This window comes from Heterocephalus glaber, unplaced genomic scaffold, assembly GCF_053883595.1.
Source record: "Heterocephalus glaber isolate CG9 unplaced genomic scaffold, H.glaber_assembly_v1.0 deba00001690, whole genome shotgun sequence".
Taxonomy (NCBI): Eukaryota; Metazoa; Chordata; class Mammalia; order Rodentia; family Bathyergidae; genus Heterocephalus; species Heterocephalus glaber.
The window spans coordinates 1,129,846-1,201,934 of NW_028258415.1; positions in this window are offsets into that span (position 1 = coordinate 1,129,846).

Consider the following 72,089-nt stretch of genomic DNA (forward strand, 5'->3'; position numbering starts at 1 on the left):
CAACAATTAACTGAATGCATAGCAGAAAACACAAAGAAGTATTTTAATTTCTATGTTTTCTTTCTGTAGGATATGTTGACAAGTGAGTACATTAACTTTTGACCATTGCACTTACTGTAAAGTGTTTTAGTACATGTATGGATTGATGCATGTTAATTTCTACCATAGTCACTATGCTGACATTTCTGTATCTGTTTAGGGTTACGGTCATTTTCATTTTTGAGAGTAAGCATTTTGTCAGTTTTTACTACCTTCAACTTTTGGGTCCCTGGGGGATAAAAATCTTTTACTTGAATCTACTTAATGACTTCTGATATTAAGTTTTCTTTCCTACATATATCTTCAAAGGATAGTTGAGTATTTTTCCTGTGGCTCTAATTTCCTATTGCTACTTGATCATTGTTTTAGTTTGTCATGAGCATTTGTAGAATATATATCTTTTCTTGGCTATTTTATTCATTCCAAATTCTAATCAAGAGTCTCCCATAAAGTTAAGATTAGGCTTAGAATAAAATCTGAAGGAAGAGACAGTTAACTCTTTTTTCCTTGCCTAATGATCTTCCCGAGGTCTTTGATTCTTATTCTAAAATATTTTAAATTGTCCTTTCCTTTATAAATGAATTTTTAAAATAATCTATTGCATTATCAAAAAACTTAATGTGTTAGAAAGCCATTATTTTTAAATAAAATCATTTCTCTTTTGTTTATATGCATTTATATTTTCCACAGAAAAACCTTGTAGATATTGGTAGACATTTCCAATGTCTTTTGCTTAACTCAAGCTCTAATCCAGGCTAAAATTTCTTCTAAGTTTAGTTATTAGGAAGTGGTATTTTACATACATAGTTTCGATAGATTCTATGTTTTTTAACATTAAAAAGTGAAAAAGCAAAAGAAGGAAGAAAGAGATAAAGCAAAAGAGAGAGAGAGAGAGAGGGGGAGAGAGGGAGTTTAACATGCATTCTCCTATATGTATCTTTGTGTACATCTACCTGAATATGTTTGCAATTAATGATAGATTCTACTATAAATATCCATGTACAAAATATAGATTTAAATATTTGGAAAGTTGAAACATAAAAGTAGATTTAAAATGTCAAGAAAAAAGACTATAGGCTTTGTGTAAAAGTTTCTTTTCTAAAGAAAAAAAAGAATTATACTTTATACAAATCATACATCTGCCATTTATTTCCTTTCTAGTTTCTGAGATTTCAGAACATTTGAATATTTTAATATCTAGCCTATACTTTCTCATAATGCCTTCAACAGAGATTAAAACAATGTTGTTTAGTATATTTTGTGATTAATTAGTGCTGGATCATTTCGTTGTTGAGCAACCAAGAAACAGACTATATGTAGCAAATCATGACTGCAAGACATGTTTATTTCTAATTTTAAAAATATCCTTTTTAAAAAGAAGACTTAATGAAAAATTCTCAACAATTCTAAATTTTTAACAAAGAGAAACTTTTTTTATATTCAAAACACGTTTGGAAAGAGTTTTATTTTTGCAGTTTTAAAGCGTGTAATTGAATAAAGGGAAGATTTATTGAAGCCAATGCTCTCACTACTGTTCCTTCTTCATTGAAAAGGTGATTTTAAGTCACATTTACAAATCAGGCTATCGTCCAAGAGGCTAAGAGCATTATAGTTTTGCAAAATAATCTTAAGTAAATTCTAAATTTTTCCAATTTTTGATGTAATCAGTAAATGATTTAATGTATGATAGTCAATAATATAACAAACTATACCTAGAATCCACAGAACAACATTTGACTTATTTTGTTTTTCTTCAAAATATGGAAGACAGTGAAAAACAGAAAATGCTTCACCTTGCGTAGTAAAATAATCATCCTTCTAAGCTAGCAACTTCAATTAATTCAGCACATTGGCACTGTGGAAGAGTGGTGACATATATTAGCTCATTATCTTTCTTGAGAAAAAGAAAAAAAGGTGAGGTTGTGTTTGTATTCTTTTTCAAATGCCAAGCAAGACATTTTTCAATGTAAATTCTCCATATTACAAATGTGTATCTTCAATCTTCACTCATTTTGCACATCTGTATTGCATATATATATATATATATATATATATATATTTATAGCATATTCTCAAAATTTTGGCAGATATTTGCTTTCAAGGCTAGATTTGTCAAATTTATGAACCCAGCAATCTATCTTCCGCTAAGGTATTTATAACTCTTAAACCTAGGAAAAAAGATAATTGAAACTGGGTCAGAACTGTTAATAATCTCTAATTTGTTTGCAAGATTTAGTGACCATTTGTCTATTTTTACTTCCTTTCTGGGAAGAGTTATAAAATGGCATAAGATAGATTCAGTGACCATTTATCTCTTCCAACTTAACTGTGTTTGTCATGAAAATGTTTTCATCCTAAGGGACTATGCCTTTTTATTACATTGTATAGTAGAATGTGTTTAATAATATTTCAGTGTGTAAGTAATAAAATGTCTCTGTCAAACAAGTGATGAAAGTACTTCTACATATATTTGGTTTATGAGAAAATGAGAAGAAATAGAAAAAAGAATAAAAGAATTTCTCCTTAAAGCTCATCATTTAAAAACATTAGTTATGACTTCAAGTGATGTGCTCAATTATTTCGCAGTCAAATAAAGTGTGTCTTCTACAATGAAGAAAAAATGACTGAATAATTCTATTTAACAGTTGTCCACTTAAGTTAACTTTTGCTAAACTACAGCTATAAACAATTTGTTAATTTTGAGTAGACTACAACATGATTACTCCTTAATGTAAACAATGCTTTGCATATCAAGAAAATGCTAAGAAGAATGATGTTTTTCAAATTCTTTGAATATATAACTTTAAAAAACTGCTTTCAAGTCTTAGAGACCATTCACAGTTACTTGCTATGTAGCAAACTTATCTGACAGTTCAGGAGGAGTGGGTGTTTGTTTCTTTATGGGCAATGGCAGATTCTCTTGTCTGCTGGCTAAGATAAAGTCTTCACAGCAAAATGTCATCATGGGAGTGACAGCCTATCACTTTGCCATATCCTATTCATTAGAAGCAAATCACATTTTCTACTTAGACTTAAACTATACAAGGCATACCACTAGGAAGAGGAGATCATGGGGCCAACCTAAGGTTCTGCTGACCAGAGCTCCCAAAGCTTAAGTACTATATTCTTCAGTGGGGTTTAGGATTAAATTATACTTCTTTGTATAAGAAATTTGAAATATATAGATAGATAGATAGGTAGATATAGATATATATAGTTAATGTTTGCTTTCTCTTCCTAGAACATTTTGCCTCTTATCAGAGTATTTATTCACTGCTCATATGTACATTGTGCCAGGTAGAATACTTCTTTTCAAAAATATTTTTGAATTATGCCTCTGAAGTAGATATTGTTGGAGTTCCCTGACTCTTGTTAATTCGACCATAGTGACAATGCTGGCCTCACTGTTAGCATATTAATCTCTTGGCCCAAAGAGAGCTAATATATTTAGAGGCTCCCCTCATCTCTACTTCCATCCACTTTTCTGGACAGCAACACTGACTGAATAACTGGAAAGAGCAAAATGTTGGTTGTTTGTTTCAAAGCAGAGCCGACTTGGCACAATCTGTATACCAGGGTGCCCAGTAGGATGAGGCTAAAGTGAAGCTCTGGCAAAGATCACATCCTTAGAGCTCTTTTTCCTTGCTCTGCCCTAGCTTACACCCTTCACTTCTGAAATACTTTCCCAATTGATCCTGTTCAGGAAATCTTGTTTCAAGCTTGGCTTTTGGACTATCCTTTGAACATTGCTTTTTATTGCTGCTACATAGGCAGTCATATAAGTCTGGCTCTCAGATTCTTAGAATGACTATAGAAACCTCCAAATTTTTTTAGCCACCTGTTGAAATTTGAATTAAAAGAAGTTGTATGATAACCTTGAAAATCTAATGAATTTAAATATCAGCCATTAAATACAGATATTTCTCTGAAATAAGGACACTGTAATTCTATCTACTGTTTTTAAAAAACTCACACTAATATTTCTTTAAAAGTTCAAATTAGGTATTTTATAGATCTTACTGTGATACATTCTTTGTCTCCATAAATTGGCAAACCAATCACATGGTCACTGCTACAGTTTGGATGGTTAGTGTTCCCCAGAGGTCTGCGTGTAAAGGTTTGGTTCCCAGGCTGGTAGTATTGGGAGGAGCTGTGGACTTTTAAGTGGTGGGGCCTAGAAGAACTTCTGACATAGGGGGCATGACTTGGAAGATTTGACATCCCAGTCTCTCTCTTTCTCTGTGATCTTGTTTGCTACCAGCCATTTGTTTCTACCTGTGTTCCCACCACTATGTTTCATCAGAGACCAAATCAATGGGGCTGTCTGATCTTAGGCTGTGAACCTCCAGAACTGTAAGCTACATAAACCTCTCTTTTTAGCATAAGCAGCCTGCGTCAGGCATGTTTTATAGTGATAAAAAACTAATACAGGGTTTGAAGGGAGGGCAGGGGAACAGGGACAAAATAAGAACCAAGAGAGTATGTAAAGGTGCATATCTCCAATGATGAGTGTCATTATTTTGTACACCTAAAATGCACCAATAAAAGGATATACAAAACAAAACAAAACAAAAAAAACAAATACAATCACCCAAGTGTGACATTTGGAAATTTTCACTTTGTCTTCTCCATTTCCTTTCTTTTGCCATATCATTTGTCACTAAGTTCTTCTGATCCTAACATGTAAACATTGCTCTGTTCTTTTATTTGTCTAAAATTTAAATGTTAATATGCTACTCACTTGCAGAAGACACATGAAGAGCTCTATTCTGTTCAGTTCTATTAAAGACCCCAAATCCTGGGTGGTATGTTCACAGTATGGGCTCTTTGTCACAAAGAGGTATTGTCTAAAATTTTTTGGAGTGCTGGTTTGGTATTCATGAAGTTCCTGAGGTGCTCTTCATCATGAAAGCATCTTACTTCTCCATCAATTTTGAAAGATAGTTTTGCAGGGTACATCAACCTGGGTTGGAGGCTGTTTTCCTTTAGGGCTTGAAATACACCGCTCCAAGCTCTTCTTGCCTTGAGGGTTTGCACTGAGAAGTCTGCTGTGATTCTGATGGGCTTTCCTTTGTATGTGATTTGTTTCTTTTCTCTCACTGCTTGTAGAATTTTGTTCTTCTGTTGGATTTCTGGAATCCTAACTATTATATGCCTATTTTTGGGGGGGGGATTAAGGCTAGCTGGAGTCCTATATGCCTCATTTATCTGTATGCCAAGTTTTTTTCCCCTCCTTGGGAAGTTTTCTGCCATCACTTCTGTGAACAGCTTTTTTATGTCATCTTCACTCTCTCCTCTTTCTTCATTGACTCCAATCAGTCTTATGTTATTCTTCTTTGTATCATCTAGCAGCTGCTGGATTGATTTCTCATGTTCCCCTACAATTTTAAAGCAATTTTTCTTTTCCTTTTCACTAATTGCAATCTTACCTTCTATATGTGAAATTCTATCCTCACATTGGTTCATTCTGCTGTGCAGACTTTCGATGGAGTTTTTAATCTCTTGGAAATCTGTTTGTATCTGTTTTATGGATTCCATTTGTTTCCTATGTTGGGATTCCATCATGTTCCTCAGATCCTCTATTTTTTTATCTGTGTCCTCTCTAGATTTATTAATCATGTCTTGCACCATGAGCAAAATCTTTGCTGTTATCTGAGTAATCATTTCTGATTTAATTTTTCCCAGATCCTCTTTTGTTGCCAGTTCAGAGAGTCCAGGTGGTTGGGTATCAGATTGTTCCATCTTGTTTCCCTTTGGGGTTGCTGTAGGTGATCCAGAAGTCTGTTTTTGAGACTTGTTTAAGTGTCTTTTCATTTCCACGGGAGGGGGGTGCTTCTGGTGTCCATGCGGCTCACCTTCTCTGCCCTAGAAGTTTGTTATGGTAGTGGGGGAGCTTCCTTCCAGGTGCTGGGACCGGCTCACCTTCTCTGCCCTAGGAGTCTTGGATGACAGCGGGGGAGCTTTCTTCTGGGTGCTGGGACCGGCTGAGCTTCTCTGCCCTAGGAGACTGGGATGGAGGCAGGGAGCTTCCTTCCAGGTGCTGGGACTGGCTGAGCTTCTCTGCCCTAGGAGCCTGGGATGGAGGCAGAGAGCTTCCTTCTGTGTGCTGGGACGTGCTGAGCTTCTCTGCCCTAGGAGCCTGGGATGGAGGTGGGGAGCTTCTTTCCAGTTTCTCTGCAGTCTAGTTTAAATCACTAACCTGTTTCACTGATTGAAATTTTTACACTTGAAGAAATGCATTTGTCAGTCATCTTTAATCTTCTATGGATTCTTACAGCATAACACCTGATGAGTACTGATTCAAAATATTTTGGAATGAATAAACTTATTAATAAATGTAGTTTCAGTATCTTTTAAGGACAAGGAGTTTATGTTTATTTTTGTAACTATTTCTTTTGTGTTGTTTTTTCTGATTTTAACAATTTTTCAGAATCATATGCAATTTTGTGAAATCATGCTATTGTTTTATTGCTTGTTTTACAGTTTACTGTTAACTTCAAACAAGGGTATTTATAATGTAAAAATCTGTACCTATTGAGTACATTCTCCTTTCTAAATATTACCTCTTTAAGACTAACAAGTTTAAAGCCAAGAAATAACTTTTATTAGAGTAGTTTCATGGTCATAGCACAGTTGAGAAGAAGATGCAGAGATTTCCCAAATACCCCATGCCCCACACAAATCACAGTTCCCTCATCATCAACACCCTCTGTCAAAGTGAATTGAGAATATAACATCCTTTCCGTCAAATTGAAATAATCATAATTGTTTTCACAATCAATATATTTCGATTTAGAGAAATGTCCTCGTAGTGGCCAAACTATGCCCAGTATTGACTGGAAACTAAATAATAGCATATAATAATATTCCAACTCCTTAAAAAAGGACAAAGAAAACATGTATACTTTTTATTCAAAAGAATCTCTACTGTGGACAATGTCATGACAATCATTGTTGCTTCTTTATGTATTTTAATTTACCTGTTGTTTGCAATGTTTTTTATTAGATGCCATGGTGGATTCAAAGAAGAGAGTTATGAATGTACTAGGGTCGTTTGGATAGGATGGTAACCATAATGAAAGATTGAAATGTATTGAAATGTTAGAAATGTATTCGAAGATAAATCACGAACAATTGGCAATGAGTGTAAAGAAATAAATTCTGATTGTTGGAAATTATGGAGGCAATACATTGTGATCATACCTTTAAAAATGAGCATGTTCCCTGTTATACTTTCAGTATATTCAGGCCGTTTTGAAAAACACTAATGTAAAGAGAATATGATAAGAGAAGATCTTTACTGTAATTGTGAGGTAGAAATGGCTTAGATTGGAGACAAGGGTTGAGAAATACAATAAAATTGGTACTGGTACCATTAATGTAGATTACTGGTAAACTGATAGATGAGCAATCTGGAAGAAAATTATGATTTCAGGTTAAATCTAAAAATTAGATTGTGGATGGAGATTCATATTGTATGTCCTCACAATAGATATAATAACTAAAACTATAGTAAAGACATTGAAGTTATGAAAAAAAACTAAAATGAAAGGACATTTTGTGAGGCTGTTTCCACTTGTACACCAAGTTTTGGTTTAAGAAACCAGGTAAAGAGGCAAAAAAATAGCATAAAGAACCAAAGGGAAAGATAGTCTCATCTATAAGTATAATAATATTTAAATAGTAGAGAAATTTGGACATAAATTTAGTCTGTAATCATATCAATTAAACTGTTTTAATTGTGTTCTAATTTATATTTTTACATTTTGACTTAATAATTTAGTTAAATCTCACACAAAAATGTGTTTATAAATATACACGTTGTTAATATTCTGTTTCACTTTGTTTTCATGTTAATAACTTCCTATGTTTTTACTGGTCATAAGAATTTAATGAATATGTAATGATACATTTTAAATCTTTCTGTAATTCTTTCTGGATCATGAGGTGATTTTCCTGTGGATAGGCATGAAGAACTGTATCTGTCAAGAGGGACTGCGGAGAGGAAATGTTAATGTTGCTTATTTCCTCTGGATTCTGGATACACTGAGATTTGGTTTCTACCTCAAGCTTGCAGTATTTACTTTCTCTGCTAGGAATTGTTTACTTGCTATTTGTCTTGGATGAAATAACAATTTTCCCTGATGTCCTTCATGATTGATTTCTATATTTTATTGAAATACTTATTTAGAACTTCATAATGGCATACTGAAACTTTGTTTAAAAACAGTAAGTGTATCTTAAAAACAAAATTTTGCACATTTCAAGATAGTTTTCTTGATCTATTCCTGTATTTTTGCACATGTGGAAAATTACTACTTCATATTCCTGTTCCTTGTGCAGGAACTTTGTGATGGACATCAAATAATGGTTTCAATCTAAAATGTCCCCCCAAAGTCTTATGTGTTCAGAGGTGGGACTTTGGAAGGTGATTTGTCATGGGGTCCCTATACTTATCAGTGGGTTAATTCATTGTTAGGTTCATAGCTGAATGTGCTGTTAGGAGGTGGGGCCTACTTCGAGGAGGTGGGTCATAGGTAGCTTGCCATAGAAAGATGTATTCTTGTTCCCAGCTCCTTCCTCTCTCTCTGGCTTGTCCTCTGTTAACTGATCATAGGATATACCTCAGGGGACTAGTGCATTCTGAGGGATAGAAAGTTGTATAGTAGTAGTAAGAACCATGGGCACTTGCTGCTTCTTCATGTAATTAACTTGTGCCATCAGAACCTGCTTCATGATGTATTTATCAGTTCAACTTAATGGATTGCTGGTGTGGACATCTGAGTTTATGGCTAGGCGGGCCAGACAACACCCAGTTCATAATGGGCAGTTCTGATCTCATGATAACTTGGCCAAGTGTTCAGTTTCCCTTAAAGCCCAGTAACAGGCTAAGAGCTGTCACTCAGAAGGAGGGTAGTTGTTTGCAGATGATGGCAGAGCCTTGTACTAAAATTCCAAGTTTCCATTGTAATTAGTGAGGGACTCCAAATAGCATTCTTGTGTCTTACTGTCACTTCAAGTACTACTGGATCGTCTGGATCACATGGCCCATGTGGCAGAGCAGCTTGAACATGTTGCAGTCTTCTCTTGCTCTGGGCCCCACTCAAAACTAGTTGCTTTCTGAGTCACTTAGTAAATAGGCCAGAGTAGCACACTTGAGTGAAAGAATGTGTTGGCGTTATACCTTTTCTTGGTTGAAGGAGGGGCCAGATGCAATAACTTATCTTTCACCTTAAAAAAGACATCTCTGCATGCCCTATCCTGTGGGACTCTTGGAAATTTCACTGAGGTAGAAAATCTATGAATATTAGTATTATGGTTTGGATCAAGAATGCCCCCCAGAGGACCCAGGTTTTCACAAATGGTGCTTGTGGAAGGTGATTGGATCATGGGGGGCCTGTACTCAGCAGAATCATCTACTGGTGAGTTCAGAGTGTGTTGTTAGAAGGTGGGGCCTGGATGGAAAAGGCAGATCACTTGGGGAATGTATATCTCCCTTGACAGCTCCTTCTTTCACTCTCTGCTTCCAGGCCACCATGATGTGACCAGCTTTCCTCCAGGTAGGCCAATGGTGGTGAACCTATGGCACTTGTGCCACAGCTGGCTGTTTGTTATTGAAAGTTCTAAAAGGTTCACCACCACTGACTTAGAGTCTTCCACCTTACTATTGGTAGTCTGCAAACATGGACTTAAACTTCTGAAATTGAGCCAAAATAAACCTCTTCTGTACTTAGTTGGTGTCAGGTATTTTTTCCCCAGGGACAAAGAAAGTGACTAAGACAATTAGTTAGATTTATTTCTCCTCCTCTAACATGCAAATGCTTTACTGTGAGGTCCAGAGTGCTTGCTTTTTCTCCAATCAGCATAATGTCATCAGTATAATGACATAGTGTGAAGCCTTGTGGAAGAGAAAGGTGATCAAGATTCTGGCAAACTAAATTGTAACAAAGGGCTGGAGAGTTGATATGCCCCTGAGGTAGGAAATAAAGGTATATTTCTGGCCTTGACAGTTGAAAAACAATTGCTTCTGATAGACAACAATGGAGAAAAAGGTGATTGCCAGATGAATAGCTATACGTCAAGAACAAGAAGATACATTAATCTTCCCAAGCAAGGAAACCATACCTGATACAGCAGCCACAATTGGAGTCATCACTTGAATAATTTATAGTAATCCTAGTAGTACACGGTCATTCTTCAATATCCATCTAATATTTGCACAGGCCACATAGAAGAGTTAAATGGAAACTATCACCCCTGGATCTTTCAAGTCTTTGATAATGGAACTAATTTCTATGATCCCTCCATAGACATGATATTGTTTTTTATTTACTATTTTTCCTGTTAGAGATGACTCTAATAGCTTCTATTTGGCCTTCACCACCATAACATCCCTAGCTCCATGGGTTAAGAAACCAGTATGGGGATTCTACCAAGCACTAAGTCTGTCTATCCCAATTATACATCCTGGAACTGGGGAAAAAGCCAAAGGGTGGGCGTGAGGATCCACTGGATCTTCTGTGGGTCAGACTTTGGCTAAAATTCCATTGATCACCTGATTTCCATAGGCCCATACATGACTGAAGGGCCACAATGATGTTTGGGATCTTCTGAAACCACCATCAGTTCAGCACCAGAGTCCAGAAGTTCCTAAATGGTCTGATTATTTCCTTTCCTTCAATGTACAGGTACCTTTCCCTTTGGGGAAAGATGAGAAGTATTAACAGTATAATTTTTGGTAGTACACCAGTATCCTTCCTCAGGGGGATCTGGTCACCATTCAAGGAGTTCTGGCCCTGTAAACTAGATCAAATCTGGGATTTGTTTGAGAGACTTTGATTCACTGTTGTTAAAACTTGAGGTAGATTTTGTTTGCCCTAATTTTTTTCTGCTTATATAGATCCAGTAAAAATTTAGTAGGCTTCCTATCTATTTTGCTTCTGAGGACATCATGCTTAATTATCCAATGCCATAAGTCTATTCAAGTCAGACTATTCCTATTAGTGCCTTGCCTCTGTTGTCCTTTACAGAAACTTCTTCCATACTGCCTTTCTGGGATCCAATTGTAGCCATCACATTTAAGTTTCTAAATTGAGTGATTATGGTACCTGCCCATGATAGTTAAACTTAATTATCATCAAGATCGTGTTGGAAGTTGCTTAAATGATTAGTAAAGCACACTTATGGATGTGTCTGGGTGAGTCATGGAGGTTCAACTAAAGCACATTTATGGATGTATCTGGGCGAGTCATGGAGGTTCAACTTTGGCATCTATACCTGGCCGATGGCCCCTTTCTCTCTGCCATTGTTTCCTTGCTGTGACTCCTGGTTGCCATGAACTAAGCAGCTTTGTTCTGCCATGCATTTCTGCCATGATATTCCTGACTTGAAGCCAGCTGACCGTGGATTGAATTTTCTGAAAATGTGAGTCAAATAAAATTCTCTTTCTTTAAGTTGTTGGTGTCAGGTATTTTTCCCACTAATGAAAAAATCAATGCAGAAAATTGGTACTAGATAAGTGGGGTTGTTACTGTGACTGTATCTGACTGTGAGGTTTAGATGCTTTTGGAACTGGGAGGAGTTTGGAAAAATTTGAAGATGCCAACTAGTGAAGCTCTAGAATGATATAAATATTTTACTGTAAGCAGTAAAGGCCCAGCTCTGGAGATTTCAGTTGGGAATGAGGATTCCATTGGTAAGTGAACTAGATTGCATGCATGTTACACTCTGGCAAACAATTCACCTACATGTTTCCCATGTCCTGAGACTCTGTGGGAAGCAAAGTTTAAAGGTGGTACAGTAACTAATCTGGTGGAAGAAGCTTCAAGACATGCTTATTATGGAAGTTATTGGCCTGATTGGGATAATTACCATTTTATTAATACAACACTCATGAATTAAAGATTTTTGAGTAGACTGTGTTATACCACTGAAATCTTAATCAATCATGACAACAGTGGTCACACTGACTTGTTTCTTGATTACACCAAGGCTTATTGCTTAATTTTTGTCCACTGTAGCACCTTTCTATATGAGCCACATTTGATTTCTACAGTTAAATATCTAAGTTCTTGTGATTTCCTGGCTTATTTCATTTTTTTTTTGACATAATAAATACTCCATTCTGCTTTATCACTTTTGTCTGCAGCTTCTTTGTGGGTCCTTAGAGACAGGAGCTGTAAAGAAAATTTCTCACCTTCAAGGTCTCACTGTTCACGGACAGTGTAATTCTATTTTCTCAAAAAAACAGCTTCCCTGCAAGTGACATGTTTCTTCTTTCTTACTTATTAATGTTTTTTTCAAATTCCTAGGAGTGTGATTTCTAAAGCATGGCCACTGACTATGTTACTGTTGTTTCTAAAGTGGAAATTACTTTAGTGGAACAGAAAGTGAGATTTTTCTTATAGTTCCCACCTGTCAATTCATTTTGACTCAAAAAGTATTTAGCAAATGTCAAATGATGTGCCAGGGTTTCACAAACCAGAGATGAGCAAGATTGTCTCAGTATCAAAACTGTACGCTTGGTTCAAGTAGAAGACCCACAAGTCAGAAGTTGAACCCTTCATGAACACTGAAGCATCTGAGCTCTGACCATCATTTTCACCGAAAATTAGTTGGGGTATATTTTGATTAATTATCAAAGATGTAAATATGTTACTTATTTGTTCATTAGGCAGTTGATGTGGTCAAGTTAATGAAGAAAATAAAGTCAAAGTTTATTCCTTTATCTGTAATTCAGGATTGGGGACTTGAACATACTAGTTTATGAAGTGTATTTCTTTAGCTTTTCTGATAACAAGTTAAATCAATATCCAAGAATGCTATTCATGATGATGACCAAAAGATACTCCTATTTAAAAAAATAAAACCATAGTAACACAAAGAAAGAGCAATATGGTTAAAAAAGAAGGCCATTGAAAGTGGAATATGACCATGTGGTATGTTGTGAGCTACTATCTCCTAAACAGAGTCTGCACACCAATTCAAAGCGAAAGTCCAGTCTGTGAAGATCCTGATCTAGTTAAAGTCAGAGATTATATATTAATTCCATTCTTTCATTCTGCTTTATTCTCTCTTACAATTCTTTATAAACCTGTTTTTAAACATGTTTCACATCTTTTTAAAAGGAGAGAATGTATAGTAATTGATAAGAAGTTAATTTTGCCTGTCAATAGGAAATGGAGTGCAGAGCTATTTGGTTAAATGTTATTATGGATGTGTCTGTGGGGCTGATTCTGGATGTTTAACATTGTAATCAGTAGACCAGGGAAAGCAGATTGTTTTCCCTAATGTGAGTGTGCCTTATCCAGTCAATTGAAGGCCTGAATAGAATAAAAAGGCTGGGATTTTCTCCTGTGTGATTGATTGCCTTTGAACTGGGACATTGAGCTTCAGACTTGATCTTTTTTTTTTTTAATAGTTACCAACTTTAATGTAATACTATAAAGAACAAAAAACAGAACAATTCTTATTAATAAACAATAAGAAGTACTCCAAAAACAATCTACTTCCTTCATCATTTGTTTATTAATTTATCCATGTCTGCTTAATGCTTCTGCTAAGTTATTAGCCAAAAGCTACCCATTTATATTTAGTTGTGTAAATCTAAATTAAATCTGTAGTATTTTGTGGAATGTATTATATAACAAGATACAGAGAAAATTGTTTTAGCATGTCAGAGCCTTTTTACTTAGCAGACTTGATCTTGCTTACAGACTCCTACAGGGACTGGAACTTACAACACCCAATCACCTGGTTTTGAGGGTTTTGGATTCAGATTGGAACTGTATCTTTAGCTCTCTGATTCTCCAGTTTGGTGACTGCAGATCTTGGGCATCTTAGCCTTCAAAATTTCATATGACATTTCCTTATAAAAATCTATTTATATATCTATAAATATAGAAAAATAGATGTATCTCTATTTATCTATCTATATCTAGTATAATATATATATATATATATATCTCCCATTGTAGATAAGTATCTATATGGCCAGATTCAATATATACCATTATAGATATTTATATAGTCATTTTAAAGTTTTACTTATATAAGATATATAAACTATGTTTGTAGATATAAAGTTATCTATATAACTATATATGATCTGGCTAAACTATATTTGTAAATATATACATATACAGACATATATGCATATATCTATGTCTGTATCTATATCTGTATCTGTATCTGTATCTATATCTATCTGTTCCTCAGTTTTTTAGTCAGAGTTCAGATGAGCAAAGCTAAATCCAACCTCTTCCCTCTCCCCAATAGTACATCTTTCATTGGCAGGTTTCCCCTGGAATGAAATAATCAAATATCAGAAGGAGTAGAACATGTACAACATCCTCATGGGTATTCCTTTTCTTATTTATGCTTTAATATATTTTCAGTTATTACTGTAACATTATTTTTAACATTGAGTGAGCACACAGGCCAGTTTATATTCACCTTTTTCTTCCTTTATCCAAGTTTTCCGTTGACGATGGCTATAAACACCTTTAGAAGATTTGCATTAGTTGATCTTATTATCTTGGATTTTTAGTATATGTGCTGCCGAAGCGAGCACATTATCTTGGATTTTTAATGTAAATTTACCTACAGTTCCTAAAATTTGCTTGTGACTGCAAAGTCAGTCTTGAAGATGCTTTCTTGGTTATTTGCATACACACGTGCATCGATATGCGGAGAATAGGGAAAAATTTGAGTCCCAACAGAGGTCAAATAAAAAGATGTTATCTTTTTTCAGTTCTTAAAAGCAAGTTGAGGGCCAGGGATTTAGCTCAGTGGTTTCATTGCCTGCCTGGCAAGTGCAAGGTCCTGAGTTCTATCCCCGGTACCAAAAAAAAAAAAAGTTGATTTTTGTGATTTAGTACCATGTTTTTTCACACTTTTGTCTTTCATGTTGGTGATTTTGTTATTTGAAAAGACTTTCAGTCATAATTCTGAAATGCTCTCTTGTGTTTCAAAGAGATGTAGCTTATGGAGAATGTCAGTGGGCTAGATATGTTTTATTCATATATTAATTATACTTTTATTGAGCATCAGTTCAAGTTACTGGGTCAGCAATTTATATTAAATAAGGAATCTTTAAAATAATAAACACATAAAGTCAGGCTATATATTGACAGGTTATAAAAATATTGTGACCATAGGGTCATAGGAACCTAATTCTACATTTCCTGTAGGAGCAGTTGTTCAGTATTTGTTAATTCAGTGTCCGTGGTGACTTTATATAACACAAACACTGTGAATAACAAGAGTTGAGTGGATGAGGTAGAGAGTGGGAAGCGAAATTGTTTTGATTTCTCTTCAGGTTCTCATTGTACCTATTTAGGTATGTTACCTCAATTCAACTTCTAGGCTACAGTTGCTCCAACAATTTCATAAGAATAATAATCCCAGAGCCACTGTCTGCAAAGCATCACTTTAAATATTAAATAAAGTAATATATATAAAATTATTTTGTAAGCTGAAAGGCTATGCAGCAGTAAGCATAAATTATTTATGGGAAAGAAAATCTGTTAGACTTTATAATTATTATTATTGAACTAATGTTTAATAGAGTATTCAATATTTTCTTGATTTAGCAAGAAGACAAATCACATTATTGAGTTTTTTAGACACTTTATATCCAAAATTCAAGTCTTATTTTAAATAGGGGTGTTTTCTCTATGCTTCTAGCTTGTCAAAATATATTACAATATATATGAGCAAAGCTAATATTAAATAATACTTGAATGTGTTTGTATCTTTTGTTTTCTCTGGGCCAACTATGCCTAATTTACTAACTCATAAATCTTTCCCACTTTTAGTGCTCAAAGTCAGTTTAACTGAGGATGAATGAAGCTGAATTCTGTTCTGCCTCATGCATCACCAACAAAATTCCTAGGCCAGTTAAGTTTTGGTTGCAGAATATTTATTTTTGGTGACAGATGTTGCTGATGTAAGAACCTAGGCCATCACAGCTTCAATTAGCCCTGGGTGGAGGTTGAAAAAACAAAAATGGAAAGTCTTAATGGAAGTAAATACATAACATCAAGAAGACACTTTTGGTATTATATTTCTTAGATTGTGTGTGTGTGTGTGTGTGTGTGTGTGTGTGTGTGTGTGTAAATAGGTTGTGACTACATTTACATTCAGGCAATGATTTTTGGACAGAAAGAGGGACATAATCATTTATGGAACATCATTCTGAAAATTGTAGTCACATGTGGAACCTAAAAGAGTTAAATTTATTGTATTACAAGCATTTGTTTGGATGAAATTAGGGCCTATAGTAGAGATCTGTGACTAGAAATCATGTGGTTTCTGAGAAGGGCTGCTTTATATATTCGTGTGTTTACATCAAAAAAATTGTCATCATTTTATAACAGTTTCTTAATCTTTCTTTTTCAGTCACCCACAGATGGCTGCAAGCATCTTTTCATATAATAGGTGTTCAGAAAATGTTGGATGACACTGGGCTGAGTGGAAGATTATATAATCCCAGTACTCTGAGAGGCCAACACAGGAGGATGGCAAGTTTGAGCTTATCCTGGGCAAGTTAGCAACTTAGACCCTGTCTCAAAATAAAAAAAATAAGAAAATAAAAATGGTTGGAAATGTAGCTCAGCATGAAGGCCCTGGGTTCAATATTCAATAACACACACACACACACACACACACACACACACACACACACACTATGATCAGAGAGGAAAAGCCTAATTCAAATCATAGTCATAATGATGAAGGCTGATATTCATGTTTGAACAGGTAGGGAAGAGAGGACTCATGTTTTTCAGTGATTGCTCAGACTCTAGGTCATTTCAGGCAGGCAGAATCACTGATTTGATATAACACTTCTTGTTTAATGAATGGCTAAGTCCCAAATGTCTGACAACTCCACAGTTCTCAAATTTCCTCCAGACTATGAAAGGAGAGAATAATGTACAATTTAGTAATATGAAAAGCTGACCCAGAACTCTCAGATGGTTCTGCTGAGCTTCATTTCCATAGGAAGCTCATGTTGAGTAGCTTCTCACAGCCTCCTGAAGTTACTGAATTTGTTGCCAGAAAAACTCATAATCTCATCTCAGTAAGAAAGGTCCTTCACAGAGTGAAATACCAACGTGCAGGTACAATTATTATTGAACCAAACATTTTACACATACTTCTGTTTCCTATTGCAGGGTGTTATGGATATAAATATGAGACCAAGAGTCATTTCTGAGGGCCTGATTAAAAGCTAGGGTTTGGATTTATCAATAATCCCATCTTCATATGCTCCAATTATCTCTTGGCAATTTTTGTAATGTCACTGGCACTGAAGAAATAAAATCTGTTTATGAAAGGTGCAGTTGAAGGCCATTATTTAATTGAATTGAGCTAATATGGCAGAGTGTTTTGGAAACAGAGTATTGGAAAATGTAATTCTTGCATACTTAAATGGACAGACAAGCCAATAACAAATATTGTATTATATTATTGTGTATAATTTAGTTTGATATTTTTGATTGCAAAGAAATCTCTCACTGTACAAAAAACCTGGTTTGGCTATGTGTCTGTATGTGTGTGTAGCCTATTAGCCTATTTAGCTTCCCTTGTCTGCCCACTCATTTGTAAAAGCTGCTAATTCATCAAGAGACAGTGGATACAATCTACATACCAAATGAGTTAGAGGCAAAGGAACAGTTTATTGGAAACATAGAGTAACTTATTAGCAATGTTTTACATAGCTTTGTTCTTCAATGAATATTGTGGGTTCTCTCATCACTGTATTGAAATAAAAGTGAACAGCTTTTAAACATTTGGGGTGAGTAGGAAAACATGATGGGGGTAGGTTTTGCAGGTTTTGTCTGTTTGATGCAAGCCAGGTAGTCCAAGCAAACTTGTGCATCCTCTGGTTTCTCTCAAAGGTGTTGCAGTCAAATATTTTGCATTCCTCTCCCGTGGATTACCTTTTCCATGTTTTCTCCCCTTCTCTGAGAGAGTAAATTTAACTTGCTGTACTTCCTTTAGCCATCTAGAAATTCAGAAAAATCAGAAGTAAAATTTTTGAAACCTGGCTTCCAGTTGTGGAAAATCTAAAATTAGTCATGAGACTTTGTTGGCGAAATATGAGAAACACAATTTCCTTCCAAATCAGAAAACTCTCCACAAAGATAGAAGAGAAAGAAACAATGATATTATTGAATAAACATTTCACCAGACTGTGACAAATATCACATGGATGTACTGAGAGATTGGAGCCAGAAGAAAAATTTCAGTCGTTTATAAGACTAAGCAGGTACAGCCTATGACTTACAGGTACTCAAGATAAACAAGTAGTCCTTAAGAGGAGCTGACAAAGCCATTTGTCACACATAATTCGTTCTAAATTTACCCAGCCATTGAGGTGGCCATTTGTGTTCATGAACTAGTTTTATCCAAAGGGGAAGAAAAGGTTTTTATATCTTTAATACCACATAATTTCTCTTATAGAAGAAACAAAATATAAATAACTTATAGAATATAAATAAATTATAGAGAAAAATAAAAGATAATAGGAAACAGGAAGATAGGTTTTTGCAAAGGGGAAGGGGACTGAGAGATGGAGGGGGACAGGGAGGAGAATGAAAAAAACAGAATTAAGATATGTTATGTACATGGATCAACTCTTCATGATAAATGTAATTACTAAATACTGCATATATGTACTAATAAAATAAATTTGCATTCCAAAACTAACAAAAAATAAAAGAGGGAATTTTGCAATTTGGAAGAAGGAACCATTGCTATCATAATTAGTTTCTTACCCTTCCACAGAAGCTGATGAGGAAGGATATTATCTTCTTTGATGATCACATTTCAAAGAGAGGCTTCCCAGAACTTTGAGAAAGTCATTCCTGGTTCCAAAAGGATTATTTAGCTCTTAAAAAGATCCAGATACATTTCAGAAATTGTACACATTTTCAAAAGTAAATGCTCTAAGATATGAATTAAGATCCCAGCTCTACCAGTGAGTAGTGTGCCACCTTGAGGAAGTTATTAATCCTTGAATCCTAGGTTTGTCATGGGTACAATGGGAATCATACTTCTTGTATCATAAGTTTATGGTGATGACAAATTGAGATGATTTATGCTTATGTTATAGACAGAGTCTGCTGCAAAGTAAGCCATTACTATGTGATTACTGCACACGGCTAATCCATATATGTATGATTTTGAACCCTGCTGTTAACTTCAGAATGATGCACCATCATTTTTCTTTCCTCTTGCTCATACTAATCTATTTGAGTAATCCAGTAGAATTTTTTCTTCAGTCTTCAGATACCTTTGCATCTCTGTCACAAGACAAATACATAGACGCTTAAGTAAAATCTTATACACTACTATTCACTGACCTATTTTCAAAAACGTCAACATTGTGGAAGCATAGTTTATACATAATAAAATGCACACATTTTAAGCACAGCATAGTCTTTGTGACACATATTTATCTGTGTAACTATCACAACGATCAAATGTGCATTACCACAAAAAATTCCCTCGTATGCTTCTCAAAATAATTTTCATCTCTAACTCTGTCAGAGGCCCTCAAATATCTACTTTCTACCTCTATAGATTTAGGTTTTTATACAAATGGACTCACATAATATATTGTTTTGTATATGCCAAATTTTTCTCAGTACTATAATAATGGGATTTATCCACACAGTTGTATATGTAAATAGTCTGCTCCTTTTTATAACTAATATTCCATTACTATATTATTCTATCATAATTTATTTAGTGATTTAATTATTGTTGGATATTGGTTATTTCCAGTTTGAGCTATTATTAATAAAGTGGCTATAATACTGTTTTACAGGTGTTTGCATGGATGTATGTTTTTATTTCTCATATATCAATACATATGTGTACAATTTCTGGATCAGAAGAAAAATGTATGTTTGATACAATAGGAAGTTTTCAAAATGTTTCTTGAAGTTGTTAACATTTTCTTTCTCAGCACTTTATGAGAGTTCCAGTTTCCTCATCAACACTTAGTATTTTCAATATTTTTATTTTTAGGCATTCTATTTGATGTGTACTTAAATCCTCTTGTGGCTTTACATTTCTCCTTCAGGGTTTTTGACATATGGAACTTGCTGCTTTTGTTTTTGCTGAGGAAATAAACCACTTGTCTCTTGCCTGTTTGGGAAGGGGTATTGCACTGTCTGTTTGGGGTAAGAGAGAGGGTATGGCCTACTTGTCGCCTATGCAGATTTTAAAGTGATGGTCCCCCCATTCATCCTAATCTCAAGGGTTGTGATCTAATGCTTTCAAGGGGATTTCTACAGTCAAATCTTTCTTTTTGTTTTTACCTTTCTCACTTTTTCTTTACAATTTCACACAGAAGTTACTGATAATATAGCTCATGTTCTTTCAAAATTTAATTCTAGTTGATTTAAATGATTTAAACCAAAGATTCCTTCCTTCACCAAATATCCTCTTGTCCTCGATTTCCATGACTCAACTCTGTGCTTTCTTCAGACTTCTCTTTCATTCCATTTTTGTCTCACTGGTTTATTCCTGTTTCTCTGAATTAAATTATGGAAACAGGCCAAGAATGGGGACATCAGCATATTTTTTATTTCCAGTGGTTCTGTGATACAAATCTTTCAGTGAAATTCCATGAGGATTTGGAATTGTTACTCTTCAGTAGCAACTTCATTCAGAAAGGAAAGTGAATTATTGGTCTATATGTGTCCTGGTCGAGGCTCTGCCAGATAAAATGTAGAAGGAAGCTTCATGATAATTCTCTCTAAAGGTTCTCTGGTTCCTTTGATTCCAAGAAACCGTTTCTTATATATAATATGTTGACACCGAGAAAATTGACCATTTGAAGCAACATCTAAACCTAGCAATATTTTTTCAAAAGCCCAAACAAGATTTTTCTCTTTTCCTTTCTCCCAAGCTAAAGAGAGAAGGACTAGGTCATGAAATTTTTGCAAAAATAGTACAGTAATGGGCAAATATGTTATACTGAATAATGAAGTGATGATACTACTAGTCAACTTAAAAAAATCTAGTGTTTCATAGAAAAATATCGATGTCTGTATTGAAATACATTTTTCTGAATTCCTTCCTAGCTAGCTAATTTTGAGATTTACAGGTCCCTGTAACATATTTAAGATATTCTCAAAATACTAAAATTTGAATCTAAATTGCTTTACAGTGTGTTTCTATGGTTTGGTAATTTTAGAAAAATTATTATTATAAGTTTTTAATCAACAGACCCCTTTCAGACATTGAATACAAATATATCAGTTATTTTTTATTTATAGTAGGCTTTTATGACAAACACTAAATATTAACTGCATTTCATGTTTAACATTTCTTACCATATATATCAAATTACCAGCCATGGCAAGTTATTCTGTGCTTAGGAAGAACAAATTGGTTTTAAAAAATGAAGCGAGTCTCAAATGCTTCAGGCTGTGATGATCTATGAAAGTTTTCAACTTTAGGTAAGTGATTTAAATCATAAGTGGTGGTAGTGTGTGTAAGGTTTATTTGAAGTTTTATGACTGTCTCTGACTTGTGTTTTTCAAAAGAGTATATCAGTTCCTACAGTTGAAAAAGCATAAGTCAAACAAAGGTAAAAAAACTACACTACAAAACATGTATCTTAGTTTACTATTGTATTCTATTCTTTTTCCTAATTGGGAGTCTCAAGTATTAGAAATCAGTGGATGGCACCTAAGAAAATACAAGAAATGTACCAACCGGTATTTTTTTATCCAGTAATTCATAGTTTATTAAAAAGTATGTAAAAATGAGAATTTCCTCCTGTGTTGTTTTTCATTTCCTATCACCTATAATGGTATTATAATGCTGTTACTGTTAAAGAAAAGTATTTCAGCTGGTTGAGCTTATTTCATGTATTACACACATATATATATATATATATATATATATATATATATATGTTTTAATAATGTCTATGAGTTCAGCCAGGTGTGGTGGTGCAATCCCAGCACTCACATGGAGAATCAGAAGTTCAATTCCAGGCCCAGAAACTTAACGAGACCTTATTTCCAAAAACAAACAAACAAAATGTGTATGATTTTTTTGACCTATATATAAAGTGTATTATGTAATTTTGTGTTTTAATTTACTTTTTCTAAATATTGTTTTTCTAGGCACAGTGTGTCAGGTATAGATGCTGAGGCAGACTACTTTTTTACTATTTTAAATTTTGTTTTTTTTTTTTATAACAAATCAGCTTGGGCTTAGTGGAGTAATGATGGTGAATAAATTTTCACTGGAGTAGAAAACCAACTTTATATGAAATTTGTCTAGGAATACTGGTAGACAGATGGAGGTGTGAAGGTGTTAGAATAACTGATACCTAAGAGTGAAAAGGGGGACTCGAATGAGGAGGCACAGGGTGATGCCATATATGGGAGTGGGCAGGAACACAAGACTCTTACCCAAGCTTTGCTCTTCCTCACCACTTGGCATCTACTTCGCAGCTTTTCTAATTGTTTATCAAACTCTGTTTCACATTCTTGACTCCTTAAATTCTTTGTCTCATTCTTGGCCTTTAAGTGGCTTCTCTATAAACTTTATTTTAGCTGATCTTTATTACATCTATTCTCTTCTGTTTAGTCTTCCTAATCAACTTAAGGAATTAAAATAGTCTCCTCACCTTGGGCTTTCTTTAATGTTCCTCATTTTTCTTTGTTTCTTTCAGCCTCCTGAACCACTGGACAATGTTCACTCCTTCCCCTGTAAAACTCCAACACCCCACAGTTCTTTCTTGCTTCTATATTACTTTTTTTAAAGAGTCCTTTTCAGTCAGCAAGCTATCTTTTCCTACATGTTCTTTAAATGTGTTTGTGATGTCCTCCCTCCCCTACTTTGCTATCTTTTATTATGCTGTCATCCAAAATTCTGAAAGCCTACCATTTATGATGTTCTTAGAGGCAAAAAGATCCTGCTCTGCATTTGAGGAGTCCTATTGCAGGGAAGGAGACAGGCAGGCATTGATCTGCTATCTAGAATGTGGGGCTTTACTCAGGTTTGGGTACTTCACTTTTTCATGACTGTATGTTACAGAAAGTGAAACTTATTTGGATTTTGGCATTTACATCATTAACACCATTAAATCTTTTATCAAAATTCCTCAACTAATGTAGCAATTGAAAGAATTTGTTTTCTAGAATCATGATGCTATGATGCCATTAATAAGTTTTTAGATATGATTTTTAGATATGATTTTCACAATTCTAGCATTTTTCTTTGCTTTAAATTTTATTACAGTATATCATGAACATGGCTTTGAGCCTGGGAGCATTAAGACAGGAAAATGCCTTCAAGTCTTAGTGATTACATTTTGGCCTAACCAGACCTTCATCTTGCTTCATCTTTCCCCCTGGCCTTTTGGATGACTAATGCTCCTGGCATCTGATAATATGCCAAATAGGACTGTAAGAAAAAAAAACCCTTAAACTCACATAAGCAGTTATATATTTTAGATTAAATGCAATTTTAATGCTATGTCTTTCTCCTTTATCTCAGATAATTAAAAGTACTCTCCTAGTGCAGTTGATTGTATTTTCCATATTGTGCCTTTTTTCCTCAGAGGCCTAATATTCTTCTAATCTTTGACCTGTTAATCTATTATGATTTCCAGGATTTTTAACCATTTTCTGAAAAACCTTCACCCAGACTATTTTTTGTTTTTATTTTAGACTCTTTATAATGACTATAAAAAGGCTTGCAGTAGTACTACCATTTAAGATTTCATTATGACTATTTGAGTGCCATTTTTTTAACATGGTCATTGATAACTGGAGTTGTGCTATTTTATAATAAAAACAGGAGTTTTTGAAAACACTGTCACTTTTGAGTATAATTAATTAAAGAATGAAATGACCATTGTTAATGCTGTACTCATTTTTAAGTTTAATTTAGAATCTAGAGATTTTCTTGGCTTCACCAAATAATTGTATCTATGGCCAGAAGCACAATAAGCAGTAGAAAATATATTAATTATGAAGAAAACTGTAAGTCACTTTCCCGTCATTATTTGTATTATTAACATAGCAGAATCAAATGAAAGAAGGGGGCATATTTTCATGGCATAGGCCTACTATATATCGCCTTTATATGGCCAAATTTCCTTGAGATTTATATATAAATCTCAAGGCCAGTGCTATATACATTTGGAATTCAAGGGGAATTCAAGAGGCTCTGATCCTAAGTAATCTTATTCAGGGCAGCAGAGCTACCTTTTCCTATTCAGGTTTTTTCCAAGGATGCAACAGTGCTCAACTGACAGGGTGAAACAGTGTTAACATGGATCTTAAAGGATCAAAATAAGATCCATTATTATGGCTCATACCTAGATGATCTCCCAAAGCCTCATGCAATCATCATTGGGACTTCTGGGGAGAGACTGGGTCATGGGTGTGTGATACTGGATTAGTCTCTACTGGAGGGTAAATAGCTGGGTGTGATTTTGGGAGATGAGAAATGGTGAGAAGAGGTAGGTCACTGTAGGCATTGCATGGAAAGTTGTATATATACATCCTTTCTCCTCCCTTGATGGCTCCTACTTCTTGCCTGCCTTTCCATGAGCTTTTATCTCTGCTATGGTGACCTATCTTATGAGACCACTGACTATGAACTAAAACCTCTACAAATGGTGAGCTAAGTAAACTCGTCTTTCTTCAACCTGTGAGTGTCAGGTATTTTTTCCCAGCAATGAGAAAGTAACTAAGACAGATTTTAGTACTGAGAGTGGGTTGATCCATACCTTCATTCCTGAAAGTTCTGAGCCATTTGTTATCTTGTCCAGATTAGACTGTTATAGTTTCCCATTGACCTTAATAACAAGGTATAGTAATGCTAAGAGTTGCCCTAACTGATCTCCTACATTTCAGCTATATTCCTCCTTTCCTCCATTGGGGAGTAATGGTCCAATTTCCCACTGATAGTCTAGATCAATCACCCTGCCAACACTGTAACTCCATTTTTAGCTTGCTTACTCAGAGGCATGAAAAGACTAAAATGACCAGAGGGAAGTCTTAGCTTCTAGTTCAGTGGAACCATTGTTGTGCTTCCTGATATAAGCTTTCGCCTCTCTGGAACTAAGACTTCTAAGCCAGCAGACTATAAGGTTGCATGAACAAACAGGAAGCAATAATTTTGTTAGTGGATCACTATGGTGAGTGGTACCATTATCACACTCCTTGATTCCTGTGAATCCTGGCTATGGGAGACACTGTACAATACAGTAGATGCTAATTCAAAGCATATATATATATATATATATATATATATATATATATATATATATATATATTACACCCAGTGAGAGAGAACCAACCAGAGACCGATATTAAATCCACACAGGAGTTTATTACCAGCCGAGACCTGAGTCGAGCATCAGACTGGAGCCTCCACTGGGGGTTGACAAACATGTTTTATACACCTTTGAGACCAACAGTTTCTAGGCCCCCCTATGGGATAGAACTAGCAAAGCAAGCAAAAGGTACAGAAGTGGAACGTCCTGCTGTTAGAACATTTGTAAAACAATAGTTGGTTAATTGTTGTTTCTAAAAGACTCTCTAAGGGGAGGAGGTTTCTAAGCTTCCTCCTTCTGAGTTCATCTAAAGGGCAGGCAGGTGGGTCAAGCAGCAATATGGAGTCTGTCTTGCTAACAAGAGTCCTTCAACATATATATATATATATATATATATATATATATATATATATATATGCATTCGAAGAGTTTTGCCTCAGTCCTGCAAACTGTTGCCACTCAGTTGGTACTGTGACTGCATCTTCAAAAGGCATTCCACTTTTTTGGTCCAGCTGCTTCTGGCTGGTGAAGAAAATGGTGAGACCAGTGAATTCTATGAGCATGAGCCCATTGTCTCACTTCTTTGGCCCTAAAATGTGTTCCTTGGTCAGAGGCAATGCTGGGTGGAATACTAAGATAATGCATAGCAGTCATCCTTTTTCTTCAGCCACCCCGTCATTGCCCAATGCGCTCATGAACAGAGTGGCCGTGGTGGCAGAGACAGAGGTCATGCATGGGCTCAGCAACATGAACTCCCACTCACTAAGGCTGATCTGGCTACAGCCACTGCTGAATGCCAACCATGACAGCAGCAGAGACCAACACTGAGTCTGCAGTCAGCCTGTGACCTAGTGGCAGGTTGATTATTTTGGACTGCTTCCATCACAGAAGTGACTGCATCTTTATCCTTAATGGCATAGACACTTATTCTGGTTATGGATTTGCCTTCCCTGAATGTAATGCTGCTGCCAAAAACACAATCTGTGAACTTACATAATCCCTTATCCACCACCCTCAGAATCAGGTGTGGAAAAAAAATGTCATCTGCAGGCTAGAGAGCTGAAGGGTCCAGTCAAAGGTGTAAAACCTGGAGGTCCCTGCAAAGTCTTGTTGGAGACTGTTTCAGAAAGCCAAGAGGTCTGAGCTGGAAGGTTGAAGAGTTTCCATTGGAAGAGTGAAGGGTCTGTGCTGGAAGCTTGGAGATAGATGTCCAGAGGCAATGGCAAAGAGTGGAACTCCTCTGAAAAAAAGAGAAGTGAGACTTTCTTCCTCTTTATTCTATTCAGTCACACCTATAACTATGCTAAGCCAATCAGCTGGGCACTTCTTACACAAGTTGACACAATAGTTAACTATCACATTCATTAAATACCCAAGCTTGAAGAATCAATTAGAATGTATTAAATATTTTATCTGTGCACATGTGTCAAGTCCTGACTGTGGCAGAGAAAATAGACACATACAGAGGTACTTGTGTTATATGGTAAATATTATGATAAAGGCCTCAATTTAGGGTGACGAGGTAGTACAAAATGAGTGATAAGCATAAGGTCAGGCATGGAGGTGCATGCATGTGATCCCAGCACTCTGGGAGGCTGAGGCAGGGAAATTCAAAGTTCAAGTCCAGTTTGGCAACCTAAGAGGCGGTAAGACCCTGTCTTAAAGTAAATAAATAAGTATAAAAGGCCTAGGTACATAGCTCAGTGTGAAGGCCCTGAATTCAATCCTCAGTACTTTAAAAGACAAAAAAAGAGAAAGGTATTTAAGGAGAGAACACACCATCAAGGAATAGAAATAAAAATAAAAATTCTAACATTTATTTAATATTTACTACATGCTATGTACTATTTTAAGTTATGAGTTAAAGCATTTCATATTCCTGACAGACATGTGAAGTAGCTATTACATTCTAATTGTGTGAGTGAGAAAAATGAAGCACAGAATGTTTAAATCCATTTCCCAAGGAAACACAGCCAGTAAATGATATAGCATAGATTTGACTCATACTGTCTGGCTTCAGAGTTCCACTTTCTTAACCATCACACATATTTTTGCTTTGGTTGATTGATGGATGTCATGAACAATAAAGGTATTGAAATTGCAGGGTAAAAAATCCTAGTAGGGAAGGCAGAAGAAAGAGCTGGAAAGACTGACAAGTGGCAGATATTCACATGAAATGTCTTGCTAAAGATTAGACTAAGGGTTCTGAACTATCCACAGCAAAGGGGGTCACTTTTACTTTATTATTTTTACTTTCAATTATGATGTGGACAGATATATTTATAAAATATAATATCACTTACTCGAATATCAAGGCAATATAAAATTGTTAGAAAAGATTCTACATGTTTACTCCCAACTTCTGTGCATTGCTAATTATTGATTTATAACTAGTGCCTTGATTATTATTGACTTAATATTTTTACTTTATATTTCATGGTGTAATTAAGGATTGTATTCATTCAAATGGTCAGGTTAGCATATTAAATATTGGTGCTTTTGTACATAATAGAATAGAGGCTAAGACTGATTATGGTGAGCCCAATTATGAATCAATGGCTACAACACAGGCAAGAGAAAGGGAGAAAGTACACTGAGGTTGTTGATGTAGCAATATAAAGAAAGAGATAGATGATTTTGAGAAATCTTTAGGAATTAAACTGGTCTGAACCCACAAACATGATTTTCTAATGTTCAAATTCCAGGAAAACAACTCTTTGTGATTGTTTTGTATGCTTTCTTCCTAAAGTTAGTATTATAAAACATTGATTTCAGAAGGTATAATCCATATATTTCCTAAGTCTAAATCATTTTGTTTTGTTCTTCAAGGTACATTTGGCATTTTGTTGAGCAGAAGTTGCTTTTAGGCCCTGGGTTCAAACAGTAGCAAGATTGGCTGGCTTAGGAATGAAGGAGGACTTGAAGGGCTGGAAGAAAATGTGGAAACTTGGGGCAAATCCAAAGGTTAGTGACTTAAAGAATTAACCTTTAGAGGAAAAAACAAAGGACCTGTACTAGTCAGATTTCATTTTGCTGAGATTCAATACTCAAGACCCACAGTGTAAGGGAGGGGAGGTTTGATTTACCCATTGTTTCAGTCTATGAGTGACTGGCTCCAAGAAAAAGACATCATGGCAGAAGCTGTTTAGTTCATGGTGCCTGGGAAGCAGTCCAGGGAAGAAGAGCTGAAGAGGAATAGGCCAGTGACCAAAGGTAGAACCAAAAACCATGCCTCCATGACCCATGAGGAAACACCCAGAAGCATGCTTTTCTAATCTACCAGGCAGTTCTTAATGCAATGAAGCTGACAAATCTGGAATAATGATCATAATCCACCCCTCTTCAACTTCACACCCAACACATCTCCTTAAAACATACTTAATCTTTAAATAAAGGAAAGTTCATAATTTTTTTAACTATTCCATGTATAACTAGTAAAACAGTAATGCTTTTCCCAAAGTTTCAATGGTTCTAGCATATATCAAAAGCCCAAGTCCAAGTCTTTTCTGAGATGCAAGACAAACTACCTGTGAAACACTGTAGAAATAAAATACAAGTTACCTAATCCTGAAGTACAATGGCACAAGGTAAACTTTCCCATTCCAACAGGGAGGAATAGGAGAGAAAAGAATTAGACCAAAGCAAGACTAAAACATGGCAGGGCAAACATTAAGTCCAATATCTAGCTTCTTAGGCACATGATGGAACATTTAAGTTCCAAAAGGACTAGAGAGCCCTGTGGCTTGGCCAGTTGCAGACTACACAGCCTCTCTCTTAGGCTGGCTCCCCATATAGCCTGAAGCTTTCTCTGGCAGACATTCCACATTACTGGCATATTCAACTTCCTTGTGTCTCCATTGCACTTTTGGTTCATTCTCACAGCTCCATGTGCTGCTCTCTCAGGGGCTCCTTGCTTGTTGCCCCAGGCTTTCCTTTGAAATCTGGGTGGAAGCCACTCTGAATCACCTTGCATTCTAAATGCCAGTAAAACCAGCCACACTTATGTAGTGCAGAGCAGTAGCTTGGCTGCCTTAGAGCATGGCTGCAGTGGATTGAGTGCTTACATGATCAAGGTGGGTAAAATTAATTCCAGGAAACCAATAGGAGGCCCTTCTTGAGCAGAGGTCCCAGGGACGTTCTTGTCAAATGAGACACTGTTGCATCCTTCTGCCTGCTGTGAGTGGGGTGTTACTGATTCCTGAGATGCCCTCAAAAAATCTTTCTTCTTGTTTCTGTACTGGGTTTCTTTAATAATAGTGCTAATCTCTCTTGTACTCACACATCCTTTGGCTCTAACTTTATACATAGTTCCTTCTGGGGCCAAATTTAAGTTTTTTCAAATGTTTCCACTTGCCTTTTGTCCCCAGATCTTATTATCAATTTGGCTAAAAGCAGCCAGCAGTACCCATGACGTAGCCTGAATATTGGGCTACTTTGAAATTTCATCTACCAAATCAATTAGTCTGGTGCCCTTAATATCAGTTTCCTGTAAAGTTTCAGGACATGGCAAAATGTAAATACTTTTTTTTTTTTTGCCAGAATGTAACACACATGTCCTATAGTCCCACAGCCAGTGGAGTCCTGTTCCCAGGTTAAATCTCCGGAACATTGCCTTTACTGTCCACATGCCTATAAGCATTCTGGTCTTCTGAGTTCTGACCAGAATCACCTATCAAGCTCTTCTTACAGAATTCTAGGGCTTCTCCAGCCTTCTTCTCTAAACCTTTCTAAACTCCTCTTGTAAACCAATTTGAAAGGCTTCTAAATCACGTTTATGTATTGTCACAGCAACAGTCCCACTTCCTGTATTAATTTGTGTATTACCTTTTTCATCACTGAGATATAGTGCCCAACATCCACATCTTAAAGGACAAGAGGTTTAATTTACTCATGGTTTCAGTTCATGTCCAGCCAGCAAAGCAGAGACCTCATGACAGAAATTGCTTAGTTCATGGTGGCTGAAAAACAGGGGATTAGAAGAGTGTCAGAGAGGAATAGGCCAGGCACCAGACATAGACCCCAAGGGCACATTCAATGAACCACTCAGACACACTAGAAGGCTGCTCCACTCCTTATGGCAGATTGTAAAGCCAATCAAGTTGAAACTCCTCTTTAAGCACCACGGGACCCCACTGAGACTGAAATTTTTCCAGCAGTTTAAGAAATGAGCAGAATAAAATGTCTATGAACAGAAGGCCAGCAAGTAATTACTGCAGTACCCTGTAGTAGGTAATGGGAAGAGTCTCTGGTGGAGGGTGATATGTAGTAACAAGTAGGAGTTGGTTACTGTGGCATCCAGTCAAAATGAGGGCTATAGACTCAGACATTGGGGTTATGGATAAAGGCCTTCTTGTGGTAGGAAAAGGCCAGAAATTCATTTCTGTGGACTTTAATTTGAACTTGAGAGAGTCATCATTTTCTGAATGTGCTTTGATTCTCAATAAATGTTTTAGAGATATAATTTCATTTAATTTTCACAGTAAATCTGCTAACTTGCTAATCCTCCTGTTGAGAAGACTGACACTGAGACAAGTTGAGACAATTCCCTAAACTTATGCACACAGTGGAGCGATGCTAGTTTTTGCCCTCTTGCACCTGTTCCTTTTCCAGGATGTCCTGCTCCTCTCAGCTGCTAACATTACTCATGCCAAGGTGTGAGCTGTGACCTTAGTGCTTCCTTCCTCACATGATGAGAACAGATGCATGACTAGGAAAAATATTCAGCATAGGGTGTGTAAATTTCCAGAACTTTTTTCACTACCTGGTCATTCCTAAAGGAGAAAGCCCAAGAGAAATTCCTGAAAATTCAAAGTCCTTATTCTTTAAGTAAGTTTTCATTGATTCACTCTGTGTCAAGAGCTGTCTTAAATTCTTCAGATATATTAGCAATTGAAACAAATGCAAAATGTCACAATTTTTGTAAAAATAAACAATAAAAATAAATGTAGTGAGTAAGTATAAATATGAGCTAATGAGTTAATGAGGAAATCAGTGTTTTGGGCATCATAATTAAACTTAAAAAATAGTTAAACCATCCCTGTACTCAAGTCATCCCTGTTAATCACCTAAAGCTGCTTTTAAAGTACTGTTGGATATTTTAAGAAGGCCGTATATTTGGGGGATTTTTAAAAAGTCATTGCTGTCCATTTTAGCTCGGCTCACATTTAACATTAGTAACCGTGCACATATTGTATCCACCTTGCTTTGGGGTAGAATTATTGAGATACAGTCTGGTAGCCTTTGGAAGTTCTCCGTTGGTGAGTAAGCTCTCAAAATAACCATTGCTTAACTTGAAAAAATGAAATTTTAGGAAATTATGTGAATAGTAGGCTGCTGTCCTAATTAAATCCTTCCTGTTTGCCTGGACACAAGATTTGACTTCCATTTAGTCCCCTGAGGGATGAATTTACCCAATTTATATGTATCTGTATGATGCAAAGGATCACAATTGTTGAGGGATGTCTTATCACCATTTATTTCCATATTCCTTTGGTATTTTTTTATTTCCTTAAGAGAAAACAACTAATTTGTGAATTTAACATTACATACCTATTTAGAAATACTTTTTTTTCCCTTAACTCTAACATTGTCAACTGTATTTAATGAGTCCTATGACCTTGGAGTATATATTTCTCCCTTTGACACCCATTAGCAATAAATGATTCCAAGAAAATATTGTATATATAAGGGGCCGTTTGAATATAACCAAATGGACAGATGTTTCATGAGCATAGTTTTCTTAATAAAATTTAGTCTGTGATGTGCAGAATATCGCAGGGCTTGAAAAATTTCCAAAGATCAGAAGCCTCATTGAGCTGAACAACAAGTGTGCCATTGCTTGTTAAGAGAATTTAACAGCTTGTGTACTCTTTCACCCTGTTACATACCTAATAAAGCAATAAAAATGTATGAGGCATAAAAGTGATTTGATTTGTGAAACAAAATGTCTGCTGTGAACTATAATCATTTTTGGTCTTACAACTACATATGTCTATGCAATTTACACAAAAGCAAAGTAGCACTTTGTAGGAAATCTAATGTAAGTACATGAATAGAAGTTTTATTAAATGTGTGTATTTATCTTTTCATCTTCATTAATATATGCACTTCTTGATATTAATGGTAAGTTTTATTTCTAAGTTAATTTGTTTCAGTTAGATTACTGTTTTATCCATGGACTTCTGAACGTGGACACTCCTGTGTGTATGCATATGCATCAAGAATATGACTGAAAATTTTTAGTTTTTAAATAAATGAAATCCTGTGTTATCATGATCCATTATTTAGCCATTGCCTCTGAAAATGAAGTGATGTGTACTCTTAAGAATGAAAACACTTTTCAAATGTTGGCACTGTTATCAAGCTCTTAAAAATAAATTAATGCAGCTCATAAAAATTTGTATCATAGTCTCTTGAGTAGTCATTACACTTTTATGAGTGTTGTCATTGCATTAAGCTTGTCATATGAAGTTAATAAAAACAATAGAATTATTGCTGTGTACTTTTTCTAAAGTGCAATAGATGAGTTATAGAGGCTTGCTGACTTCCTACTGTGGAATGATCTACTGTAACTACTCAGATGAAAATAGATTTTCTAATCATTAAAGAGTTACAAATAAAATGGCATTCAAATATGGAAAAAATATATTTCCCTTTTTTATTTTCATTATTTAAAAAAAGTAGGGAAAAACCTTAAGTAGGTAAATTTTGTTTTCTTTTTTTGGAAAATTGCAAAAAATTGCAAAATTGACTGAAAGTTATTATGGTAAATATACTACATGTATAATCATCTGAATAACAAGGTTTTAGAAATTACTACAATTAGCTTAAGCTTATACTCTATGACTTTGAAAAATTAGACATCTTTTTTAAAAGTATATTATTTACAATATTTCATTCCCTTAACTACTATTTATATAATATATTTTTAGAAAATACCATGTATTTCATGGAGGACTGTGATTGTTTCACAATTATATAAGTTAAAATTTTGAAATTTTAGTGAATTGTTAGTTTTCATTTTTAGGAACACAGTATATGTTCACTGAAAAATTAAAAAGAAAATTCTATGAAATAGGAGGGACCTTCTATTTTAGTGGGTCTAATATTTTTGAGTTCTTCATGTATTACTATTCTGTCATAAAGAAGAACAAAGTTGAGTCATTTGTAGGAAAATGGATACACCTTAAGACCATAATGTTAAGTGAAATAAATCAGGCAAGAAGCTTAAATATCACATGGTTTCTCTCTTATGAGAAATTGAGAGTAAAAATAAAGAGAAAATAAGAAATAATATTAAATAAGGATCTTTCTCAAAGGGGAAAGGAGCAAGAGATGCAGGGGTAGGGGGAGAAGCAGAAGGATAGTCCATGAAAAAAGGAAATTGAGATGTGTTATGCACACGTACCAACTACACACAAGAACTGTAATCATTACGTACCCCAAAAATGTACTAAAATAAATAAAAAATAGGAGGAACCAGTAATGAAATAAAATTATGGCTATACCTAGGCATAGCCAATATTAAAGTATGTTGTATATCCTTCTAGTCTTAAAAATATATTTATGTGTATATATATGATATTCATATTGTATTTATTATTCATTAATATTTTTATGTCTATACATATACATAGGTATCTTTACATTGTAAAGAAGGACTCATAAAGATAATTTTATAATTTTTGCATTTGTTTGAGTTTTAATTTTTTTCCTATTTTTATCTTTTCAAAAATTCTTTCCAATAATACAATAGGACAATCACTAAAGAGAAATTTTTATGCCTTCTTTATTTCATTTTTCTTAAGATTTTAGAGTGACTTCTCTTTATATCACACTCAGTATTTATGATATCTGAACACATGGTAGATAGGTGCTCAATAATTAATTAATAATGTATTTTATACTTGCCTAGGGTATACTACTTCAACTGATCTGTGCACTAAGTCTCAAGGAGAAATGATATTTCTTTTTCTTGTATTTCTCATATTTACAATGACTGCAATATTTGCTTCAATCTGTCCTTACAGAACATTCTAGAATATATTATGGCAGTGTCTAAAATAAAATCTCTTTTTTGACAAATTTTGCTTCTCACTGGGTTGGAGATATTCTTAGTCCCTAACTTTTAACTTTCTTTAGTTTTAAAACATATTTTTAAATTATCGGTAATCAAAAATAATGAAGAATCTTGCCTCATGCAAATGAGAAGTCTTATTTTTAATTATTAAATATGATTTTAGTGAACAAAGTGCATGTCCTGAAAATTTAAATATCAGAAAAAAACGAACACTAATCCAGATGCATTGCTTTCACTGAAATCATTCAAAAATTTATTTTTGAATTGTTAAATAGGTGTGCTAGTTTTCATTGCTCTGATCAAATAACTGAGAAAAACAATTTAGAGGAGAAAGGGTTTATTTGGAATTGTGGTCAGAAATGTTGCAGGCTATCCTTGGGTTAGCTGGGTCCATTGCATTTAGGCCTGTGGTAAAGCACAAATACGGCGGAAGGTTATGGGATTGGTAGATCATTTGTCTCACAGCAGCCAAGAAGCAGAGAGAGAGGCAAACCCTCAGAGAAGATGGACCCCAAATTCATGCTTCTATGATCCGTTCTCTTCTAATAGGCCTGGCCTGCTATTTTCATCACCTCCAAACAATCCCATCAGATTATTATCTCATCAGTGCATTAGTCTATTTGTGAAGTCATAGCCCTCTTGATCTAATTACTTTCTACAAAACCCATCAGCTGCTAACCAGACGTGGAGCACATCACAAATTGAAACCACAACAATATATGTGCTATCATTTGTCTTTTACGGAACTACTAGGCTCAAAGCAAATTTGAGCAGAAGGTACAGAGATAGTCTGTGTAACCTCTGACCTCATATATGAACCGCATCCTCCACTAAAAATCCCACACAGGAGTGATACATTTATTCCAACTGAATCCATATCGATACATCATTGTCATCCAAAGTCCATGGTTTATATCAGGGTTCATTTGTAGAGCTGTACATTTTATGAGTTTGAACAAATATTTAATGACCCATATCCACCATTATAGTATCTCGTAGAAGATTTAACGTCCCTAAAATCCTCTGTGTTTTACCTATTTATTTATGTTTCTCTCCTAGTTCCTGGCAAGTATAGGAGTTTTGGGTCCGTAGTTTTCCTTTACAGAATGTCATATAATTAGAATAAACCAGTGTGTAGCTTTTCTCAGATGGACTTGTTTTACTTGGCAATATACATTTAAGTTTCCTCTATGTCTTTAAATGACATTTGTGTTTTTTTAAAAAAACACGGAATGATATTCTATTGTCTAGATGTATCACAGTGTATACATCAATTCATCTACTGAAAGACATCCTGATTGCTTCCAAGTTTTATTGATTATGAATTAAGTAGAAATGAATGTTTGTGCATAGGTTTGTATGGACATAATATTTTCACTTGAGGAAAACCAAGGAGCACAATTATCGGATCATATACCAAGTATTGTTTAGTTTTGTAAGGAATTGCCCAAATGTCTTCCAAAGTAGCTGTACCATTTTGCATTTTCACCAGCAATGAATGAGATTCCTGTTGATGCATATCCTTCCCCAGCACGTGGCTGTTAGTGTTTTGGATTTTGACCATTGCAGTTGGCATGAGTTGGTATCCATTGCAGATTTAAATTGAAACACCCTACTAATACGTGATCTCAAACAAATTTTTATAAGCTTCTTTGCCATCTGTGTATCTTTTTTGACAAGATATTTTTAAAAACTTATTTGCCCATTTTAAACCAGGTTGTTTCCTAATTGCTGAGGTTTGAGTTCTTTTTGTGTTTTGGATGAAGTTTTGTTAGATGTGTCTATTGCAAATATATTCCCTCAGTCTGTTGCTCATCTCCAACTATCTATTTCTTATGTGATTTGTCAGAGTGTAAATTCAGTGGAATTTGTCCATTTCATCTTTGTTATCAAGTTTATGGTTTTCACAATATTATTTGATTATCCTTTTACCTTTCATGAGAACCATAGTTAGGTCCCTCCTTCAGTTTCTTAAGTTTGTAATTTCTGTTTTCCGTGTTTCTTTATTAGTTGGTCTGGCTAAAGGTTTATCAATTTCATTGATGTCTTCAAATAAATAGCTGTTAATTCTCATGCTTTTCTTTTTTTTCCCTTAAATTCATTTATTGGTACATTTTAGGTGTACAATACATTTACATCTCTCATTGGGAACCTTTAAATGACGCATCTTGGTTCTTATTTTTTCCTGATTCCCAGCCCTCCCTTCACCCCTTCCACCCTTCCCTATTTGCAAAGATTTTGTTTCCATTTTTTCCGTTTCTCATAATTTTTCCTTTCCCTTCTTTCCTTTACCCTACCCATCCCAGTTCCCCTACCACTTTGGACCTTTTCTTCCTATTTCACATTATCTATTATTAATTTTAATCATTGGTACATTTTAGGTTTACAATATAATGTCATTCATCATTGGAAATTTGCACCTTTACATAAACTCTCTTGGTTATGTTTCCCCTTTCCCCTGCCCTCCCTTCCACCCCTCCATCCCTCCTTATTTACAAAGATTTTGTTTCCATTTTTCCATTTTCTCATATTAATTCCATTCCCTTCTTTCCATTCCCCTCCCCCTTCCATATCCCCTTCCCCTTTGCCCCTTTTCTTCCTATTTCACATTATCTCTTATAGATTTTAGTCCTTATTTACACTTTCAGTTTCTCACACTAAAGAAACTGTTCAGTATTTACACATGTGTCCTATTTATTTCACTTTTAAGAGTATCACCTCAATGTGCATCCATTTAGCACTAAATGTCTCTAATTTCTTTCTTTTTTTTAATGGCTGAGTAGTACTTCATTTTATAAAACAAAACACACTTTCTTTATCCAGTTTCCAGTTGATAGGCATTTGGGCTGCTTTGAAGTTGTAACTATTACAAATTGTGCTGCTATGAACATGGGTGCACATATATCACTGTGGTATTTTTAATTCTTTGGGGAAGATACCCAGCAGGGGAATAGAGGGGTCAAATGGGACTTCCACTCCTAGTTCTTTGAGATATCTCCGTACTGATTTCCATAGTGGTTGCACCAGTCTACACTCCCACCAGCAGTGGAGCAGGGTTCCTCTTTCCTCACAGCCTTGCCAACATTGGTTATTGGTGGATTTCATGACAGCAGCCATTCTTCCTGGAGTGAGGTGGAATCTCAGCTTTGTTTTCATTTGCATCTCTCGAATGACCAGTGATCTTGAACATTTTTTCATGTTTATTTGCTATTTCTTCTTCTTTGTCTGAGAAATGTCTGTTCATTTCAGATGCCCATTTTTGGATTGGGACTTCAAATTTGGGAGGTCTGATCTTTTAAAGATCTTTATAGATTTGAGATAGTAGGCCTTTGTCTGAGGAGAGCAGGTGAAGATTTTTTCCCACATTGTTGGTTGTCTCTTCACACTGCTGGTGGTTTCTCTTGCTATGCAGAAGCTTTTTAGTAAGAAGAGATCCCACTTGTTGTTTGTGCTAGTTCGTGGGCAACTGAGATTTTGTTCATAAAATCTTTTCCTACACCAATGTCTTCAAGAGTTCTAGCCAGCCAATGTTCCAGCTGGTTCAGCGTTTATATTTTAATATTTAGATCTTTAATCCATTTCTATTTTAGTTTAGTGCATGATGAGACATGTAGGTCTAGTTTTAATCTTTGAGAGTTGAAACCCAATTTTTACAGCACCATTTATTAAAGAGGCTATCTTTCCTCCAATTAGGGTGTTTGGCTCCTTTATTGAAGATGAGATGGCTGAGTGTGTCTTGCATTGTTTCTGCATCTTCTAATCTGTTCCACTGGTCCTCAGGTCTGTCACTTTGCCAGTACCATGCTGTTTTTATCACAGTAGCTTTGTAGTATAGTTTCAAGTTGGGGGTTGTGATACCCCCTGCCATATCTCTCTTACCTAGAATTGCTTTGCTATTCTGGGTTTCTTCTTGTTCCAAATGAATTTTTGGATTGTTTTGTCAAGGTCTGTGAAGTATGCTTCTGGGATTTCAATAGCAATTTTGGAAGTATGGCCATTTTAATTATATTGATCTTCCCTACCCAGGGGATGTCTTTCCATTTTCTGATATCCTCTTCAATCTCTCTTTTCAGAGTGCTACGATTTTCAGAGAAGAGGTCCTTGATTTCTTTAGTTAGGTTGACTCCTAGGTATTTCATTTTTTTGGATGCTATTTTGAAAGGAATTGTTTGCCCTATTTCTGTCTCAGTGAGTCTGTTGTTCATGTAGAGGAAAGCTATTGATTTCTGTATGTTGACCTTGTATCCAGCTACACTACTGAATTTGGTTATTAAATCTAGAAGAATTTTGGTGGCGTTCTTGGGGTCTTTTTTATAGATTACCATATCAACTACAAATAATGTCAATTTGACGTCTTCATTTCCTATCTTTATTCCTTTTATTTCCTTCTTTAGTCTAATTGCCATGGGTAATATTTCCAAAACAATATTGAACAAGAGTGATGATAGTGGACATCCTCTTCTTGTTCCTGATTTCAGTGTGAAGAATTTCAGTTTTTGACCATTTAGTGGCTGTTGGTTTTTCATAGATGGCTTCTATCAGTTTGAGGTAGAGACCATCTATTCCAATTTTTTTGTGGGGGTTTTATCATAAAAGTGCATTGGGTTTTGTCAAATGCTTTTCCTCCATCTATTGAGATGATCATATGTTTTTTGTCCTTGGTTGTATTGATATAGTGTGTTACATTCGTTGATTTGTGTATGTTGAACCATCCCTGCATCCCTGGAATGATTCCCACTTGGTCAGGGTGTATGATCTTCTTGATGATCTTCTGCATTCTATTTGCCAGTATCTTCTTGAGGATTTTTGCATCTATGTTCATTAGTGAGATTGGTCTATTGTTCTTTTTTTGGTTGGGTCTTTGCTTTGGGGATCAAGGTGATGCTTACTTCCAGGAATGAATTTGGGAGTATTGCTTCCCTTTCAATCTCAGTGAAGAATTTAAACAGTAGTGGCAATAGTGTGACTCTAAATATCTTGTAGAATTCAACAGTGAAGCCATAAGGACCTGGACTTTTCTCAGTTGGTAAGTTTTAAAATACGTTTTCAGTTTCATTGGTTGATATTGTGTCTTTTAGAATTTTTAGGTCTTCTTCGTTCAACTAGGTAATTTATATGTATCCAGGAATCTGTCCATTTCTTCTGTGTTTTCCATCTTATTGGCACATAGGTTCTTGAAGTAGGTATTGATGATCCTCTGGATTTCTGCTGAGTCTGTTGTAATATCACCCTTTTCATTCCTAATTGCATGGATTTCGGCCTCTTCTTTCCTTTTTCTGATAAGGTTGGCTAAGGGTTTGTCAGTTTTGTTTATTCTTTCAAAGAACCAACTCTTGGCTTCATTAATTTTTTGTATTGTTCACTTAGTCTCCATTTTATTGATTTCTCCTCTGATCTTTATAATTTCCTCCCTTGTATGAGTTTTGAGGTTGTCCTGCTCTTCTTTTTCTAGAAGCTTGAGGTTCAGCATCAGGTTATTTAATTGAGCTCACTATATTTTTCTAATATGTGTATTCACTGCTATGAATTTCCCTCGTAAGATTGCTTTCATTGTGCCCCATAGATTCTGATATGTTGTATTGTCAGTGTCATTTAATTGAAGGAACTGTCTGATTTCTTCTTTAATTTCCTCTGTGACCCATTGGTTATTCAGAAGTATGCTGTTCAATTTCCTCTGTGACCCATTGGTTATTCAGAAGTGTGTTGTTCAATTTCCTCTTGTTTATGATATTTTTTGAGTTTCTTTTGCTATGGATCTGGAATTTCATTGCACTATGGTCTGAAAATATACAGGGGATAATTTAAATTCATTTGCACTTACTTAAACATGTTCTATGTGTGAGTATGTGGTCTACTTTGGAGAACGACCCATGTGCAGCTGAGAAGAATGTGTATTCTGATTTTGTGGGGTGGAACACTCTGCAACCATTTGTTAAGTTCATTTTTCAAGAGTTCTATTGAGTTCTACTATTTCATTACTTATTTTTTGTCTAGTTGATCTATCTATTCGTGGCAGTGGGGTATTAAGATCCGCCACTACTATTGTATTAGTGCATATATGACTTTTCATGTCTGTTAGTATTTGTTTTATATAGTTGAACGCACTAGTTATTGGTGCATAGATATTTATGATTGTCATCTCTTCCTCTTGGATTGTTCCCTTTACAAGGATGTAGTGTCCCTCTTTGTCTCTCTCTCTTTTTTAAATTAAATTCTTTTATTGGTACATTGTAGGTATACAACACAATTACATTTCTCATTGGGAATTGTACCTTTACATAATGCATCTTAGTTCTTATTTTTTCCCCATTCCTAGCTCTCCCTTCACCCCCTCCTCCCTTCCCTATTTACAAAGACTTTATTTCCATTTTTTCCATTTCTCAGCATTTTTCCTTTCCCCTCTTTCCTTTCCCCTGCCCCTCTCACTACCCCTACCCTTTTGGACCTTTTCTTCCTATTTTGCATTATCAATTATTCATTCTAATCATTGGTACATTTTAAGTATACAATATAATGACATTCATCATTGGAAATTTGCACCTTTACATGATCTCTCTTGGTTCTTATTTTTCACCCTTGCCCAGCCCTCCCTTCATCCTCTCCATTCCTCCCTATTTTTTTTGTTTTTCTTAATCAGTGCTGGTTTGAAATCTACTTAATCTGCAAAGGGGATAGCTACTGCTTTTTTTTTTGGTTTCCGTGACATGGAGTATTGTTTTCCATCCTCTAACTTTCAGTCTATGAGTTTCATTTTGAATTAAGTGTGTTTCTTGTATGCAGCATATTCTTTGATCTTGCTTCTTCACCCATTCTGCCAGTCTATTTCTTTTGATTGGTGAATTAAGACCATTAACATTGATGGTTATAACTGATACATATTGACTTATCATTGTCATGACTTTTTCTTTTTGTTGGATTCTCCCTCCTTACATTTAATTTCTTGTCTTTCCATATGGGTTCATTCTGCTGGGCTTCCTGGGGTTGTGCTCCTCATTGTCTCTTCCTGGGATATTGTCTAAAATTTTTTGGAGTGCTGGTTTGATATTCATGAAGTTCCTAAAGTGCTCTTTGTCATGAAAGTATCTTATTTCTCCATCCATTTTGAAAGATAGTTTTGCAGGGTACATCAGTCTGGGTTGGAGGCTGTTTTCCTTTAGGGGTTGAATACGTCACTCCAGGTTCTTCCTGCCTTGATGGTTTGGGTTGAGAATTCTGCTGTGGTTCTGATGGGCTTTCCTTTGTATGTGATTTGTTTATTTTCTCTAACTACTTGTAGAACTTTGTTCTTTTGTTGGTTGTCTTGAATCTTAACAATTATATGCCTATGTGTAGATTTTTTTTCTGATCAAGGCTATTTGGAGTCCTGTATGCCTCACTTATCTGTATGTCAAGTTCTTTTCCCCTGCTTGGGATGTTTTCTGACATTATGTCTGTAAACAGTTTTTTTATGTCATCTGCTCTCTCTCCTGTTTCTTCGTTGACTCCAATCAGTCTTATGTTATTCTTCTTTGCATTGTCTAGCAGATGCTGGGTTGATTTCTCATGGTCCCTTACAAATTTGAAGCAATTTTTCTTTTTCTGATCACGAATTGCAATCTTAACTTCTATATCTGAAATTCTGTCCTCACATTGCCTCATTTTGCAGTGTAGACTTTCAATGGAGTTTTTGGTCTCCTGGAAATCTCTTTGCATCTGTTTTAGGGGTTCCAATTGTTTCTTATATTGGGATTCCATCATGTTTCTCAGCCCCTCTCTAGTTTTATTAATCATGTTTTGCACTACTAGCACAATCTCTGCTGTTATGTGAGAAATTACTTCTGATTTTATTTTTTTCAGATTCTCTTTTGTTGCCATTTCCAGGAGTCCAGGTGGTTGAGTATCAGAGTGTTGCATCTCATTTCCCTTTGGTTTTGCTGTAAGTGATCTGGAACTTTGGTTTTGAGACTTGTTTACGTGTCTTCTCCTTTTGTTGGGGGGAGGGTAGGGGTGCTGTTGGCATAAGTGCAGCTCACCTCCTCTGTGCTGGAAGCAGTAGAACAGCAGTGCGTAAGCCCCTTCCTCTGGGCTGGGAGTCATGGAATGGCTGCCTGGAAGCTGCTACCTCTCTCTATTGCTTTTCTATTGATTTTCTATTTTTACTACTTTGTGTTTTTTTTTTTTTTATCATTTCTTCTGCTTACTCAATTTAATTTATTCTTTTTCTATTTTTGTACTGTAGAAGATTAAAAGATTGATCTTAGATCTTTCTTCTTTTATTATGTATGCATTCATTGCTCTAAGTTCCTCTTTAACCACTACTTTTACTGCATTTACAAATGTTGATATATTGCAGTTTTTTCATTTATTTAAACATATTTCCAAATTTTTCTTGACATTTCTTCTTTAACTCATATATCAGGTAGAAATGTGTTGTTTAATATCCAGTTGTTTGGGAGATTTTCTGGCTATGCTTTTATCATTAATTTTTACTTTAATTAAAATGTGTTCTGAGATCAGACATTGTATGGTTTCTAATCTTTAAATATATTAAAGTGTGTTTTATGCCTCAGAATTTTGAGATTCCTGGGTCTATGCCTTGGTGTTTAACTTTAATTTGGTGGAAATTATCTGTCATTATTGCTTCAAATATTTCTTTTTCTTTCATTTTTTTTCTCTCCTGTATTTTCAGGACACACATTTTATATGTTTTTGAATGAAGTTGCCCCATGGTTCTTGGATATTCAGTTTTGTATTTTCTGTCTTGTTTTGCTTTGCTCATCAGTTTAATGATTGCTATTGAGATTTTTGCTGTTTAAAATTCTTATAATTTCTATGTAACTAGATACAAGGTAATGCATTACAGGAAACCAGCACTGGTTCCCATGGGGGTTTCTGCCCCTGTGCTCTACTCTGGTAAGCTTTTGTTCTCAATTTTTACTTTATGATTAATATATATTTCAAATACATAATGATCAATATTCCTCTTGGGGAGTGGGTATTTGTACATAATGCATTTACTTCTTTTTGTATCCCCTTCTATCTTTCCTCTCTTCCTCCACCTCTTGATCCCCTTCTCATTTGCAAAAGGTCTATTTCCCTTCCTCCTATAATCTTTTATTTTTGTCTTTATATTTTGAAGTTTTCTTTAAAAAGAAATTATATGGCATTTAAGTTTATATGTCAGATTTATTCCACTTAAAATTATAACCCCAAGGTGCATTCATTTTCCCACATGACTCAAGTTTATCATTCTTTATCATATTTTTTAACTACTGTGAATTCTAATGCTGTAAGCATGGGTATGCTCATATCATTCTAATATGAAGTCTTCTATTTTTTCAGTAAGATACAAAGTGGAATAGCAATGTCAAATGGATTTTCCATTTTCAAACTGATTTTCATAATGGTCATACTAGTTTACATTCCCATCAACAATGTATGAGAGTTCATTTATCATCACAGCCTAGTCAGCGTTTTTATTACATGATTTCTTGATGATAGCTATTCTTTCTGAAGTGAGATAGAATCTGTGTTGTTTTAATTTTCCTCTCTCTAATGGCCAGATATGTTGAACATTTTTTCCCATATTCATTGGCCATTTGTAATTTGTCTTCTGAGAAGTGTTTGCTCATTTTAGTTGCTCATTTTTAATTGATTCTTCTATTTAGGGTAATCTAATTCTTTTGAGTTCTTTATATATTCTAGACATTAGTCCTTTTTCTGAGGAATAGCTAGCCAAAATTTTTTCCTATTCTGTAGGTTGTGACATCACTGTTGATTGTTTCTTAGCATATTTGTATTTTCCTTTTTCTTTGTTCTAGATTTTTACTTTTCTATATAGGTTTTCCTAACCTATTTATGTTGTTTAAGTAATTTCAATCCTGTTTGGAAATAATACACTGTTAATAAATAAATAGGCAAACCAAACAATGCAGAATATTGTCTACAGCTTTATGTATGTAAGATCGTGATGTGTAAAAATGCACTAAAGAAAATAATGTAAATATCCTCCTTAATATATCAAAGAGTCTTATATTTAGATCACTGAGAAATTTTAATGTAATAAAAATGTAATGCTGTATTCAATCAGAGAAATCTCTATGAAAACTTTAGTCTGACTCACCTCTGAAAAAGGGGAAGAAAATCACATCATGAGGAGATAAAGAGGATCTTTATGACATTAAACTTGGGTAGTGCTGTAATGGGGGACAACAGCTAGACTATAGAGCAAGTAACATACAAGGTTGCCATAAGACTTACCATCTGTCTAATATCTTTGAGTGTGAAAGGAAGATTAGTACTAATTAGAACAGACAACAGGCAAACCCAGGTGAACTTGGCAAACTGAAGTATGACCAAGCTAGATATGGAGACTAGTCTGACTGAATGAAAGTCATGAGTGCCTTGGCCAGAGTGTGCACTCAATAAATACTGGGAATGAGACTTAATAAAGCTTTTCATAAACTTCACTCACACATAGGAAAGTTCATTTGATAATTGCCTTTTTGGTTTATTCCATTTAACAAAATCTTCCGGTATCATTCATATAGCCACAATGGATTACATTTTGTTTTATTACTGAATAGTATTCTGTAGTGTGTATAAAATTTTAGATCAATGAGATATTTTAAAGAAAAACATGCTATAATGCTGTAGTTAATCAGATAAATCTGATTTAGATTGCAACCAAGGGAAATTAAAGCTACAGAGAGAATTAAGGTTGGCAACAAGCTAACTTTAAAGTAGTGAGATTTAATGAAATCTATTTATTCAAAAATGACACAAATTTACTACCATCCAGGATATATATACATATATATTTTTTTTCTTTATCCATCTATTTCTGTAGAGGGTGAGTGGTTGGAGGAGATGTGGAGAGCTCGGTTAGTGGATAGAAAGTTACAGTTACATAGGAATAAATTCTAGTGTTCTGTTACTCAGTAGGATAACTATGGTTAGTAATATTGTATTGAATATTTCAAAACAACTAGAAAAGAGTTTTGAATGTTCTCACCACAAAGAAATGATAAATGTGTAAGATGATGGATTTGCTAATTACCCTCATAAATAAGTAGAATTATTATGTATTAAATCTATTTTTTTAAAGTGTGAGATGTAGAGTAAGAAATTTTGGGTTCACTATACAATGGACATGGGATTTTTACACAGTATCTAACTCAACACAAGGTTAATAACAATTCTTTTCATTTTAATATTAACAGTATTTATCAAGTGTGGTAAAATAATAAAGTAAAACTTTAAGTAGAAATGTTAGAGTAAATTAATTTTTGAGTAGTAGCTGCATGTGTTTGATTTCTTCAAGGGTCATAATTGAAAATTATTTCAGTTGGTTGAGTTACAAAATCTTTTAAGACAAAATATATTCCTATAAGAAATATAAATATTTCAACTTACATTCATTGAGAGCCTCTCACATACTAAAAAGCTGCACATTTATGGTACATATTTAGATAAATATGATGTTGTACATCTTTCTTAACTGAAAAAATTTTAACATAAAATATTTTTACTAAAAATATTCTTTTTACCCCCAGCTTTATTGAGGTATAAGTGACAAGTAAAATTATATGTACTACATTTAAGGTATACAATTTAATGTTCAGGTTTTTATTTGGAGGACTTAGCAATGTAAATATTACAAAATCATAAGAGAATTCTAAACTGTAAATTCCAGGAGGAGAATTCTTATATCTGTTGGGCACACTACTGTAGCAGGATAGAGCATGGCACTATAGTTGCTCAGTTGAATAAATAAAACAATGTTCTCAATTTAATACTGAAATAATCATGTCTTTTTAATCTTTTAAGTAATTCCTTCAACAGTCTGTTGTTAACATTTAAGATAAGGGACCTAGAGAGATGGCAAGATTTTATATGTTGATTTAAGAAGAAACACTATAAATATAGTTAATAAAATGTTTTTATTTTAATGTAGAAATCATTTCAGTAAAATAATTTGTATGTTTTGCCCACAAATTTTATTGAAAACATAATATTGATTACAACAGAACTTTGCAAAGGGAGATTTCAATGTTCAAGTAAAGATGTAAGACTTCAGGGTCAGAACTCATTTTATGCTTAAATCATGTCACACACATATTTAGTAACTAATAAAAACCTTAAAATCAAGATGAAATATAGGCCAGTAGGAAAGGAATAACTTTTTTTTCTTATTTTTAAGGAGGATCTAAAATGATGTCAAAATTCTTGAGTATATTTTTTAGAACGATTTTTCCTTGTATGATATTATTTCAGGATATTTCCTAAAATTTTGTATATAAAAAGTTCCTCACAATAGTAAAGTAGTTAAAAGAGTATAATAGGAGATAAAGCAATGGAAATGAGGACCAGATTACTAGAGATTATTAGTAAATTATAAGAGCTTTGTCTTTTACTCTGGAAACAATGGGAGTCATTGGAGAATTTAATAGAGGAGTGATAGCATCTTATCTAAATTTTAAAAAGATCATTCTGTTCATGCTAGATTTATTAAGACTTCGACAACCCTTAAAGATGGACACATTTTGCATAATGCAATGGACACGAGCCTGTGTGGGCCAGCAATGAAATATGGTTCAGATCTGAAATGCCCCTCATAAGATCATGTTTGGAGGTTCCCGGGTGGAAGGGGCTTGATCTGTGAGGTGTACTTTTGTTCTCAGGCTGCTCCTCTCATGAAATAAGCAGCTTTCCTCCACTGTACCTCTCCACCATGCCATTTCTGCCTGGAGCCAGCCAACCATGCACTGAAACCTCTGGTATCCCTGAGCCAAAATAAGTTTCTCCTTCTTTAAGTTGAGTATTTTGTGCTTAATATATTAGGAAAGTGATAGGGGCTTTGTGCTCAGCAGAAGTAGTGGAACTGTTTCATAAAATGAATACTAGGATGACTATTTTTTGACATATCAAAGGTCTCTAATATTTATAATCAAATATGTTTAAAAAAGCTTTGATAAATAATTTCTGCAGCAACTCATCAATGAATCCAAACCAAATCCTCAGCATCAATCATCCCAGAATAGTCAGGACCTCATTGTGCTCATTTCCAACTCACCATCTATCAGAAAGCTAAATCAGCTTCCTCACTAATCCCATGAGAGGCCCTGTTTAGCATTATCCCATCTCCAGCGTTCCAAGCACAACAACCTTCAATCAGGCAGGTGCTGTGCCACTGAGCTACATCCTCAGCCCATCAACCTTCAATTAAAGTATACCTGATGCTTTCTTTTTGCTCACTTTTATAAAGCTTTTCCACTTCCCTGCCTGTCTTTGAGTTTGTGCCAAGTCCCAGTTGTATTACTTTCCTACCGCTGCTGTAAAAATCACTATGCATTTAGTGGTTTAAAACAACACACATTTATGATCTAATAGTATGCAAGTTCAGAAGTTTGAATTTGGTCTGGTGAGGCTAACATCAAGGTGTTGGTGGAGCACTGTTCCTTTTAGGAGTTCTGGGGGAGAATCTATTTCTTGTTACGAGCTACCTGTTGTCAATATTCCATGTATCCTAGATGCTTTACCCTGACCTCTGCTTCTGTATTCCCTTCTTTTGACCCCGAGTCCTTGTTTTCTCTTATAAAGACCCTTGTGATGATTTGGGGCCTAACTGTATTAGCCAGTCTGATTTGCTTATCTCATAATCTTGGAAAGTTACTCATGTTTATAATGTTGTAGTCACTTTTTCCAAGCAAAGTAATATTTGCGAGTTCCAGGGTTAGGACATGAACATCTTTATTGAAAGGCATCCTTTGGCTTAGCACCATACAATGGTAGCTGATTCCCTTTTTATACTATGTCCTGAAAGTGGCCTCCATTAGCTCTTATTTGTGGTTTTTATTTCTACACTGAAAAAGTCATATTTACTTCATTTTGAGGGCTCAGAACAAAGGATAGTAAAAGAATGACAGCAACAGCAAGATTAATTGCTTTCTACAGATTAGGGCAAAACATATAGAAGGTAAATCAATGATATAACATTTTTTTGAACAACTGAATTAATTCATCACAAAGTGCAGGACTGCCCACTTAGGCCTGACTCTTCACCACAAATTTAACGACCACACAAAGGAACAGGTGACACTCACACACTCAAAGATCCAAACAGTTACCAGCACTGCAGAATTATTCGTCAGAACAAGAACCACATGGATGAGTTTTCTATCTCCCTTTGACACACTGAATTGTTGTGAAGTTGTTTATATAGTTTAAATATTCAATTCTTTTGATCAAGGGCTAATGCTAGATACAAACACAGTCTATTTATGGCAGTTATGTTGAATGCCACAAACAATCAATTAGCAAATATGAAACCATTGCTTCTAGGGAAATTAGGGGATTTTGTTCTTGTATGTCTGAGGTCACATTTTCCTCAGCTGACAATAATAATCTTGTTTATGTATTTTTCTGTTTAAAGATATTTCATTTAATATATATTTCTTACAAATTGGATGGTCTTTGAATGATTTAAAGTTAGGGGCTTTGAAGGTTATTTGTGTTATACAAGATTGTTTGCTCAAGTTCATGTAAAATAAGCCAGTCTCATCAGCACTAAAAACCTACTATTCTGCATGATCCTTTCCCTGAATAGCATTTAGTAGATATTTTAAAAATTCTTCTGTCACTTCCTGATCTACATAACCTGCTTTGCCTGCAAGTTTAGCACATTCTATACCATATCACCTTTGCAAATATGTGAGGCAGAGAGCACCAGCTGAGAAAGATTTAATATTTTCATCACCCATGGTAACATTATTGTAATTTTCTTTGATTTTGGCATTACAACAATGCTGGGTACTTTTTATTTTCTAACCTGTTGTCATCACATGAATTAACAGATTTAGTTATCTTCCATCTTCTGTCTTTTGTACAGGTTCATTATATATTCCAGATGTTATTTAACACTTTCTAGAGTGGCCTTAATGTACAGATCAGCAAATTTCTTATTACTTTCTCTGGATTTAGTATATTGTTGACTCATTAAAATTTAACTCATGGTCAACATCACTACAATTTGTGTCTGAAGTTCATCTAACACATTTTCTCATAGGGTACACTGCAGTCTTTTTGTGTTAGGTAGCACTTTAGCACTATGGTAAGGGACATTTAAAATAGAAAAATCTTTTAAGAAATTGAAAGGGAAGCAATACTCCCAAATTCATTCCTGGAAGCAAACATTACCTTGATTCCAAAAGCTGAGAAAGACTCAATCAAAAATGAGAACCACAGGCCAATCTCCCTAATGAACACAGATGCAAAAATCTTCAAAAAGATACTGGCAAACAGAATGCAAAAGATCATCAAGAAGATCATACACTCTGACCAAGTGGGATTCATCCCAGAGATGCAAGGATGGTTCAACACAAGTAAATCAATAAATGTACTACATTATATTAACAAAGTCAAGGACAAAAATCACGATCATCTCATTAGATGCAGAAAAAGCTTCTGACAAAATCCAACACCCATTCATGGTAAAAAAAACCCTACAGAACATTGGAATAGATGGTCTTTATCTCAACCTGATAAAACCCAAATAAGAAAAATGAACAGCCAACATCATACTAAGTGGTCAAAAACTAAAATCTTCAATGTGAAAATCAGGCACAAGACAAGGATGCCCACTATCACCACTCCTGTTCAACATAGTTCTGGAAACATTAGCCACAGCGATTAGACACGAGAATTAAATAAAAGGAATAAAGAAATGAAGAACTTAAACTGTCATTATTTGTGGATGACATGATACTCAATATAGAAGACCCCCAAAACTCCAAAGACTTCTAGACCTAATAGCCAAATTCAATAGAATATCTGGATACAAGGCCAAAACACAAAAATCAGTAGCCTTGCTGTACATGAACAACAGACTCCCTGAGAGAGGAACTGGAGAAACAACTCCTTTCACAATAGATCCAAAAAAAGAAAGAAAATTTAACGAAGGAAGTAAAAAACCTCTACTCTGAAAATTACAGCACTCTGAAAAAAGAGATTGAAGAGCATATCAGAAAGTGGAAAGACATCCCTTCTTCTTGGCTAGAAAGAACCACTATAGTGGAAATGGCCATACTTCCAAAACTGTTATATAGATTCAATGCAATCCGGATCTAAATTCCAATAGCATATTTCACAGAACTAGAGAAAACAATCCAAACATTCATTTGGAACCAGAGGAGACCTAGAATAGCCAAAGCAATTCTAGGCAGCAAAGACAAGGCAGGGGTTATCACGATCCCTAACTTGAAGCTATACTACAAAGCTAGTGTGATAAAAATAGCATGGCACTGACAAAAAAAAAAGACACAAGAATAAATGGAACAGATTAGAAGATGCAGAAACAACTCCAGACATGCACTATCTCATCTTTGACAAAGTAGCCAAACACCCTCACTGGAGAAAAGATAGCCTCTTTAATAAATGGTGCTGGAAGAACTGGGTTTCAACTTCACAAAGATTAAGAGTAGACTCATATCTCTCACCATGAACTAAACTAAAATTGAAATAGATTAAAGATCTAAACATTAAAACAGAAACATTGAACCAGCTGGAACAGAGTTTAGGTAGAACTCTTGAAGACATTGGTGTAGGAAAGACTTCATGAACAAAACCTGTCATAAGTGAACTAGCATGAAGAATCAACATCTTGTATATTATCTTATTAAAAAGCTTCTGGACAGCAAGAAAAACCACCAATAGAATGAAGAGACAACCCACAATGTGGGGAAAAATGTTTACCAGCTGTTCATCAGAAAATGGTCTACTATCTAGAATATATGAAGAACTTAAAAAAATCAGACCTCCTAAACTTAAAGACCCAATCCAAAAATGGGCATCTGAAATGAACAGATATTTCTCAGATAAAGAAGTAGAAACAGCAAATAAACAGATGAAAAAATGTTCAAAATCACTGGTCATTTGAGAGATGCAAATGAAAACAATGCTGAGATTCCACCTCACCCCAGAAAGAATGGCTGCTATCAAGAAATACACCAATAACAAATGCTGACAGGGCTTTGGGGAAAAAGGAACCCTTCTCCACCTTTGGTGGGAGTGTAGACTGGTGCAACCATTGTGGAAATGATTGTGGAGATTCCTAAAAAAACTAGGATTAGAGGTCCCATTTGATCCAGCTATTCCCCTGCTGGATATCTTCCCAAAAGAATGAAAAGCATCATACAGGGCCCAGAGATTTAGCTCAGTTGTTCTTCTGCATGCCTCCCAAGAGCAAGGACCCAAGTTCAATCCCTGGTACCAAAAAAAAAAAAAGTATCATACAACAGCTATATATGCACACCCATAAAGAATGATAAACTAGAGACACTTGCAGTTAAATGGATGCACATTGAGGCCATACTATTAAGTGAAATAAATAGGACACACATGTGTAAATACAGAATTGTTTCTCTAGTGTGAGAAACTGAAAATGTAAATGAGGACCAAAATATATAATAGATAATGTGAAATAGGAGCAAAGGTTCAAAGGGGAAAGGAAAGTGGGGGGTGGGGAAAGAAGGGAAAGAAAAAAATATGAGTAAAGAAGGAAAAAATGGAAACAGTTTTTGTAAATAGGGAGGGTGGGGTGGAAGAGAGGGAAGGGGAATGGGATAAAACAAGAACTAAGATATATCATGTGTACAGGTACAAATTCTCAATGATGAATGTGATTATAATGTATACCTGAAATATACCAATAAAGTTAATTTTTAGAAAAGGGTGCAAAATTCAAAGGTGTGCTACTACGTATAATGAAAAAGCTGCTTCTTTATAGTAGGAAAGTTGAAGCAAGATGGCAGAGTACAGCCTTGTTTGACTTCAGTTGGGAAGATGTATGGCAGGCATCTAAAGTTTTTCTCCCACTCTGCAAATGTCTTTGTATATGGCAAGAGTATTGGCTTTGGAGTTACAGATATGTTTTAATCAGTAGACAAATTTGCAAGCACAGAATCTGCAAATAATGAAGATTTGCTGTGTGAATGTGTTTCTAAAATACTTTTGAAAATTACATGTAAAAGTACGCATAATATTATTGAACTACAAAATATGCCTTTATTCCTGAATTCTTAAAAAAAGATCCTTTCCTCTCTATCTCAGTGTGAGCAAAATGCAGATAAAAGTCCTTGATCTCATGGAGATTCTATTTGGTGGCACGTTAAAGACTGGCATATTATGTGGAATTAATTATGCCTGAGTGTGGCTATATTAATTTTAATCATAATATTTCCTGCAATATTTTGAATTTCATTTATCTTACATTCCTAAGTTTCAACATATCTTTTGTTACTCTTGGTAAAAGGTGTTTCACATACGACTAGTATAGTTCAAGATCAGATCAATGTTGGACTTGCAAATAGCAGAGTATAGGGTCTTTAAGGATTGATATGCTGATGAGAGGTGGCCTCCATATCCTAGGACCATGCAGCTACTGGATCCTGTGTGTCTCCATTGCACAGATGAACATTGTGGATTCTTCTGCCTCTAATCCTGTAAGCCTACCTAATAAATATCCATATATATAATATATAATATATATAAATATATATAGTACATAATATATATAAATATATAATATATATATATAATTGTTTTTTTTCCTTTAGAGAACCCAAACTAATACTGAAGGAGACCTAAGGGAAATATTTTCATCTTTTTCATGAATGAAACCTAAATGTGATATGCAACAAAACCAAGGCTTTGTCTTACAGTGACAAGTTTTCAGGGTTCATTTTTGTGATTTGACTCAAATACCAGGAAGAAGTATTTAGTGATTGGATAACATTGCAACATGCATGTTTTCTACTAGGTACCTTAGAAAAATACCACATATTCCTATTTTATTCTGCCTAGATTATTTCTAATCATGTGGTGTTTAAAATAAGAATAGTTTTTTAGTGAGTACTTCCAATTTTTTTTCTTTATTTTTGGTACCAGGGTTGAACTCAAGACCTTATGCTTGCCAGGCAGGTTGTGCTGCTGAGCTACATCCCCGACCCAGCACTTCTTATTTTTTAAAAGAACCCTTGGAAAGATTATTGTTTTCAATATATCATTACAAATTAATATTGATGAACCTTGACAAACATACTGACATCTATGTCAATTATAATTGCTTTTTGATATATAGATGCTAAATTGAACTGATTTGAGAAGAATGATGTTATTGTTTTGTATATATTTTGCAGCCATATGAAATATTAAAAATTTATTTTTTTCAAATAAAAACTGAGAATGTGAGGGGAATCTGGCTGTGACATCTGTCAATCCACTGATTGCCAAGGTTGATTCGGCTGATCTTGCTGGTTAGGCAAGTGTCCCCTTCTCCTTCGCTGCTCCATGTCCATCCCTCCTGAAGCTGTGTGCTTGGTTGAAGTTGAAGACCACCTCTGATAGATGAGGACTCTTTCCTCTGTCAATGGTATACAAGTAGCTGTGATCCTCTGCTCCAAACAAGCTCTCAAATAAAAACTGAACATATTTCACTATGTAGGAAATCAAGATATTATTCTTATTAAACTCTTTAATGATTAGTAATTATAAGATTATTTTCATATCTATCACACCTTAAAATGTTGAAATTCTTTCACATATATTGATTCACTGTATAGTAATTTCAGATAAAATAAACTGACAAGTTGCATCATCAATCAATAATGTTGATAGTATAGCATAATCAAGTTGAAAGTGTTGTAATTTAGCAATTACAAAAGGGTATGAGGTTTTCGAGCAACTTCTTTATGTACTGATAAAATTTTCTGTAGAAAAAGAAAGTTTGTATATATATTTTCTTCATACCTATTTCATATGAACTTTTCAGTCTCAATCAAAACATTCATATGAAACATTTAGACTTTCTTATATGAAATTTTAAAAAGTAAACATTTTAATTATAGTGCTATAGCTACATTTTTCAGTAGGATATTCCAGCTTCACTTCTAATGATTATACATACTTCTATTTATAATACATCTCCAGTCTTTTTGATACAAGTTTTACTTGCCTATTTGATTGACAGCAATTGTAGATTTTTCCCCTTAGGATCTGCTCCTAAAGTACGTTTAAGAATTGCAATGTAAATGTATTTGTTGACCAGATACCTTCTAGGTACCACTAGTTTGGGGGTCTATGTACATTCATTTTTCCTTTAAAGTCCTTGATGAATGGAGTGATCTCATATATAGCTAGAGTTGATACTGCAGCTTTGTTTCATAGCAGTATCTGTGCCATTTTCCCTCACTGCCCTTCTGGTTCCCCTGAGGTGTGATCAGAGCCCTTTCACTGTTTTGAGCCAATAGGGAAATTCCCTTCTCTTATCAGGTGATTTTTCTACTGCAGAGCTGATGTGCTAATAGTGCCTGAATGCCTCTTTTATTTGAGTATAAATGTACAAATGGAGATATATGTATTGTTTAAATATTTAATAGTTGCAAATCAAAGTAACAAACTTAAACACGTTCTGTTTTACTTCCTTGAAAAGTATGCCTTTTAACAGACAAGTAGCACGTGATGTAAATGTTCTAGTGTGATTCTCAGACTTCAAGGGCAATGTTGGAAAGCATGTACTATTTTGAGAATTCCTCTGGAACTGTGAAAAGGAACTTAAAAAACAACAACAAAAAACAAATAAAAACTAAACAAAACAAAAAAAAATCCACCAGGGAAATGGAGACCTAATACTCCCCAGGAATTATACTTTACCATCCAAGAATCTATTGCAATCATAACATCTTTGTTAACTTTCCAAGATAATTATTTTGCTTTTATCTTAAGCTCCTCTGCTGCTCAAAATTCTCTTTGCCCTCTAAATCACTGTTTATGTCTAATATTGTCAGTGTTGCACATTTGCTCAGTTTTTAGATGTGGTTGTCTTTGTTTTGAAGACAGAGTATAGGGGACATGTGTTAGTGATTCCATAGGTCTGAATGTAATAATTTTGAAGATGGACATTTCAGGGTATAATTGTACTGTGCTAGCTCATAACCTGAGTGACCCAGACATCCATGATTCTGTAGTGATGTGGTTTTTGTTTTCATTTGTTTGAGTTTGATAAGGTCCAGGTCCCAGACTGAGGTCTCTCCTACCATGGGTGCTTCTGTCACGGCCCTTTCCCTAGCACAGGATGCGGACTATAGCCTGATTTTACACTGTACATTGAACTCTTGGTGTTCTTTTTGATACTTATGTCCTCATGCTCAGTCAAGCCCTCTCTTCTCTAGCCCCACAAGACTATGATCTATTATTTCCTTCATCCTGGCCTCCCTCAGCTCACCCCCTAAATGTAAGCAACTATTCACACTTAGTTGTGTCTAGGTTCAATTAGTTTCCCACCCTTCGACTTCCTAAATTTCATGTAAAAAAGAGGTGTGCCTAGGTATTGTATTATGTCCCTGAATACTTCACAACTTACTGAAGTTTCTCAAACATTGTCAGATAGTGGAATGGTTGATTTGCTTAGAACATTGGGAAAATTTTGAGTAGGTTGTGTTCCCTAACTCTAGTAAGTATCCTAAGTATTTTCTCTGAGCCTAAAAAAATAGTCTCCTATGTGAATTTCCCTCGAATAATGTAAAAATAATATACTTTAAAAAATAAAATTACACATACTGCCTTTTGTTCCTGAGCACAATATTAATCTCTTCGCAATCTAGTTAATTCCACATAGGTAAATATTCAAATATTGCTCTTATTGCAGTACCAATATTAATGAAGCATGATTTTTTGGTATAAAATGTTTGAGAAAACCTTTGGATATGTCTTAGATCAGTGCTTTTGATGTTAGTATGCAGTATTTGACCTTTGATTCACTGTAACTCACTTGGTAATATTTCTGGGTAAAAACTGCCTAGGTTTTAGGATCTTTATTTTTCTGAAAGCACCTATAATAGACATTGGAGAAATTAGAAATGTATACGATATTAGAGAAAGGGAAAATATTTTTGCCAGGATATAAAAGGAAAAGTAATTTAAAAAATTGTCATGAGATTTTTTTTAAGGTGACAGTTTAGAATTCAAATCCTATGATTAGGAAAAAATGTAGAAATTAACCTACAGAAATAAATCATCATGAGACCACTCAGCAAAGTGATTACTGCAAGTATAACTGATAATACCTATCTGTAGCACTCAAAATAATTTGCAGGTTCTTAGAAAGATTAAATTCTTAGAAACATTTTCATCATCATTATGTATATACATTATAGAAGATTTTTCTGGAAAATTTTCTGACAGTAATTATCAGAAGAGTAAACTAAGTTAAATATATGGAATGAAATAATTATCAGGAGAATAAACCTGATATATTTACTTCACATTTTGGAGGGCATAGGTGAAGCTCCTCTTTGTTTCTGTGTTTAATAATTAGCAATATGTTCCTATTATTCATGGACTATTATTTTTAAAAAACAGTAGCCTTGCTATGTTGCCCAGGGTTGTCTTGAAATAAACTCAGATATCCTCCCAAATCAGCCTCTTGAGTAGCTGGAACTACACACAGCTGCTATACCACCTGGCCCACTCAGTACTGCTTCTAGCAAACAAGGAACACCTGATGAAGGCATAGCCAACATTATCAAACCTTGTGTGCTTTTGAAATAAATGATATACATACTATACTTGGCTTGGTAGGCGTGTTATCTAATTCCCCTGCCAGAGAATTCTTCCATGTGTGGACCAGGTGATGATAATGGATATCTTTCAAAACATGCTGCGGGGAATCTGATTATTATGGTCTTCTTGAAGATGAAAAGGCACTTTGAGAATATGATTATGATTATGGTAATTTTCAGCCCCACATTGCAATTACAGAAAAGAATTTTTTGTTAGATTCTTTGTAAAACTCTGTGTTAGACTAAATCTTGATTGGGAAGATTTTATTTAGTAAGTTTGTTATTCATTCTTTGCACAGAAATGCTCCAACTTTTTAAACTATACTGTACTTGGTATATTTCAAGTAAAAAATTGGAAACTTTTTCATTTCAAACATGCAGAAATATTATGCTACTTAAAAATATTTTCCATATTATTTAAATTTAGAACATATATAAATGAAAGCATTCAGCATTTAAATTCAGCATTTAAAATTTTTAACAGCTTAAATTATAATTGTCATAAAATAAGCTATAGATAAAATGTACAACTTTAAATATTTTGAAATATGCATATCCTTGTGTATATACTACAATAAGTAATGAACATACCGCCACCACCAAAAGTTTTCTCATACCCCTACACAATCCTTTGCTCCTATCCTAGCCATTTCCAGGCATTCATTGATCTACTTTCTGTCACTGTAGATTTAATTAGTACTTTATAGAAATTTACATAACTATAACTATACAATGTATACTCTTTTTGTCTAGCTGTTTTTATTTAGCATAACTATTTTAAGAATCATCTCAGCTATTAGAACTATGTCTTTTATTGCTAAGTAATATTCTGTTACACGAATGTACAATAATTTTTCCATCCATCCTGTTCATGAACATTTAGGTTACATGCATTTGTTCTCTATTACCAACAAAGTTCATATGAACATTCATCTAACTCTATTTCTTTTTTTTTTTGGTACCGGAAATTGAACTCGGAACCTTGCACTTGCGAGGAAGGCAGCAAAACCACTGAGCTAAATCCCTGGATATTAACTTTAAACAGAAATATAGCAGCAATAATGTCAAAGAAAGAAAAAGAATGTAACAAAAGAAAAAAATTATCAGAGTACTGAAGAAGTAAATGTACATCTGAAATATAAAGATAGAAAAAATTTGACATATATTTTCATTTGGGGAAATTCCTAGCACAGGAATGGTTGGATCACATGGTAGGTGAATACTTATTTTTTTTTGTTAAATTCTTTTATTGGTACATTGTAGGTATACAACACAATTACATTTCTCATTGGGAATTGTACCTTTACATAATGCATCGTGGTTCTTATTTTTTCCCCATTCCTAGCCCTCCCTTCACCCCCTCCACCCTTCCCTATTTACAAAGACTTTATTTCCATTTTTTCCATTTCTCATCATTTTCCCTTTCCCTTCTTTCCTTTCCCCTGCTCCTCCCACTACCCCTACCCCTTTGGAACTTTTCTTCCTATGTTGCATTTTCAATTATTCATTCTAATCATCGGTACATTTTAGGTATACAATATAATGACATTCATCATTGGAAATTTGCACCTTTACATAATCTCTCTTGGTTCTTATTTTTCACCCTTGCCCAGCCCTCCCTTCAACCCCTCCATTCCTCCCTATTTACAAAGATTTTGTTCCTATTTTTCCATTTTCTCATATTAAGCCCATTCCCTTCTATCCTTTAACCTATCCCTCCCACTTCCTTCCCCCTTGCCCCTTTTCTTCCTATTTCACATTACCTATTATACATTTTAGTCCTTATTACACTTTCAGTTTCTCACACCAGAGAAACTATTCAGTATTTATACATGTGTGTCCTATTTATTTCACTTAAGAGTATCACCTCAATGTGAATCCACTTAGTTATAAATGTCTCTAATTTCTCATTTTTTATGGCTCAGTAGTACTCCATTTTATAAAAAACTCAACATTTACTTTATCCAGTTTCCAATTGATGGGCATTTGGGCTATTTCCAAGTTTTAGCTATTACAAACTGTGCTGCTATGAACATAGGTGCACATATATCACTGTGGTATGAATCTTTTAATTCTTTGGGGAAGATCCCCAGCAGTGGAATAGCGGGGTGAAATGGGACTTCCAGTCCTAGTTCTTTGAGGTATCTCCATACTGATTTCCACAGTGGTTGCACCAGGGTACACAGCCCCCAGCAGTGCAGCAGGGTTCCTCTTTCCCCTCAGCCCCTCCAGCATTTGTTATTGGTTGAATTCATGATAGCAGCCATTCTTTCTGGAGTGCGGTAGAATCTCAGAGTTGTTTTCATTTGCATCTCTTGAATGACCAGTGATGTTGAACATTTTTTCATGTATTTATTTGCTATTTCTACTTCCTTGTCTGAGAAATGTCTGTTCATTTCAGATGCCCATTTTTAGATTGGGTCTTTAAATTTGGGAGGTCTGATCTTCTTAAGTTCTTTATAGATTCGAGATAGTAGACCTTTGTCTGAGGAAGAGCAGGTAAAGATTTTTTCCCACATTGTGGGTTTTCTCTTCACACTGTTGGTGGTTTCTCTTGCTGTGCAGAAGCCTTTTAATAAGAAGAGATCCCACTTGTTGATTGTTTGTGCTAGTTCATGGGCAACTGAGGTTTTGTTCATAAAATCTTTTCCTACACCGATGTCTTCAAGGGTTCTACCTAACCTCTGTTCCAACTGGTTCAGAGTTTCTATTTTAATATTTAGATCTTTAATAAATTTTGACTTTAGTTTAGTGCATGGTGAGAGATATAGGTCTAGTTTTAATCTTTGGCAAGTTGAAGCCCAATTTTTCCAGCACCATTTATTAAAGAGGCTATCTTTCCTCCAGTGAGGGTGTTTGGCTCCTTTATTGAAGATGAGATGGCTGGGTGTGTCTTGCATTGTTTCTGCATCTTCTGATCTGTTCCACTGGTCCTCAGTTCTGTTACTTTGCCAGTAACATGCTGTTTTTATCACAGTAGGTTTGTAGTATAGTTGGAGGTTGGGGATTGTGATACCCCCTGCCATGTCTCTGTTACCTAGAATTGCTTTTGCTATTCTGGGTCTCTTCTTCTTCCAAATGAATTTTTGGATTGTTTTCTCGAGGCCTATGAAGTATGCTGCTGGGATCTCAATTGGAATTGCATTAAATCTATATAACAGTTTTGGAAGTATGGCCATTTTCACTATATTAATCCTTCCTACCCAGGAGCAGGGGATGTCTGTCCATTTTCTGATATCATCTTCAATCTCTCTTTTCAGAGTGCCATAGTTTTCAGAGAAGAGGTTTTTGATTTCTTTCGTTAGGCTGATTCCTCGGTATTTCAATTTTTTGGATGCTATTGTGAAAGGAATTATTTGCCCTATTTCTCTCTCAATGAGTCTGTCATTGGTGTAGAGGAAAGCTATTGATTTTTGTGTGTTGACCTTGTACCCAGCTACTTGTCTTAATTTGGTTATTAAGTCTAGAAGACTTTTGGTGGAGTTCTTGGGGTCTTCTATATAGAGTATCATGTCATCTGCAAATAATGACAATTTGACTTCTTCATTTCCTATGTTTATCCCTTTTATTTCTTTCTCTTGTCTCATTGCCATAGCTAATGTTTCCAGAACTATATTGAACAAGAGTGGTGATAGTGGACATCCTTGTCTTGTTCCTGATTTGAGTGTGAAGGATTTCAGTTTTTGACCATTTAGTATGATATTGGCTGTTGGTTTTTCATAGATGGCTTCTATCAGTTTGAGGTAGAGACCATCTATTCCAATTTTTTGTAGGGGTTTTATCATAAATGCATGTTGGATTTTGTCAAATGCTTTTTCTGCATCAGTGGAGATAATCATGTGGATTTTGTCCTTGGCTCTATTGATATAGTGTATTACATTGATTGATTTTCATATATTGAACCATCCCTCCATCCCTGGGATGAATCCCACTTGATCAGGGTGTATGATCTTCTTGATGATCTTCTGCATTCTGTTTGCCAGTATCGTATTAAGGATTTTTCCATCTATGTTCATTAGTGAGATTGGCCTATAGTTCTCCTTTTCAGTTGGGTCTTTCTCTGCTTTGGGGATCAAGGTGATGCTTCCTTCCAGGAATGAATTTGGGAGTATTGCTTCCCTTTCAATTTCATTGAAGAGTTTAAACAGTAGTGGCAGTAGTTCCTCTCTAAATGTCTTGTAGAATTCAGCAGTGAAGCCATCAGGGCCCGGGCTCTTCTTAGTTTTTAAGTTTTTAATTACATTTTCAATTTCATTGGTTGATATTGGGTTGTTCAGAATTTTTAGGTCTTCTTCATTCAACTCTCGTAATTCATATGTATCTAGGAATCTGTCCATTTCTTCTGTGTTGTCCATCTTATTGACGTATAGGTTCTGGAAGCAGGTATTCATGATCCTCTGGATTTCTGCTGGGTCTGTTGTAATTTCACCCTTTTCATTCCTAATTGCATGGATTTGGACCTTTTCTTTCCTTTTTCTGACAAGGTTGGCTAAGGGTTTGTCAATTTTGTTGATTCTTTTGAAGAACCAACTCTTGGCTTCATTGATTTTTTTGTATTGTTCTCTTAGTCTCCATTGCATTGATTTCTCCTCTGATCTTTATAATTTCCTCCCTTGTATGAGCTCTGGGGTTGTCCTGTTCTTCTTTTTCTAGAAGCTTGAGGTTCAGCATCAGGTTGTTTAAGTAGGATCATTCTGTTTTCCTAATATGCATATTCACTGCTATGAATTTCCCTGGTAAGACTGCTTTCATTGTGTCCCATAGATTCCAATATGTTATATTGTCATTGTCATTTAATTGAAGGAACTGTCTGATTTCTTCTTTAATTTCCTCTGTGACCCATTGGTTATTCAGGAGTGTGTTGTTCAATTTCCACATGTTTATGATATTTTTTGAGTTTCTTTTGCTGTGTATCTCCAATTTCATCACACTATGGTCTGATAATATACAGGGAATAACTTCAATTCCTTTGCACTTACTTAGACATGTTCTAATGTGTGAGTATGTGGTCTATTTTGTGAGAATGACCCATGTGCAGCTGAGAAGAATGTGTATTCTGATTTTGTGGGGTGGAAGACTCTGTAAACATCTGTTAAATTCATTTGTTTAAGAGTTCGATTGAGTTCTAGTATTTCATTACTTATTTTTTGTCTAGTTGATCTATCTATTTGTGACAGTGGGGTGTTGAGGTCCCCCACTACAAGTGTGTTAGTGCACATACAACACCATTTATTAAAGAGGCTATCTTTCCTCCAGTGAGGATAGTTGGCTCCTTTTTCAAATATGAGGTAGCTGAGTATGTCTGGAGTTGTTTCTATATCTTCTAGTCTATTCCACTGATCCTTGGGCCTGTCTCTTTGCCAATACCATGCTGTTTTTATCACAATAGCTTTGTAGTACAGTTTCAATTTGGGGATTGTGATACCCTCATCATGTCTGTGTTGCTAGAATTGCTTTTGCTATTCTAGGTCTCTTTTTGCTCCAAATGAATTTTTGGATTGTTTTCTCTTGTTCTGTGAAATGTACTGTTGGGATTTAAATCAGGATTACACTGAATCTGTACAGCAGTTTTGGAAGTATGACCATTTTCTCTATATTGGTTCTTCCTACTCAGGAACTGGGGATGTCTCTTCATTTTCTTACATCTTCTTCAATCTCTTTTTTTTAGAGTGCTGTAGTTTTCAATGTAGAAGTCTTTTGCTTCCTTTGTTAGACAGATTCCTAGATATTTTTTTTTTTTGGATGCAATTGTAAATGGAATTTTTCCCCTAATTTCTCTCTCCATGAGTCTGTTATTTGTGTATAAGAAGGCTACTTATTTTTGAGTGTGGACCTTATATCCAACTACTCTACTGAGTCTGTCAATTAAGTCTAGAAGTCTTTTGGTGGAGTTTTTTGTGTCTTTTATGTAGAGTAACCTATCATTAGCAAATAATGACAGTTTAAACTCTTCCTTTCTTATCTTTATTCCTTTTATCTATTCTCTTGTCTAATTGCTGTGGCCAATGATTCCAGAACCATATTGAACTGGAGTGGAGATAGTGGACATCCGTGTCTTGTTCCTGATTTTAGCGTGAAAGTTTTAAGTTTTTGACCATTTAGTATGATGTTGGCTGTTGGCTTTTCATAGATAGCCTTTATCAGGTTGAGATAAAGACCATCTATTCCAATTTTCTGTAGGATTTTTATCATGAATGGGTGTTGAATTTTGTCAAATGGTTTTTATGCATCTATTGAGTTGAGAGTATGTTTTTTGTCCTTGACTCTATTAATACAGTGTGTTAAATTTATTGATTTATGTATGTTGAACCATCCTTGTATCCCTGGGATGAATCCCACTTGATCAGGGTGTGTGAACTTCTTGATGACCCTCTGTATTCTGTTTGCCAGAATATTGATGATTTTTGTATCTATGCTCATTAAGGAGATTGGTCTGTAGTTCTCTTTTGTGGTTGGGTCTTTCTCTGCTTTTGAAATCAAAGTAACACTTGCTTCCAGGAATGAATTTGTAATTATTGCTTCCCTTTCAATTTCATCAAAGAGTTTAAAGAGTAGTGGGAATAGTTCTTCTCTAAATGTCTTGTAGAATTCTGCAGTTAAGCCATCAGGACCTGGGCTTTCTTTGTTGGCAAATTTTAACTATATTTTCAATTTCACTGATTGTAATTGGGGTGTTTAGAATTTTTACATCTTTGTTCAACTTTGGTAATTCATATGTCTATAGGGATCTGTCCATTTATTTTGTGTTTTCCATTTTATTAGAATACAGGTGTTTGAAGTAGATATTGATGATCCTCTGGATTTCTGTTGGATCTGTTGTGAGTTCACCTTTTTAATTACTAATTTCATAGATTTGAACCTTTTCTTTCCTTTTTTTGATAAGGTTGGCTAAGGGTTTATAGATTTTATTTATTCTTTTAAAAAACCAACTCTTCCTTGATTTTTTTGTATCATTCTCTTAGTCTCCATTGCATTGATTTCTGCTCTGATCATTATAATTTTCTCTCTTGTATGAGCTTTGAATTTGTTATACTCTTCTTTTTCTTGCAGCTTGAGGTTCTGCATTAGGTTATTTACTGGAGTTTTCTCTGTTTTCCTGATATGGGCACTCACTGCTATGCATTTCCCTCATAGAACTGCTTTCATTGTGTCCCATAGATTCCTGTATGTTGTAGTGACATTTTCATTTATTTGTAGAATTTGTTTAATTTCTTCTTTAATTTCTTCTGTAACCCATTGGTTGTTTTGGAGTGTGTTATTCAATTTCCATGTGTTTGTGAAGTTCTTGCAGTTTCTTATGCTATTGATCTCCAGTTTAATTACACTATGGTCTGATAATATACAGGGGATAACTTCAATTCCTTTGCATTTACTTAAATATGTTCTATGAATTAGTATGTGGTCTATTTTGGAGAATTACCCATGTGCAGCCAAAAAGAATATATATTCTGATTTTTTTGGGTGGAACACTCTGTAAACATCTTCTAAGTCCATTTATTCAAAAATTTGGTTCAGTTCTAGTATTTCATTGTTGATTTTTTTGTCTAGATGATCTATTTGTGACAGTGGGGTATTGAGGTCCCCCACTACAATTGTATTAGTGCTTATTTGATTTTTCATGTCCATTAATATTTGCTTTGTATAGTTGAGAGGATTAGTGTTTGGTGTATATATATTTACGATTGTCATCTCTTTCTCTTGGATTGTTCCCTTTACAAGAATGTAGTGACTTTCTTTTTCTCTCTTAAATAGTTTTTGTTTGAAATCTACTTTGTCTGCAAATAAAATAGCTACCCCTGCTTTTTTCCAGGTTCCTGTCACATGGAGAACTGTTTTCCATCTTTACTTTCAGTCTATGTGTTTCTTTTTGAATTAGGTGTGCTTCTTGTATACAGCATATTGTTGGATTTTGTTTCTTCATCCATTATGCCAGTCTATTTCTTTTGATTGTTGAATTGATGCCATTAACATTGATGGTTGTAACTGATATATATATTGACTTATCCTTTTCATGTTATTTTCTGCTGTTGGCTCTTTTATTTTTTATTTTCTGCCCTCCCCCTTTAATTTCTTGCCTTGCCTGTTGAATTTGTTCTGTTGGGCCTCATGAAGTTGTAAGCTTCATTGTATTTTTCTAGGATATTAATTAGAATTTTTTGGAGTCCTGGTTTAGAATTCATGAAGTTTTTCAGGTGTTGTTTGTCTTGGAAGTGTCTTATTTCCCCATCAATTTTGAAAGATAGTTTTGCAGGATACATCAGTCTAGGTTGGAGGTTGTTTTCTTTATGGCTTGAAATACTTCATTCCAGGCTCTCCTTGACTTTGAGGGTTTGTGTTGAAAAGTCTGTTGTAATTCTGATGGGCTTTTCTTTGTATGTGATTTGTCTCCTTTCTCGAACTGCTTGTAGTATTTTGTTCTTCTGTTGGGTTTCTGGGATCTTGATTATTATATGCTTATGTGTAGATTTTTTTGATCATGGCTAGTTGGAGTCCTATATGCCTCACTTATCTGTCATATTCTTTTACTCCGTTTGGGAACTTTGCTGTCATTAATTCTGTGAACAGTTTTTTAATGTCATTTGTATTTTCCTGCTTTTTCATGGATACCTATCAGGCTTATTTTATTTTTCTTTGCATCATCTAGGAGCTGCTGGATTGATTTCTCATGAACCCTTACTAGTTTTAAGAGCTCTCTCTTTTCATGATCACTGACTGCAATCCTGTCTTCTATATCTGAAATTCTGTCTTCACATTGGCTCATTCTGCTGTGCATGCTTTCAATAGTTTTTAATCTCCTGGATATCTGTTTTTATCTGTTTCATGGATTCCATTTCTTGCCTATGTTGAACATTCATGGTTTCCATTTCTTTCCTCTGCTGGGCATTCAGGGCTTCCATCATGGTACTGAGCTCATCTATTTTTTTAATCTGTTTCAGTTCTAGAGTCTCTAATCATGTCTTTCATTCTGCTCACCATGTCTGTTTATCTGGGAAATTATTTCTGTTTTGAATATGTCTAGAGCCTCAATCATCTGTTTTGTTACTTCCTGTGCTATCAGTTCAGGGTGTCCAGGTGGTTGATTATCGGATTTTCCACCTCATTTCCCCCAGAATTTGCCTTTGGTGAGCTGGAAGTCTGGGATTGTGCCTTGGTTAGGTATCTTCTCATTTCTATTTTTGTTGCTGGTACTGTCTTTGGTTAAATTCCTGGGTTGATACTTCAACAATGCTTATCGTAAGTACCTTTGTTGCTTGTATTTAGGACCCTTATGGAATGATTGCTTCTCAGAGGTGTCTTCCAGTTACAGTTTTTTTTTAGGTTTTGAGTTTCTAATGACTCTTAGGCAGTATACCAGGAAGGACAACTGATTTGATCAATCACATCACCTTAGCCCAAGTGATACAATCAGTAGCAACTATAGCATCAAGCATAGCTTAGAAAATGACAATTTGTGGTAGTTACTAATCTATCAGCTACATTGGAGGGGTGCAGTTGGTGCACACTTGGCTCACCTACACAGCACTGGGGGGGGCACTGCTCCTCAGTGCTTGGGTCTGGTGCTATGGCAGCCACTGTGTATTGTTTTTCAAAAGTGCTCATGAATATATTTTGGCTAAATTAATTTGATTCAGAAATAAGACACCTTTAATGGAAACCTGAAGGTACAAAAATGTCTTTGGAATAATTTTTGCCTAGCTTTTGCATAGAATGAACAAAGCTTCTTGCTAGTGAACTCCATCACCAATCTCCTTAAAAGGCGGAAGCATATGCGAAACACTCTTCACTATTCACAATCAGTTTTGTTAATATCTGCACTCTTTCCCTTGATAGTCAGGTAAGTTTTCATATATGTTGCTTTGAAAAAATACTAAATATCATTTGAATATGCTTTATAGATTTTTATTCACCCTAGGAGAGAAGAGATGATGTTCTACTAATAGTCCCTAAGTGGGTTGTTTTATTTAACAGCTATACTTGGATCAATTAAGAATCAGACTCAAGGAGGTTTACTTTAGCATTAAATATTTTGAGGAAATCATTACTAATGTTGTTGTATGTGTTTGGGAAAACATAGCTGAGAGAAAAAAATACCTGGAACTGAAAATCCTATTTGCTTTTCTTCTCCAGTTGACAAGGAAGGAGTGACATAAGTTTGCATGAATGTAAGTATGACAGAGAGAAGACTTTTTCTAGATTTGTGTTCACACTTGGAAAATGCTTGAAATGACCAGGTAGATTGTAAGTACTCGTGAGATATTAACTATTATTGTTTTCTAAATAAAATTTCAATGCTAGCTTTTAGTTGCAATTTTGCTTAAGGTGGTGGAATTGAATACAAAGTCTTCACTTTTTTGAGTTATGGCTTTTATGACACTGGTTTCTGTACTGGTCTGCTTTTGGGTGGAAACACTTGGAAAGTTTATGTGCCTGAGCTCCAGCCCCCATTGATTCTGATTTAACTGTAATAGAGAGTGACACTGATTATTCAAAACTTTCTGGGCAATTCTTTCATGCAGCAAGATTTGAGAGCAGTTGTAATGAATGTGTTTCTTCTATTTCAATAAACAAAACCCAAACTATTGTTTTTACTATTTTTCCCTTAGTGTCTGAGATCTCACCACAAAAGAATCAAATTCAATAACTCAAACATCATGTTTCTATGTTCTACGTATTTCTGCCACCTGCTTTCAAAGTGCCCATTTTCATGTCTATAGGTAAGATTTTGCCTTTACTCCTGAGGTATAATTACAGTTTATGTTGGATTTCTATTCATTGCTTTTACATCTTAGTATTATCATATTTTCTCTAATTGTGTAACCAGTCACCACAACTGTAGTCCTTAAAACAGCCCCCTTTTATTAGCTCATTGTTATGTTAAGTCAAGAATCAATACATGGAGTAGCTGGATTATGCACTGAAGTTCTCATATGGGTGAAATAAAGTTATCATGTAGGCTAAGCACTTATCTGGATGTAATGGTGAAAAATTTATTTATAAACTCATCCTTACTGAGAATTCAGGTTGTTGTGGTAGTAAGAATGAAGTCCTCATTTTACTGTTGGCTGTTGGTTGAGATCTGTTCTTAGTTCACAACTTGGATTTGTTCTCTCTTCCATTCAGCAGGAACACACTTTTCTCACTTGAAATCATGATCCTGAGACTAGCCACTTTACATCTCAGTCAACTACTGCTCTTCTGGGTCTCTACCTTCCAACCTTCAACCTCCCTCTATAGATTCTATTCTCTGTTCCCAAAGGTCTTGCTCCTTGAATTCTAAGAGAACAATAACATAATTTGTTAAAAAGACTATGCTCAGTCCAATAACAGATAAGAATAAAATAAAATGTCCTACAGGCTTTCTTTACCCTCCCAGTAGGGAATACATTCCTTTATCTTAAATGCCCACTCACAGTCTAGTTTGACTTTGGACTTTAGTGTCCTCTAGAAAGATGCTTTATTACCAGAGGGAAGACTCTCTTGCTACAGGAAATATGTTGAAAATCTCATTTTCCAAAAAAGCATTCCAAGTGAAACAGAGCATGAACATTCTGCTCTACCAAGGTAGAAGCTGTAAATAAAGATGAAGATTTCTTATGCTGGATAATGACACTGATTAAATATAGATCAAGGGAGTTCTTGTGAATATTTTGGCCCAGTTATAAGCATTCCTCTTTCTTCAATATAGGTCCAGCTATCAATTTTCCTTATAGTCTGACAATCTTACTGTTATCCCAGATGAAAAATAAACTACTAGGAGAGCTTACTACTGCAAATCCAGTGGTCATATATTTCAACCTTTATTTCTGACACATGATTACTACTTTTGTCCATATATGTTTTTAAATAAAGAAGATCACATTGAATTGTTTGCCCTTTTTAAAACATATAGCTCTTTTGTAGAAATTTTCTATAATTAATTCCATGTCTCACTGCAAATATATTATTTTTTACAACATAGAATAGTAGACTAGGTAACATCATTTTCTATTATAGTATCTGTATAATCAATACCTATGACTGATATCTGCCATGCTGTACTTCTAGATATCTTTAGCCATTGTGACCATTCTATTTTTAAAAACAGTTTTACGTTAGCGGGGGCACGAATGTCTTGCCTTTTTTTTTGTCTCTAGGCATTGAAGCAGATATCAAGCCATGCACACATCTCCAGTATTCCCATCCAAATCTTAACAAATAATGTTTCACTGGATTAGGATAGGTTGTGTATTCTTAAGCATTTCAGATCCAATGTAGTTACTAAAGGAAAATCTTGCTAGGAATATTGGCATTTCTACCTCTTAAGTTCTTTTTGTGACTCTCAATATATTTTTCCTCTACACACTTTCAAGAAAGCAATTGTTTTGGATTTGCCCTGATAGCTTAATAAATATCTTAATTTACAACCTCTTCAGTTTTAGTATTAGAATTTCTGGATTAATGACTTCTTCTAAATCTTATTCATAGCAAATAAAGAAAAAAGAGAAATACTGTATGTCCACTATGCCCATTTAATCTTCATCTATTTGTATTTCCAATGATTTAATACCTTTTGCTGCAACAGAAACTCATACAGCTTGAATCACTTGAAACTGAAAGCATTCTGAATATTTCTTATGTATATATTATCTCAAAGAGTTAAAAATTTTAAAAGAAAGTGATTTAAGGCCATTAGTGTAGCATTAGGATTGAATATTTTCAGGAAAGTAATATAAAAAATGGGTGAGAGCTGGGTATGTAGGTCTAAATGTAAAAACAATAGATTAAGCCAATGAGAGGACTGAATTCAGAAAATAAAAAAGGATGAAATTTTGTAAAACTTGTAAAAAAGTTGTATTGGAAAGCAGTTATTTATAAACTCTATTATGTTACTCAACCATCAATTACTTTAATTTAAGATTATAATGACAATTTAAAGATGAACTAAATTAAATTTCTTTTAGTTGTAGTTTTCCTTGTTTTAAAAATAAAAATATATGTGTTTTGTTTCTATAAGGAGGTATCATAATCCTTCTCCATTTGAAATAAACTGTCTTATGGACAACACTTTGAATTGCTGGAAGTGGAGTGGTCGCTGGTCTTGGGAAGAACTGGTGGTAGTGGTAGCAGGTGGTAGCAGGTGGTAGCAGGATGTTTGGAGTTTTCTGGAGATGCTGAAGAATCAACAAACCAAGGATATGCTGGGCAAAGCTGATGTTTAAATATTGGACTGATTGAGTCTTAACACCAGTATCAGAGGTCTGGCAGAATCTGGGCAGGGATGGATGGGTAGTTGGTGCTGAGAATATAGCACCCAGAATACAACAGAAGCACCCAGACACTGAAATGTGTGATTGAAATGTATGATTGAAACACAATCGTGTTTCTCAGCCAGAGGGGATTAAAATCAGACTGCCTGGATTGAAATCCTGTTTTTCCTATTTACTGTATGTGTGGGATTGATTAGATTAATAAATCTTTAATGTATTTGATTTCTCATATATAAATTTGGAAAAATTATAGTAAAAATCAAAAACGCTTAGAAAAGTATATAAGATACTGTGTATCTTATAGATGCTACTTTATTAGTATTAAGAATGAATAAAATTAAATAAACAATGTATGTTTTGGGCATTATGCTTCTTCAATATTGCTAACATGAGAAATATGCGTTGTCCCTTGACTAATGAGGAAACATTTTTATAGACAGGCAAATAATATGTGTAATCCTATAACTTGCATCAAGTGAGTATGGATTAAAAATTAAGATATCTTTGACTTCTTAAATGATATATCATTTTATTTTCACTATCTCAGGTTATATACAATATCAACATTCTCACCAAAGGCCATGTGATTTTAGATAAAAAAGAGATTCTTCTGAATAAAAGGAAAGAGATAATATTTTGTTCTGAAAAATTCAGTGTATTTTAGCTAGTTTTTGATAAAATTTAACATACTGTAGTGATTAAAACTCAGAACAAATTAAGTATAAAAAGAATGCATCCAAGCATACAAAGGCTATATATGACAGACCTACAGCTATCAGCATACTGAATGGGGAAATGCTGAACACTTTCTGTCTAAGATCTGAACCACGGCAAGAATTTTCACCACATTTATTCATCACACTGTTGGAAATCTTAGCCTGGGCAAATAAATAAGAGAAAGAAATTAGTGACATTTAAATTGGAAACAAAGTCAAATTGTCACCAAATGTGACATCATCATATGTAAACACCAAAAGCCTTCACCAAAAATCTTTTTGAACGAATAAATGAATTTAGTAATGTTGTAGGATACAAAAATCGACATACAAAAATTACCAGCATTATTATATGTAAAATAGTCAATTATTTGAAATAGAAATCAAGAAAGGAATCCCATTTACATAACTACAAAATATCTAAGAATAAATTAACAAAGACCTGAAAGATCTCTACAATAAAACCTCATGGTTTCCCTATATGAGAAATTCAATATATAAATAAAGTGTAATATAAAAGACAGATAATAGAAAAAGAGAGAGAGAAAAAAATAGCTATTGTAATCCAGCAAGGACAATGTCTCCAAAAGTGTACCTTGGTTTGACACAACTGACTTATGTATGCTTTTTGACCTATTGATTTTATTGTTAATCCATATGCTTGTTAATTAACTTTGTAAGGACTTATATGATAAATAAATTAATCTGATGCTGGCAAAAAAGGAGGGGTGGAGGGGAAGGGAAAAAAGAATCCAGACATATTATGTACATGTACTAATTCCAGCAATATTTTTAATCATTATGTACTACAAATATATTAATAAAAAATTTTAAAGTAAATTAAAAATAATTGATGAATGAAATTGAAAAAGCCAAAAGAAAAATTGAAAGCATCTCTTCTTCATGGATTGAAAGAATTAAAGTTATAAGATGTTTCTATTGCCCAAAGCAATCTACAAGGTCAGTGAAATTTCTATCAAAATAACAATGACATTCTCTCTAGATCTAGAAAAAAAAATTATATGGAACTCCAAAGAACCCAAAATAGCCAAAGCATATTTGAGAAAAAAGACCAAATCAGAAGGCATT